We start from the raw sequence: 72,089 nt of genomic DNA on the forward strand, positions 1-72,089 counted from the left end.
ACAGATAAAATTCAGTTTTTGTTAAATTACTGCTCAATTACTGTCTTGATGGTGTGAAAGGTCGATTCTCATTAGTAAAATATAGTTTTGTTCGGAATGACCACACAGCAGGAACACAAACTGCTGGACAGTGATACATAGATAATATATGAATGTAGTACACAGAGTAACCACAAGATGGCAAAATGTACAAAAAGATTGAAACCACAGTACCACATTGTATTTATTCAAGGATGCTAAGAGAAGATGTAGGCTACATCCATTGAGGGAAAATGGGTTGTCTGTGAAAGATCGGGAGCACTGCGCTTTACCATGAAAATTATTGCCTGAAAAGAAAGAATGTGTTATCTTTAGTTAAAATGCAATATAAATACAGTAAACTGCAAGCACATATGACGATTCTTTTTACAAATTCTATAAATTCATGTACCCTGATATTTAACTTTTCATTGTATTATGGAGTCAAAATGGGCCAAAAGCGTTCTGCTGTCGTTTGTCGCAGAAATGATTGACAGGGGATGGGGGACGTTCTGCAGTTGTTCGCCATGGGGATTGTTGACGGCCGCAGAGGTTTGCCACTGACAGTAACAAAGGTACCAGTAATGGTGCTTGAGGTAGCAAAGCACCTCCCAGATCCAGCCTCACTGGCACTTTTTAATAATAAGTTATATTTGATTTTGAATAAAAAATAAAAAATAAAATTCTAATTGAAAATTATATGAAAATAAAAAGAATACAAAATATGTGCCTGGGACTTCATTCTTTCATTTAGCCCAAGAAATGTAAGAAGGCCTTAATACGCTGTGACACTGCAGATTGGGTGATCATTACTTATATTTTATAATATTATAATATTATTTATTATATTTCTCGATCTGTTCTTTTTTCTTGTGGTTCCCTTGGTATTTCTAAGTAAGCACCTTGTAATCTGGACGTGTAAGCAAGCCCTATTTTTCTGACCATTTTTCGGTTGTTGATGTGGCGGTATCAGTGATTATAAACGAGTTGCAATAGACTGAATATATTTGCATTGCGACAGTTTCCTTAGTAAATCTGGCTCTGAGATTCTGCTATGTTGCCTGTGAAATAGTGACTGGGTCTTTCACCTTGGAGAAATGACAGCAGTTTTTATACATAGCTCTCCATTTCAGGGCACTGAGGGCACCATAATATTTGGGACAAATGGCTTTACAGGTGTGTTCAATTGTTGCCTTAGTTCAGTTCTGATATTTGGCATTTATCAACATATCATATCAAGGACTGGAGTTGTGCCAATTAAAGTCAAAGATGCTGAGAAAAAAATAATAATATCAATGCCATCGGCCAAACATTAGGTTTACCAAAATCAGGTGTGGAACATCATTAAATAGAAGACAGCACTGGTGAGCTCAGTCATCACAAAGAGGCTGCTAGGCCAAGAAAAACTTCAGCAGTTGATGACCAAAGAATTATCACCATAATGAAGGAAATGTCTTTGTCCCAAACATTATGTAGGGCACTGTATATGGTTGTCTATGCGTTCATGCATGCCTGTAGAGTACGTATAATATACATAAATCCACATGCTTTGTTCTGCTCCATAGGTAGCTAGAGGTAGGATGCAAATGAGTTTGCTCCAAGAACCCCCTGGGAAATGGGCAGTGTCAGACCCACCCACCCCACGTGCTCAGTCTCTCTCCTGCCGTTACACGTTAGGAAGCACAGCAAAAGAAAAGCCCAGGAGTTCCACTGGCAGATTAACTTTCTAAATATTTACTGCAGATGTCATCAACTCACATAGACCAAGTCTTGCCCCCATAGCACCTCCCATCCCCCCCTTTCCCTAGCCAGCCCTGATGGGAGTATGAACTCAACTACAGTAAAGCACACATACATCAACTAGTTCTGCAAACTGGTTCCTATGGTGTGTGGGTGTGTGTGTGGGTTTGGAGGTGTATGTGGGTGCGTGAGAGGATTTGGGCATACAGTATGTGTGTGGGTGTGCTCACCTGCCTATAACATAACAATCACCATCAAAAAAATTTTTTTTTACGGAGATACACAAGATTTGTATCGCCTAATCGATTGATTCAAAACTGGATTCACAGTAATCTCACCGTTCGCTTTAACAGTTTAGCATGACTGGTGGTGAGGTCACTTTAAATATTTAGCGCAGAATGGTAATGACTAATCCGGATCCGGAGAGAAGCTCCCCTTTCTCATTCTGATACATGGCACTCACTCTTTCTACTTCACATGAGTCCGTTTTTGGCAAGACACCCGTCCTGACGCCGTGACAATCTTAGCTCACCGATAACTATGTGCTCATTTATGTTCACGCCTTTTAAACTGTTACCCTATTATTGGCAACAGAAAATCCATCATATCATAACTTAACATCACATCGGTTATTATTCCATTTTGAAATGAGCGTGGTTCTTGTTGTTATTCTACAGCCGTATTTCATCTTTTCAGTTAAAGACTTGACATTAAACACGTTGAAGCATGGGGGCATCGAGTCGAAATAGGGGAAATGAGTGAGCTAAACGGTTTTGCGTTCGCCTCCCCTGCTCTACGACGATGAATAGTTTAGCTCAATCTCGGGCAGAGGAATCGCATCCTATTCTCAATGGAAACCTGAAGTTTCCCCCCGCCCCCTCCTACCCACCCACCTACCTCTGTCTTTGGAACAGTTAGCTGCTGGGATTTTTTAACCCTTGCACGCTACGCTGTTATACGTGCTGTATTTCTCGTCTGCAAACGCCGACCAAGCTCGTCAGTCGCTGCTCATCCGATGTCTTGTGGCTGTATGTGCGTATCATAACCATAACTCATAGACCGTTGGGATAATGTGGAGAAATACATTGTAATTTCAATAAAAAACGCACTGTGCTCCGATAGGTTGTTCTTTTGTCGTGGCCGAGGTTGATAGCCTACTGTAAATTGCATTTTAGCCTGTGTTCCAAGTCCAGTTAAACCCATTTTTTTATTTAGAAAGAGAAATTAAATATATGTTGTTGCACCAATCATTCTTTTCCAAAGGTTAGTAGCCTATTTCTATGTCAGCATTAGGCCCCTCTAGGAAAAATGCAGGCTATTTTAGTGAGCGTCCAAAGAAAACTCTAGAGAGATTAAGGGGAAAAAAGGGAGACAGTGAGGACCGGTTACTACCACAATTATTTTACCTATTTGTGTGACACTTGGCTGTTCTCCATCGACATATCACACACAAGCAAGCTGAGCTACAGACAAGCTGAGCTACCTCTGGCAGAGTAGGGTCAGTGTTTAGCTTTCAGTGGCAGTCTTTGAACAGTGAGATGGAGTCACTGTATGGGCTTGCTTAGTAATTCTTGTCTGTTGTACTGTCTCTCACCTCATCACACATCAGCTGGTTCCAGAAGAAGGTTGAAGAAGGCCTTTCTGGGGAAGGCTGGAAGGCACAGTGCCCACCAGGAGTGCAGGTACTGTCAGTGTTCTCTCTGTATTTTTGGGACATATATTTTTATATTTTTGCTAAATGGTTACTCCTTATTTTGTTGACCTCCCTCCTAACATGTTGGCTACTCTGGCTGTGGTATGAGGTCCTACATAAAAGCAGCCTGTTGGGTGAAAAACACTATGAGGCCACATAAATGAAAAACAACAAACCAAGCTGCTACTCCTCACAGCAAACAGGTAGAATAATCAGGGATCCTTTCTGTGTAGCAGGACTGGGAGGTCTAGGTCCAGGCAGTTGTCTTGAACTGGACATAGCACTAGCGCAGTGTGACATCACATCCCATTTGACCTAGCTGAGTAGAGCAGAAGTGGCCAGCCCTCCACCAGGGTCAGCCAAACTCCAGCTCTGGCCATTACTGCCGATCAACCCTTTCCCTGTGTCATGTAGTTCCCATGTGAACCGTGACAGAGCTGAGTTCATCAAAAAATGAGAGCAAACCTTTTGTTCTGAAGGTGGTGCTTACATTAATGGAGTGTGAGTCGTCTTATGTAAAGGCTTCATCAGTCCAAACAAGGTACATATCTCTGTGTTTTACTGAGGTAGGTATGCACATTCATCTCTCAATGAAGGGACAAGCAATGCTCATTATTGAGAAAATGGCACACCGATTGCAAAGTGCGTAATTATCTCAGTCCAGAGTGCAGTTAGCACCTGGCTGTATATGACCAGTTTTTCTACATTGCTTCTTCATATCCCACTACTGTCCCATATGAAACAACATTATTTTAAATGTACATCTTTTTGGTGTCATTAAAAGACTTGCTGATCTCTGGAAATAGATTTCTGGTAGAAAGCACACACATACACGTACACATATGCACATGGAACCCCAGACTTCAGTTGGGCTGCTTTGCGTTGTGAAAGGATCTGATGGAAAACTCGTTCTAGTGAGGTTGGGTCTCTGCCTGTCTGCACAATTTGGATTTAGTCCCCCAACTAAATCATCATACCATCAATACTTTTTAAAATTTCATAATGCCATTCTTCTCCTCATATCACACACACATATATACTTTCTTTCTGACACACACACACAAATGCATTTCAGCACAGAAACTTCTGCATCTTGGGCTTTATGTTTTCTTCCCTCCTACCCCACCCCTTCTTCCCTCTGTCTGCCTATCTGTCTCTCTTTCTCTCTTTCTCTCTCTGTCTCTCTCTCACTGGCTCTTCTTACCCTTCTTAAGTAGCCTGGCCAGGCGAGAGATGGAGTCCCTCCCTCCCTCCCTCCCCCACCCAATCCCTCTTTTCCCCTTCTTTAAAGCTGTTATGAGTTTGGGTTCGTCTCTCCCCCGTTTTTCTTTTCAGCTATATTCCTTTCCTTTTGTGAGCCTCCGGGTCCCCCCGGCTTCTCTCTCCCCCTCTCTTCCAGGGTATTTCAGCAGAATGAGACGGCTGCCTGCCCGGCTTGAGCAGCAGTGGTGAATCCATAGTGTCTTCTGTGGGCTGCTGCTATTTGTGCTTGCATGTCAGAGCTAGGGTGTCGTTCTGGGGGGAAGAGAGAGAAAAGGGGGGAGTGAAAGGGGGCGGGCTGCAGGGAAGGTTGGGGAGGGAAGAGAGAAAGGAGCAGGGGGAGAGAGAGATAGAGAGAAGGAGAGAGAGAAGGAGAGAGAAAGGGGGCTGTCTTGTTTGTGGCTTGTCAGCAATTGCTTGAGACAAGCTTCCCCCCCATGTGTGAAAGCTACTTGGGTGAATGCCTGGGCCATACCAAGTGTGGGTGATCCTGGAGGGGGGAGCCATAAGAAAAACAGATCAGACTGGAGCAGACAATAGGCCCCTCAAGTGTTCCCCCCAAGTTGCTTTGATGTTGTCCTAGTGTCCCAATGCTGAAGGGGACCAGGGATTGCAGGGGAAAGGGCTTTGTGTGGATGTGTGCACTTTTCTCCAGCCCAACAAAAGGAAAGAGGGGGAGAAAGAGGAAAAAGTAAAAAAAGAGATAGAAACACAGAACAAACGCTGAGAAATGAATTGCGCCTGTAGATGTTTTTGTGCCTCCGTGTGAGAGGGAGAGAAAGAGAGAAAGAGAGAGAAAGCTGGTGAGGGACAGCAGCTGTAACAGAAGCTGAGAAGGTAAGAAACCCATGTCTGATTATTCGCTGCTGGATATATTGGTGGGGGTGGTTGGTAGCTGGTTGGGGGGGTGTTTGGAGGCTGAACTTGGGCGGTTTTAATGGCTGCAGATGAGGCGGCTGGGGTTATCCCATTCTCCAGAGAGTCCTCATCTCACCTAAAATTACTTGCTGTGTGTGCTGTGGGAGGACATGCGGTGATTTACAGTGTTTTTAGCGCCTGTGTGTGGTGGTGTTGCAGTGGAAGGGGGTTGTGTTGTGGTGGTGTTCGGATGTATAGGGGTGGGGGGGATTGTGTGAATGGATGGGGATTGTGGTTTGCATTGGAAAGTGAATACTGTTTTCCTATCTTAATATGAGATAGCGGGGATATGTTGTTCGTGTCTGCCTGTGTATGAACGTTCACATGTGAATCTTGTTTTGTGCGTTTGGGTGTGTGTGTGTGTGTGTGTGTGAGTGTGAATGTACATGTGCGTGTGCGCCTGTGAGCTTGTGTGTGAGAGCTTGTGCTTATGTATTTGCATGTGTGTGTGCTTCTGTGATTTGGGGAGCAGGATTAATTTTGCCTGGGGGGAATTGGGTATGGCAGTGGGGGTTTACATGGGCTGTTGTCTGTAGCTCAGCTTGCTTGTGTGTGATATGTCGATGGAGAACAGCCAAGTGTCACACAAATAGGTAAAATAATTGTGGTAGTAACCGGTCCTCACTGTCTCCCTTTTTTCCCCTTAATCTCTCTTTTTTCTCCTCATTCAGTGGGGTTGGGACATTTCTGTTCCCTGTATGAACAATCATTAAAACAGATGCTTTCTTTGTAATTTGTTGAGCTGATTTAGCAGTCGGTCTGTTTGCATGGGAGGCACAGCTCATTGGTTATTATTATATTCATGCAAACCAAGATAAAAGCATTTTATTTTATTTCTGGAATGCTCTTCTCCATTTTCCAGATGCATATGCAGTACATTCATGATCTTTTTAAATTATTTTCTTTGCTTTTCCTGTACACCTGAAGTCGTTGTAAGGTTTGGGTCCTGCTTTAAACCAGTTTCTTGCATCTTCATTGTATTATTTACCACTCAAGTGGTAAGAATGAGGAAGACATTTATTTGGATTTTTGGAATTTTGTTTGGTTGAATGAAAATGCATTTTCTTGCAATCTTATGTTTCTGACATGTGTCTATGTGCATCCTACACTCTCAGAAATAAAGTAACAGTGGAGGTACATTTTTGTTCTTTAGGGATCAAATTCTTCAGGGATCTAAGGTACAGTAATGTTCTCTTTGGGTACAAGTGAGTACATTTTCCAAGCAAAAAAGGTTCAAATTATTTCTATATTGCTGGCTTACATTTATTTTGGAGAGTGTAGATCATTGAAGACAAGCTGAAATCAAAATTCACTTTTTCCTCAATTTTGTCAAATCTTCATAACTATTCGAACACATCTGAGTATGTATTCCAAAAAATCTATAAAATTGTATTACCAAAGTTTTTTTTTTCATCCACTTCCTGGAAAATGAGATTTGACCTCATCGTCTACCAGTCTGTCGATCAAATGTCTGTTCCCCTCCAATGAATATCCTTCCCCAATATCATCCTCATCCTCATTTGACGTCCCCCCTCCTCATCAGTCAAAGCGACTCCCCGCCTTTCAAAAAGTCCCTTGAAAGATCCACTTCATTCATATATACATCATATTGTGGAAGCTGGTGCTGCTCTAACTTCCATTTCAGTTTGTCTTCAAGAGAAAAGGACATTTGCGGAAACATTTCTCTGGTCATTGATGTTCTTGGGCTTGGTGCCAGGGAGAGACAGTCCATTTTTGGCTGTCTGGCTATTGTGGATGAACCCCGTGCAAGTTCAGCATTGTATCTGAATGAGCTCAGCTCTCCCACAGTCCCAGACACTTTCTCACCTGCTGATATCTCCAAAAAATTAGCCGATGTTCATCAGCAGCCCTGACACTTTTGGCTGTGAAATGTGAGTGCCTCCTCCTGGCTTTCTCCCAGCGCCAACTTCACATTTTTGACGCAGTTTTGATGAGATTAAAATTTTCTGCTTTGATTTGTCTTTTTGGCTCCGTGTTTACCAGAGGGAGAAGCTGCTCTACACCCTCCGGGAATGCTGGCAGGCAGACTGGGGAGGTTTTTTTTTGAGGGGGGGGTTAGATGCGCAGTCAGGTTATGACAGGATGTTTACCTGTAGTGTATATACAGTATACAGTACAGATACATACACTCAGTATTCACTTTATTAGGATTTTTAAAGATTTTATTAAAGTATTCATCTTCTGCTGTTGTAGCCCATCTACTTCAAAGTTTTACATGTTGTGTGTTCAGAGATTCTCTTCTGCATACCACTGTTGTAACGTGGTTATGTGAGTTACTAACACCTTCCTGTCAACTTGAATCAGTCTGGCCATTCTCCTCTGACCTCTCTCATTAACAAGGCAATTGGCCACTGACTGAATGATTTTAGTTTTTTGCACCATTCTCTTTAAACTCTAGACTGTTGTGCATTAAAAGCCCAGGAAATTTCCGAGGGGTTTCTGAGATACTCAAGCCACCCCGTCTAGCAGCAACAATCATTCTGTGGTCAAAGTCGCTTAGATTACATTTCTTCCCCATTCTGCTGTTTGATCTGAACAACAACTGAACTTCATGCTTTTATGCATTGAGTTGCTGCCACATGATTGGCTGTTTATATATTTGCATTAACGAGCTGGTGTACAGGTCTGCCTAATAAAGCTGTCACTGAGTCTAGTTGGTGAATGTGATATGAAGACCATTATGTGGAATTGTGCAAATCTGTACAATTCCTGTCTAATTGATTTAAGTTCTCCTCACTTATAGCATGTAGCAATTTGCTTGTAGTACTGTTGATATAAGAAGCATTCTTTCATTGAATGCAGCGGTCTCAAGCTGCATTGTGGCATAGGAAATAGTTCCAGCCAAAATTAGATTAAACATAATTTGAAAAAAAGAATCAGGTTATATACATACAAACAACCCCTGAATGCCTAATATTACTGTACAAGCTACTCTAGGATTACTTGGCAAACTTTCTTTCTTTAAACCATGAACCTGTAATACCGCTACATACAGTACACCTCCCCTACTCCTCCTCACCCCCAATGCTTTGATGCATTGAGTTGCTGCAACATGATTGACTGATTAGATACTTGAATTACTGAGTTGGTGTACAGGTGTACCTAATAAAGAGTGTGCATACTATATAATGTAGACCAGAGACTGCTCTTTTGAGTTGTTATACCTTTTTGAGTCTATGTCTACATCTAATGTTAGCAGGGACTACAAATATTATTTAGGTTAGCCATCATACATTGACTAGGTCTACAGTGCATCCAGAAGAAGGCTACATCATTCTGACATTCTGGCTTCATTGCTAGCTTATAATGCTTACTTGTTTGTACTTAGCTTACTAAAAATCTTACTAACTGTCAACATAGTTATATCATAAATACAGTGGCTTATAGAAGCAAGATGTACTGTGAACTGCCAGATTTAACCAGTTTTAAATGGACATAAATGAACATATTAGTTCCTGAAGAGTTAACTCTCAGACTAGCTAGCTAGCTGTGTGCCGTTTTAGACGTATTTGGTATTGAACATGTATTTTAGCTTAGGATGAAGCTGAGACATTAAAATATTTGATCATGATTCATTTTAATACAGCGTTTTCCCGGCAACAAAGCAAATACCAGCATCATCAGGATCAACAACTGTTTTTATTCTATTTGGCTAATTAGGAAAGCAAGTAGCCATCTTTACTGATGCATTGAAGTGGAGTTCTATGTCTTGCATGCAAAAAATCATAAAAGCACCAAGCCAGTGATAAAACTATTACTCATATTAATCAGATGAATGCATGAAGCAGATGGTCCAGAGTCAAGTCTCTATACTATACAATATACGCTATACTATACTATACTATACTATACTATACTATACTATACTATACTGTGCTGTATATCAACCGATTGTGGGCACAATGTGAAAACTTCAGGAACACGTCAGGGTGGGGGGTCCAATATGGGTCAACTTTGAGGCCCCCTGTCTCTTGAATGTCATTTTGGTTAATCAAACCACATTTTAACACTCTCATCTAGGTTACCATATATTAAAAAATCGAAATGGGTGTGGTCAGAAAGTGATTGATTTTTGATGGAATGCCCCAATAGAAACCTTTCAGGCAGGGAGCTTCATGGCTTCATGACATGTGTTTTTCGAAGCATTATGAAAAGAAAGGGTTAATTCTTTGCCAATGGGTCCAGGTAACAGCTACCACTGTGTAACGGTCAAGAAATGTGGTATGTCTCTTTAAGAGTTGATGTTTGGGTTGCGTGTGTGCGTAAGCAACGTCACTGCCCCGCGCTTGGCGCAAAAGTCGGAGAGTTGAGAGTTCGCCTACCGACAAAGAGGACAGCTATTACACATTCTATATTTCTCTTTTATTGTTATGATTTCTAACGGTGATGTTTTGACGTGTGGACACTATTCATATATGTAAATGTAGAATAGAAGCCATGAGACCTGGCTCGTATGGTCGATGTGGGGATATAGTAAATAAATGCATTGTGAATACCCAGTATTTGCGCCCCCACTCTGCTTGAGCTCCGTCATTACGGTACCAGACAGAAGAAGCATTACAACTGCCTGCCTTGTTCTAGTGAAAAGTTTATGGCCTTATTGTCATTCTCCCATAAAAGGAAAATTTAAAATTCAGACTCATGTTAATCTTCTTCTTGTTACTCCTAGAAATATAGTGTTTCACTTCCATCACACATTCCGTAATGTTGTAATCCATTAATGACAGAGACTCAAAAACCTTTTTGCCAACATATGCACACACACACACACACACACACACACACACACACACACACACACACACAGGAATAGATGTGGTGGCATTAGAATTGGTGTGTTAATTAATGAACTAATAAACCGGCCTATTATATCAATTCAATTAAATCAACCACATAAAAACTACAAAATTGCCAGCAGGGTTTAAAAAAAAAAAAATACATTTCCTCCGGTGTGGTTTTTAATTTCTTGTCTATTTTGCCTGGATCTAACTATGGGACTTGTGGATGCTATCAATAAAACAAGAGGAACATGAAAATTAAACTGCGGAGGACCATGATGCTGCCATTTTCTCATTTCACATTCAGCTCCAGAAATGAAAGGGGCTGTAGTGGATATATTATTGGGCATTACTGGGTGTATTACAGGCTGTAAAGGGTGTATTATGGGCTGTAAAGGGTGTATTAGGGGCTGTAGTGAGTGTATTAGGGGCTTTATTGGGTGTATTAGGGGCTGTAATGGGTGTATTAGGGGCTAGAGTGGGTATATTATGGGCTGTAGTGGGTGTATTAGGGGCTTTATTGGGTATAGGACAGGCTATTGTGGGTATATTATGGGTTGTAGAGCATGTATTACGGGCTAGATGGGTATATTATGGGCTTCTGTGGGTGTATTAGGGCTGTAATGGGTGTATTAGGGGCTTTATTGGGTGTAGGACAGGCTATTGTGGGTATATTATGGGTTGTAGTGCATGCATTATGGGCTAGAGTGGGTATATTATGGGCTGTAGTGGGTGTATTAGGGGCTTTATTGGGTGTAATAGAGGCCATAGTGGGTGTATTAGGGGCTTTTGTGGGTGTATTAGGGCAGTAGTGGAGGTATTTTGGGATATATGGATGCATTAGGGGGCTGTATTATTATTATTATTGTTATAATAATATTAATCATGAGCAGAAGCAACAGAAATAAAAAAATACAAGGTTCTAAAGCTTGAAAACACAATAATAATAAATGTATGTTATTTTCTATGACACATATACACATAATTGCTCAAGTACACATCTTAAATTCACATTACCATTTGAATTGTATTGCTTTCATTGGCAAAAGACCCACTCTGAGTGATCATTGTGGACACAGGGGTTTAAGATGTAGGAAATACAAAACATTGCACTAATAATTAGCAATTATAAGTAAACAGTAGAAGCGATAAAAATCAATAGTTATTGAGTTTGAGAAGTAGAGTTTTTTGCATTGGGAGTAGTGGTTCACTGGAGAGTGTTCAAAGAGAATAAATGGGATTATTCTTCACAGTTGTCAAATATCTAATGCATAAATTACGGCTGTATTACACTCGCAGTAAACCCTCTACTGCAAACATCAAAAGCACTTGACAATACATTTAGTTAAATGACAGTTTAGTTAATGTGAGGTTATGAAAATGCCTGGTTATAATTGTTTCATTATATTCCTGTTACCAAGTGAAATTATGTCATGCAAAATGAACAGGGAGATTAAAGCAATGCAGTGTCTTTCATCGAATGATTGTTTCTGCCCTTAATGATAGTTTCTTTTTCTTGTTGCCTCTTGACTAATAACTTTTTAAACAGTTGTTGATGCAGATGTCATGCTTTGCCTGGCTAATGTCTCATGTGAGGCAATCGGAAATTCATTTTGAGTCGGATGTAACAGACTCACTACCTCTGGAGCAGGGCGAGGATAGGGAAAGGGAAGGAGGGGGGAGTCAGTAAAGGGAAGGGAAGGGGGGGGGGGGGGCTGGTCCGCCCGGGTTTAAAAAGCACATTTGTATTCATGCCACAGAGAAGTGAGAGACCACAGATGCAGAGACACAAGCAGAAGCTGAACGACGCACGTCGGACTAGAATAGATACTGTACGTGACACCGGCGCAAAGCACCCAGCAAGGATAACGCACAGGACGAAGGTGAACTGAGCAACAGAAACTGAGTTCTGTACGCTGCTATTATCAGCATGGTATAAAAGGAATCGCTGTCTTTGTCTGGGAAATGGCAGTCAAGCCAAGACAACTCAATGGGTGCAGACAACAAAACAAAACACAAACACGTTACATTTCCATAGATGTTGCGCCACATCCAGTGCTCACTAAAATCAATGTTTGTGATGACATCTGTTTTATAGGAAAGAGCTTGAGGTACTGTTTGCAGAACGAATGCAGAGATATTCCATCACTGACACACAGGAAGTGTAAAGGGGAAGAATTACAATAGAATAATTGTAGAATTGTAGTTTCTAAACACACATCTGTTTCACATCTGGTGTAAAAACGTGTGAGATCCTTTATCGTAACATGCTGATAATTTTACATTTTGAAGGTTATCTTTTTTCTAACTATGCATCTTCCACCATTGTATTTATCAGTGCCACTGCCGCAGCCTCTGCTATCGATTAAGTGAGTGCAGACAAGTCTGTGCTCTCCCCTGAAGCACAGGGTGTCTGCCAATGTTATCACACCACAAGCATGACTTGGAGCAAGACATTTATGTCAGGGGTCCCAATTATGTATCATGGAGGGCTGAGATTATGTAGGTTTTTATTCCCAGCCTATCACTACACCAGCTGATTTCACTAATTAGCACACCTTTCGACCAGAGAGGAGGGAACTAATTTGTAAAATCAGCTGGTGTAGTGATTGGTTGGAATAAATACCTGCAACCTCCAGGCCTCTATGACACATGATCGGGCACTCCTGCTTTATGTGCACTCATGGGTGCCCAATCAACCAGTGAAGGTCACTGCCCCACATTTCTTTGACTCTGGGCTTATGTGTTATTTCTCCATTTTCCATTGTATGTTTCTGTTTTCTATATTCATTTGTGCACTATGTGAGGTATGTGACTGACGATACTCATTTACCTGTTGTGGTGAAGGGTATGGGAGCTGATCACGCAGCATCCCTTCATTACCTTAAGGTAGTGAGGACAGTCCGTCATACTTTCACCTTCACATTTTATTTTTGTGCATAAATAGCAGCCATGACAGTTGGAAGAAGGGATTCACAATTGAGACCCCGTCTGAATCTTAGCCTAGATACATGAGGATGGGAGTGGTTGCTCCTCTCGGCGGAGAGCTTTGGGAACCCCTGATAGCCCAGAGGTCTATTTTATAGATCCTTGGTGCTGCTTGTGTATTTAGCTCACTTCCTCAAAAGTCTCAGACAGTGGAGCTGAGAAGCGGACTACTTATGTTTTAATTTTAGGGTGTGTCTCTTATAATGTTTCTCTCGAATCCTAAATACACGGCCATTGGAGAACCTCCCCTCTCAGTGGAGAGTTTTGCTGGACTCACCGACCCCCCAGGATTCTGTGTCTGATACCCTTGGGGCAGTTTGTGTATTTAGTTTGCACACTCATACATCTCCTGCATTGTCAGTAGACACCGAGCTGCTCACTGTCTTCGTTTCATAATTAGTGTATGTTTGCTCTAAGAGTGGGGATTGCGCCAAGGCTAAATACACGGTCATTGGACACCTCGCTTTGTGAAACTCACCGACCGCCCAGGATTTTGTGTTTGACAACCCATGGAGCACTACGTGTATTTTGCATGGTCAGTTGAGCCTAGGTGAGCTTCAGGTGTATCTCTGTGGGTTTCTGACTTCCCTAAAGTCAAGTGGTGTACGTGGTCGTTGGAGTATCGCCCCTCTCAGTGGAGAGCTTTGCAAACTCGCAGATAAGCCCAGGGTTCCATGTCTAATACCCCCGTCCTCTTTCGTCAGTTGAATTACAGGGTTAATGTGTTTCATGTATTCCTGCCTCTATATAAGTAATCCTGCTTCTCATTATCACTTTGCCATTCCCGGTCCTAGGTAGGCTATAACGCAGTTGGGAGCCTGGCGCTGTTTGCGTACCTACTTCATACTCGCCTCGTTTTACAATCACCGTACTCAGTAGGGTGTGAGGTTGAGTGCCCCTGCCGTTTCTGATTTACTCGCTCAAGTCAGATTAGACTCATTGATTGTTTTGATAGGTCATTATTAATTATAGGGTTATTTATACGCTTTCTCATTTTCCCCTTCCTCCTCTAGGGCATATCCCTTGTCTCTAGGGAGATAACATATTAGTGGTTATCCCATGTCTGGTGGGTAACTTTTAGAACCCCTCTCGGTCGCATTTGGTCCTCTGACTGTGCTCCCTTTCAGCCATCATGTCTGGGGATACAGCAGGAGTGCCTAAGCATGTACAGTTAGGCCATTTGCACATGAGCATGTCTACAGTTCACACCAAATTCTTGTCTTCTGTACCAATACGCATCACAACATGGACATGGTCCCAACTGGAGTCACATGTACTCTGTTAGAGTTGAATTAACAGTGGGCAGTCTACTGTGAATTGGCGTGGAAATGTGGATGGCAAATCTGATTCAAACAATCGTTTTCCATTCTGATTATGGGCTGGAGTGCTTCTGCGGTGTGGATACTGTGGAGTATCTCTGTTCAGAGAGGTCAGTGAGCATGTGAACATCTGCTACAGAATGCCAGATCACCCTCCGTAGCCTCAACAAGAGTGCAATTACTTCCCTTGGTCAGGGACCTTGGTCTTTAGCTCAGTGGACTAATAGTGTCTCTCGCTGTGGAGCGGCAGGCGAGGGCTTTGGTTGGAAACACACGGCAGGCCCTACCCACCATAGCCGCATGCTCATTAGAGCTGGGCTGTGTGGAGCCTGCAGCCTGTGTCACATCAGTGCATTAATATAAACATCTGTGTGTGTCTGTTATCTGAACCTATTAAGCAGGGATTTATTATCACAACAAAAGAAGAAGTAGTGATATATTTGTTTTGGTTAGGATTATTGAGGCTCTGCTAGGAGAGGCTCCTTGCGCATACTTTTGCATGATGACGGTGTGTGAAGGAAACTGTCTGTCCCTCACACTGACTGCATTTAAATATGGAGCTCTAAATAAGAACTCTTCTGCACTTGGCCACAGTGCGAGGAGAGATTTCAGAACTTGCTGGTGGGTTTTGGAGTCTAATGTTCTTGCGTGAAGGGGACGTTTTGGTTTGTGTGTGTCCCTTTTGCTGCCCTCTGGGAGTACTGGTGCACCCCCTACTGGGCACAGGCACTGCGTTCCTGCCCTGGTGGCTGCCCTCTGAATTGTGTGGCCATGATGGATTTAAGGAATTTGAAATCCTTTATTGGCATGACATATTATATCATGAAGAATGTTACAGTAGTTCAACAGTAGAACAATTAAACGTACTGCTAAAGTGCTGTTTCTACAATGAGCAGTTACTGTGGATTGAGGGGAAGTTACTGAAGATATAGGGGCAGTGACTACAGATTCAGGGGCTATGGAACAGTTTCTGTGAATATGCTACAGGGTCACTGTGTGTGCGTGTCTGTCTGTGCATGTGTGTGTCTGTGTGGCTGTGTGTGTGCATGTCTATGAGAGATGATTTTTGTTTATTGGATCACTGATTTTCTCCGCTGCCCAACTCCCAAGGGTTTAATCAAGCTACAAACTATTTTGTAAAAAGAAGAAAAAAAAACACATTAAAATTAAACAAAAATTGGCTGAGCTGCAGACCTCTAAATTCAGATGAATCGAGTTCTATCATCAGCTACAGACCTGCACTCCAACTGCAGAAATCCACTCCAGCTGCATACAATTGGTGTTTATAGTCCTGTGTGAGCAGTTGCATAATCAAGACACTCCCACTGTCCCAATGATTGACAGATAAGGTACTGCAATTGGCTCTTCTTCTATTTTTTGGGTTTCTTCCCGCCACCAAAGATAAGCTTCTGCAGTCAACTATTTTTCTGACCTCGGTTTATGGCCAAACTGCCAAACATTTCCCCTGGGGTGTAGAAAGGGGTGTCAAGAGCCAGGTAATAAAAACAAAAATGAAAAATAAATAAATAAATCCATAAGCGGGCGCTCATGTAGAGAAACAATAGAATCGTATGATGATACATCTATACCACCTCTAACAGACTGCAGAAGCATTTTTTATTGGATTTGTTTTACCCATAATCCTATGCAGTGGCTGGAGCCGGAGGACGGATCTGCTGCCCTATATCCCAGAGTAGTCCCCACACTACTGCTCCGCAGAGACACAGAGTTCCTGAAAATCACACCGCAACTGCCCTGGAAATGTCTCTCTGCTTGAGCACTGGGCCCACTGCTCGCTGAGAGAGAGAGGGAGAGGGAGGGAGGGAGGGAGGGAGGGAGAATGAGTGAGCTATGGAGACAGAGAGATACAGGAAAGTGCAGAGAGAGAAAAAGGGAAACAAAAAGAGGAGGGAGGCAGAAGTATAGAGGGAAGCAATGATAGAGCAAGATGGTGACTGGGAAATGGGAGTGCAAAAGAGGGAGAAATGAAAGGAGAAGGAGGGAGGGCAAGCTGGAGAAATGAAAATGGCTGTTATATTGGATACCGGGGGTGTTTAGTAAACCCATTTTGTCTGCAGTGATCTAATTTAGAGCCCCCTCCCCCCATGTGAAATAAATTGGTCATACAAGGCAGCCTTTAAAAAATGAGATGGGGGTTGGGGGGGTGTTTGGAGGCTTAGAGTGAATTAAATGAAGAAATCAAATTAGCCAATGCTGTCATGTGGCTTCGCTGTTGGGGCATCGCCATTCCGACTGGTGTTAGTATCAGGAGTGCATCAGTAATTTGAATGCACTCGTTTCAGGCAATACATTGGCTCTTGGAAGGGTGGTGTATAACCTGTCCATCGCAGGTGAGATGGGATGTATAATCCCCATACATTTTGCCGTGTCCTGCCTCCAGCTGCTCTGCTTGCTTGCTTCAGCTGTGGTGACAGGTGTGTGTAACAACACCACAACATGTAAATGCAATACCAACATAGAAATCTCTTACCTGCTGTGTGGATAAATAGTTTGAGCAAGAGAGAGAAAGGGGCTGTTTTTCTTTTTGGGAGGGGAGGGGTAATGGTTGATATGGCATTGCTATCTGCTTTCCTTTGTTAACCCTTTCCACTTTGAACCTAAGAGGGCAACTTCCACCTATTTTGTACCAGTCCTATAAAAGTGTCAATAGCTCAAAAACGATGTATTGGTTTGAGACTTAAATTAAAGTTGAGGCTTGTACCATTCAAAAATGTGAGACAGAACATATTTATGACAGAGCATGTACATACAGTGTACACAAAAGTTACATTAAAATACAAAATAAAATAAAAAAATACCTTATGTTTTTACAGTTTAGCACTGAATATCTCAATTTCAAAGTGAATGACCAACCCATAACTACTTTATCTTGGTGCATAACCCTGCTGTTAACTTGTGTACAAAATTTGGTAAAGATATGAACAGGCATTGAAATTCCACGCAAGTTTTCGTAAAACTGCACCCAGATGTCCTGAAGTGTCCTCAAATACAAATATCTTTTTGTCCTTTTTGATACATGAAGGATCAGAAAAGCCTATTTTTGATACAAAATGTGAAGAAAAGTAACATTCACATTTGTTTTATTCACATACTATTTGAAAGTTTGTTTTTAAACTGTAAAGCACACCCAAAGTGTCCCAAAAGCTCTCCAAAATGATTTCTCCAGCTAACACTTCCTAACAAATCTGCATGACATTTAAAATTGAATTTTGTTTAAAAATGTGGTTAACCTGAGACCTGTTAGCCAGTACAATTACAGGTTTATGTACAGCAAGTCCAAATCCTGTAATTGTCTGTTACCACCTCATACAACATGGACATGGGTTTGGATTTTAGGAGACAAACGAACATAAAACTTACAAAAGTACCAAAAAATGGACAAAAGTACAATATTGGAATATACACAGACTGAAAGTACCACCAAACTTCAGCCCACGCACTCCGAAAAAATTGTTGCGCCACAGCCGGATAAATACCCCCAGGATAAGCTTAAAACATAGTTTTACAGCGATATAGCCCATCCCTGTGGTGAAAACGTATGTATTCTACCAAGATTTATGTTGGACAAAGATTTGCCTGCAACATAAACGGTCGTAGGATGGTTACACACGCCTTTGAAATGCGGCGATATTCCTAAACTGTCCGTTACCTGAATCTGACACATTAGACCTTGCTGGAAAGGGTAGGAAACCCTGTCCAAGAAGTTTACCATGTTTTGTAGTTTGGTACTGAAATGACTTAGCAATATATTTATGCAACAATAAGAAGTAGTTCAAGACTACATTCGCTTAGGTATAGTGGATGGATTATGAAATAAACTCCAACGTTAGTCTGAAAACAGTCGTAGCTTCACAAGCACTGGGATACTTGGTTCCATAAATATGTCTGTATCGAATAATTTGCTAAACATACTTATATTTCTACCAGCTTCTGTATTGTATATATTTGGTATATTGGAACATGATGTTTTGACTTGGAAAAATGGTATCTATGATTATTAGAATATGCCATTTATTGTCTGTGTCTGTGACTAGGTCAGGGTTCTAAACCGTAAGTGGGGAAGGGGGAGGATATTGCAAATAAGAGGCTGATAAGCATCGAAACTGCTGTCTTTTTAATGATCTGGCAACACTGTTTCTTGGTTTCATTACACAGTTTTTTGCATTAATGGTACAGTTCAGTCCATTGGATGGTCAGATGCTTTGCTGATACACTGCAAAGCCAATTCTGAAAGCCAATAGTTGGCATCAGGAGTCCATCAGAAATTTGGATTTGGATTTGAATTTGAATCTCAACACACTGTAATTTAAGGCAGCATATTATATTCAATGGTATCCATGTAGCCCCTCATGGTGGATAGCATGTCGAACATTCAACCCTGAGTCACCTGACTGAGTCAAAGATGCCTTTGGTCTTTGTAGTCTGGCAAGCCACAGCACAGTTATAATTTCCTTGTCCCTTTCTTTTCCCCTCTTCCTCCACCACCACCTCATCTTTTCTTCCTTCTCTTTTGTTAAACTGCAGTGTACTGTGTTAGGTCGTAGTGTGCAGTGTTAGAATGTAGTGTATAATGTTATGCTGTAGTGGGCAATGTTAGAGAGAAAGAGAGAGTGGACTGTAAACAACACAACTGTATCTTCTGTAGCTTGGGAGCTGTGGAGGTTATGCAGCAATGGGGGGGGGGGGGGGGGGGGCTTCACATGAACACTAAATACAAAAAGCTACCGGGCAGCAGGCAGTGTATACATTCTGTGGTTCTCAGTTATGACTGGCTGTGTGTTAGTTGGCCAAACTGAGATAAACTAATCTGAGATGAGGGTGGTGTTGGAAGGTGGGGAGAAGGATTGGTCCAACTCCACGGTGAGGCGGTCAGTAATGGCATCATGGCAGGTGTAAAAGGAAGTCCTTTTCCACTGGGAGAGATTCCGAGGGATTGAGCAGATTATATTGATGCAGCAAACAATTTTTAAACAATCTTGTGATGGGCCGTGTGACTGTGGGATTGAGACCTCACAAACTGCAGAAAGTGTGGAGCCAACACATGTTTCTCAGTGACTCATCCATTTCTGCCAATCACAGTGATTTTTTCATGCAGACCATAACTCATTGATTGGTATTTGAAAGCATCTGATTAGTTGCTCTGTCCTAGTTCTCCCATCACTAAACCATCAGGTTAGAATTCCGTGTGGCTTAACCAGCATATCCCTGAGCAAGCCTGAATGGCTCAGAAAATATTTGGCTGTATGGAAGAATCATACATTATGGATGGGTGTACGTTGCATTCTTCTGAAGAACAAATAAGCTTTGCACTTTGACATTTTGCACAGCGTAGGATGTTGTGCATGTCCGCTTGGGAGAGGGTTAAATGAAATTGATCAGGCACAGAAACATTCTTCCTCAGACAGGGCCTCTGGAGGTGGTGAGGGCTCAGCTGTTTGGCTCAGCTGTTTTCAGAACGTTGCTCCCATCAACCAGCCACACCATTCTGGAACATTCCCTTTGGGTTATGAAAGAAGTCGAGGTTCTGCTTTCATTGTCCGTAGAAAGAGTGAGCTTTACTCTGCCCTATGTTCCTTAGCCTCTCTGCAGTCAGACTTCAGACAGATGGCAGAATTAACAGAGACTCTCTCTCTCCCTCTCAAATTCAAATTAAAAATGCTTTATTGGCATGAAATATATTCGTATTTATTGCCAAAGTGTACACACAGAAAGGAATAGGAATATGAATACAAACATGTAATAGAAACATGAAATAGAAATAACATTGCGTTAACAACAATTTAAACAGTGTGGTAATGTCCACATTATATATGTTTATATAATAACACATATGTGTTTAGTGTTTATATAATAATAACAATAATAACAATAATAATAAAAATAATACAAGAGAAAAGAAAATTATGGAAAGAAGAAATATAAATTAATTATGAATAAAATAAATATATTCTTGGTAGTCAACCAGTCTCTCTCTCTCTCTCTCTCTCTCTCTCTCTCTCTCTCTCTCTCTCGACCACTCTGGTGGGAGTGAGGGAAAGTTCTGGAGAAACGGCACATTTTCAGCCTCAGCAGGACAGTGAGAAACTAGGGGAAGTCTCATGTAGGCTTGCCCTCTGTAAGTTCACAGAAGGATGACTGAACTCTCTCACACAGAAAACTGTGCCAACACATGGCAGCAAGACTTGAGAAGGAGTGAATGAGACCAAGTGAATTCTGCACTTTCAGCGCTCTACCTGCTGATGCAGCTCTCTGAATATTTCTGCTGCTAGCAGGATTTGAGAACCAATAAAATACAAATTCAGAACAGGCCTTTGCAACTCCATGTGAATTAATTCTGATCTGTTTAAGTTTTACATAGGGAGACAGCTCCCAGCCCAAACCATGTGGGTTAGAACATGATGTTTCCGATTGAAAGACTGAAATAGGATTATGTTGATCAGAATGTAGGACTCAATTCTGTGGGCTGTTTTAGGTCAAAACATTGCAGATACTATGGGCAGCACCATGTTGCTTGCTTGTCTGGTGAGTGCAAGGGGAATTTATTTTTCTCCTCAATGTAAAAAAGAAGAAAAGCTTGCAGAGTCACAAAAATTTCACTTTAACAAGTCTCTCAGTGTGGAAAGTTTTCCAGATATTTTTTCATTACAAACATGTAAATGGTGTACCTCCTGTTGAATGGCTTGTAAGGCACTAAAGAGAATATGAACCAAATACCTGAGTACTTGCTCTGCTACAACTTAGCAAACACTATACCAGTCACCGGCTTAGACAGTGAGACCTTTCTCAGGCCCAGACAAATGGTTCAGAACGCTTTCCAAGAGCAGCTCTAACCTTTATGCCAGTGTTTCATTTGCAAGTGAATTGCAAATGGGACGAGGCCCAGTGGCATTCACACATTAGAGTTACAAGTCGTGTTGGTTTTTGTTGTTACTCAGTACTTACTAGTACTTACTCAGTACAATTAAAGTGACTGATTACGCATTTAGCTTTTCCTCACCTGGCTTATTTAGTCTGAATTGCTTTCTGATTTGCCAGTGAAAAGGACCAGAGTGAATACTCTGATTTAAACTGATGACAGCCCTTGATGGCCTTCGCAGCAAGCACCTCACCTAAAGTCATGTTTTTGTTTATCCTTTCGTAATTATGAGGATGATTTTGTTGAAAAGGGCTAAGAAACAGTTGTCACATTCAAATGCAATCAGCCTCTGTGGGGTGATTCTCATCTAAATTTCCAGGCTTGTTAATTGTGTAAGAACAATCAAAAGCTGGTTAAACATGATGATGGAATCAAAGCACTACGGCAGTCCCTCATAGAACATAAATCTCATACAATATTCACTCTCCTTTGCTTGTCAGATCTATCAACATGCAAAGAAAACAGGGACTCTGTGTCACCATTATGTTATGGATCCCACCTGGTCTCTCAGCGGGTTCCTCTCTGTAGACATTGTCATTTCAGCATGTATAAGGTCAGCATGGTGTGTGCACAACTGAGTGATTTGTAAACTCAGGACTGCAGCTCCAAGAGTTTAATACCAAGAGAGATGTAGTGCACATGTCAAATGCACATTGCTGTTTAGCCTGAAAGGGAACTACATTTCCCAATGTCCTTGCTGCTTTTTCTGCTGATTCAGCATGCTTGCTGTGGTGCATTAACTAGCTCAGTGGCAGATACAAGTACTGGGTGATGTACAACGGATTTGTATTAAATCAGACAGCCAGTTGAAACTCGCTACGCAACATATGTACCCCAATCACAGCACAGTGGATTTGCATAGACATAGAAGCAGTAGATTGATTGATCATGTTAATTTTGATTCGTAAAGCTAGTTGACTACATCTTATCTTTAGTCCTTCTTGCAAAGGGCCGAATACAACAAATATAGTCATTTGGAAAACAGCTGTAGCCTAACAAAGGTGTTTCTTACATATGCCTGCTGGTTTCTGGCACTGGGCAATTTGTTTTGGTCCTTGCTGCCAGCACACCCTGGTCAACATACGCAGTGGCACAGATTGGCACTTTTTCCTGACAGAGATGCTCTCAGCATGGGTGAGGAATCTGCTTACCCGCTGCTATATCTCTATGCACAGTGAGTTGAACTGGAATTGTGTACAACCCTTCTTGTGGAGTTAGTGGAATCATATAAAATAACTTTTTTTAAAGAAATTAACGCATATGCACACATCGAGCACTTTATTAGGTAGGCCTGTACACCAGCTTGTTAATCAAATGCAAATATTTGATCAGCCAATCATGTGGCAGCCACTAAATGCATAAAAGCATGCAGACGTGGTGAAGAGGTTCCGCTGTTATTCAGACCCAATGTCAGAATGGGGAAGAAATGTGATCCAAGTGACTTTGACTGCGGAATGATTTTTGGTGTCAGAGAGGGTGGTTTAAATATCTAAAAAACTTCTGACCTCCTTGGATATTCATGCACAGCAGTCTCTAGAGTTTGCAGAGAGTGAAGCAAAAAAAACTGCCGGTTAGCAGCAGTTCTGTGGGCAAAAACGGCTAGTTAATGAGAGAGGTCAGTGGAGGAGGGCTAATAACCACACATTACAACAGTAGTATGCAGAAGAGCATCTCTGAACACACAACGCATCATAACTCTAAGTGGATAGGCTACAGCCTTAGAAGTGTAAAAAATAAGTCTAATAAATACGTAATATAGTGCTTGGTGATTGTATATATACACACATACTTGCATATACTGATTATTATCCCTAAGGCACTCTGTGTGTGTGTATGTGTGTGTGTGTGCATGAGAACAAAATAATGCACAAAAATACAAAACCATTTGTATGATATACATGAGTGGAGATTTGTAATGTCTCAACGTCCATAAAGTGTCCCATGTTTGTGCTGTTTTCGCAGAAAACCATTGCTGTGTTCCATTACTCAGTTTCAGAGGAAGATGTGAATCACTCAAAGAGAAAACCCCAGAAAACACAAGCCTGCTGAAATTTGGGCAGTGCACTGCTGGCTGGAATTCACAGCCTGTTATCTAGTGCCTTTGCATAGAGAAATATGATTGTGAATTCACAGTATATTCTTGCTTTTCAATTTACTTTATTTACATTGGACCTCAAACTTCCAATGCAGTCTGTCTCCCATTTTACTTGCTTCATTTTTAGTGTGGACCTACTCCACAAATTTAATGTGTTTCTGATTTTAGAAATACAAGCAGAGAGTGAGAGAGAGCAAAAGAGAGAGAGAGAGAACGAAAGAAAGAGACAGAGCGAGGGAGAGAGAGAAGCATGAGAGTGATAATTTCTAACATGTGTCTGCTGTCTTTTTTTCTATTCCTGCCTGGTTGTGAATTTGGTGCAGGATGTGGAAGGACACACAGGGACATATTGGGATTTTATGGGAGTGTGTGTGTCCGCATTTGTGTGTACATGGTGTGTATAAGCATGTGCATGTGCGTGAGTGTATATCTCTGTGTTTGTGTGTACACGCATGCCCGTACATTTGTGTCTGTGTGCGTTTGTGCACATGTGAGTCTGTGTGTGCGTGCCTGTGTGTGTGTGTGTGTGGGCAGTGTTTCTGTGACACAGGGGAGGTGAGTCATCAGCAGTCCCATTGGCCAGATATAAGAAGTGTTATAAAAGGAGATGGGGGTTGGGGTGGTGATGAATTCAGAATCATCCAGCTTGACTGGTGCTTATTGGTCCATGGAGGCTCCTGGAAGGATGGTGATAATTCCGCTTCTTCTATATATAGGCGGGGCTATCGGCTTGTCTGTGCTGCACAGATAACTGCTGGGGTCCATTCATTCTGGTTTCGCCCTCTCCCCTTCCTTTGCACACACTTTATCTGTGGACCCTCTGCCATAAACTCGCACCAGACTGACTGCTGCGCTGGTATGGTAATGCTGTTAACAGTAGAGGAGTTTATTAATGTAGGAATGCTGAGCGAATTGAAGGCAAAGCCTGCTTGATTCAGACTGGAGTTCTCTGAGGCCTGGGGGTCCCACACACTGGGTCAGATAAGACACCATGCTGATGTAATATGACCTGTCACTGCAGCAGCCTCCCCCAGTATAGCACGCTAGTTAATGGTATTCTTGATGAAGCTGCTGCTGACACTGTGGCTGTGGTTGTGGCTGTGATTGGGGTTTCCAAAGAGGCACCTCTGAGAAAGAAGAATTTGGAGATTTGTTGTCTCGCTCATGGGACATAAACACTTAATGTTTAAATTTATTTCTTTATTTATTGTGCTTCTACTTGTTTGCCCCTTGTTTGCATGATTTTGCATCAGTGTCATTCATTTTGTGGACTTTAAATGTCTTTTTACAGGTGAAGATGAAACTTCCTGTTCCAGAAAGACTAATTAATTGCAACTTTCTGCCAATCATTTTGTGATTATTGTAGACGCTCTTCTCATGGATGAATGGTCGTGCTGCGGTTGTTGATTGCACCGCTGTTAAAGGGAACGGCCATGATTGCAGTTGCGAATCATTTTGTCCCTGGGAGCACTGAGCACATTGCAAATATCAGACACGGTCTTCTCCAGGAGGACAAAGAATTGTTGGATGAGTCGTGTCATGAGCAGCTCGGCAAATGCTAAGTACAGTGGTCATCGGGGCCTGCGTGTGAAATCTAGGAACGACAACAGCATGACCATATCACAGTGGCAGGAAGCTTTGACCACAGTTTCTTTCATGGTTCAATAATAGCAAAGAAATAGTGCTGTAACTCTATTACTGTAAGTATCATACAATGGCATACAACAAGCAGACATGCAGCTTTATTTCAGTGTAATTGTTTATGCGGAAGGAGCCGAACACTCTGTGGGGAATGTCTCGAAACTACAGTATTGTTCCCTGTGTGGTGAAATGCCTGAATCTGTGCTTCATCCCTAACCAGAATACATTGGTTTGTAGAAATAGTTAGGATTGACAATGTACCATAAGTGCACATACGCTGTTGGTATGTTATTAATTCATTATTAACATGTTGTAAGTGAACATCTCTTCTTTGTGGTACCCAGACCAGACCATATTAGGAGATGGCCTAAAAAGCATCTATTTATTCATTGATGCCGGTCAGGTTGAGTAGTTTGCTCAAAGGTTCAATGCTAATGAGTCTCAGTCAGGATTTGAAGCTACAACTCCCTGGTTAAAACCCTAGGCTGCATTGCTGGGTGTCCTTTGTGAAACATTCAGGCATTGGTATTAGCGGAGTTATGCTGATGTTATATTGATGCCTGCTTCTGTATTGCATGTTGCTGTAGATACATTACATCACCAGTATAAGTTGCAGTGAGAGGAAGAGAGTTGTATTTTGGTGACTAGAGCTGAGGACTGCTGTCACAATTAAAGCTGTGCAGGATTCACTTGAATAAAGTCACAGTGTTACTGATATGAGCTTACTTAGCTGTGTTACTGAGGTGAGCTGTAAAAAACCATCAGTGTTACTGACAAGAGCCATAATAGATGAACACTGTTACTGACATGAGCCATAATAAACTCAGTGTTACTGCTAGGAGCCATTATAAGCTAACATTGTTACTGATACGAGCCATATTAAACTAAAATTGTGACTGATATGAGCCATAATAAACTCATTGTTACTCATATGAGCCTTAATAAACTAACAGTGTTACTTATACGAACGTAGTTAGGCGGTCGAGTCAGAGTGTGTGTGTGCAGGCGGTGCTGTGTAATATGGCTCTGTGAAGTCAAATAGAGCATTAGTAATCATTCATTATTTACTGCAGTACTTATCATTCATGTGTAGGGCCAATACATTCACATGCTTTTCTCTTGATACGGACAGTAAGGAAAGGGTTAATTTGATGATTATAGGGAGCCAGAGGGCTGTCCTTCGGTCCAGACAATATAGGTAATTTGACCATGAGTCCAGACAAGGCACATACGTACATCTAACCTCATCCTAAAATCTGAAGTGCCAAACTCTGGAGCAATGAAGTGTGTTTCTTACATGTCTTCTTTACGCAGAAGGAGATGTTTTTAATGAAAAACGACACTCATAAATCGTTCTGGTTCTGTGTGTGGTGGAACTGCAGTCACTGAGGCTCTGAAACATGAAGTCCTCACTGCTGTTCTCCTTTTGAAGAGAGGCACAAGATGCTCGTCCACGGACGTCTCAGAAACCCACAGAACGGTAGAGAGGAGAGAGAGAGAGAGATAAAGAGAGAGAGAGTGAGAGGGAAAGAGAGAGTGTGAGAGAGGGGGGGAGAGAGGGAGAAGGAAAGAGGGAGAGGGAGAGTGAGAGAGAGAGGGAGAGAGTGAGAGAGAGAGGGAGAAGGAAAGAGGGAGATGGAGAGAGAGAGTGTGAGAGACAGGGAGTGAGTGAGAGAGAGGGAGAGGGAAAGAGACACCACACCCTTGGAAAAAGGCAAGACAAAAAAATACTGGTTACTAAAAAAAGAAGGAGATAATTGTTGTCCGGTAATACAGGAGAGGAGCAGAGCGAGACGCACTTTGTCGCATGAAACATTTGAAGAATGAGAAACGCATATTTCCGTAAATTTCCTCTAAATGTGAAGAATGTATTTTCCCTGACAAAGGATGCAGCGCAATCTATTTCAGCTCAGGATAGCTGGAGTTCCAATGGGTATCCACCCACACATATATACTATCTACAGAATTGTTCACATTCCAAAAACCTTAATTTATGCATTGATTTACTACTGTGTATTAGCCCACAGCCATGTCTACAAAAGCACGTCCTACTAAATTTGAACTTGAGACGAGGGGGATAACCTACGGGAGGAACGGAGGATAAGCCTTCCGTCGAGAAAGCAGCGTTACGCTGTCAAGACGAGGGTAGGCAGGGGTTGGGGGGGTGGGGGGGGGGGGGGGGGGCGGGGTGTCAGGATTGCTGCTGAAATTTGGGAGGCTGGAAAGCACTGGCATCCGCTCTCTTAGGAGGGGCTCCTGTTAGTGTTGGCCATTCGCACTCTACGAGGGTAGAGTCCGGGGGCCGGGGAAAGAGAGAGAAATCCCAGTCCCCGATGGAAGAACGCGGCTGAATGTTGCGGAGGGTTGTGTACACAAACGTCAGGCGCGTTTTTAAGGAGGCATTGAAATCGGTGACCGCAGAGGAGGACAGCGGCGAGGGAATGCGCCTGCAGCCGTCATCTCATTCAGGGGCTCCAGTGTGACTCATTCTCCAACGCTCTAAGCCTGTGTGTGTGTGTGTGTGTGTGTGCCTGTATGTGTGAGAGTGTTTGTGTGTGTGTGTGTGTGTCTGTGTGAGTGCCTGTATGTGTGAGTGTGTGTGTATGTGTGTGTGTGTCTGTGTGTGCCTGTATGTGTGTGTGTTTCTGTGTGTGTCTGTATGTGTGAGTGTGTCTGTGTGTGGGTGTGTGTTTGTGTGTGTGTGTCTGTGTGAGTGACTGTATGTGTGAGTGTGTGTGTATGTGTGTGTGCCTGTATGTGTGTGTGTGTGTGTGTGTGTATGTGTGTGGGTGTGGGTGTGTCTGGGTGTGCTTGTGTGTGTGTGTGTGTGTGTGTCTGTGTGTGGGTGTGTGTTTGTGTGTGTGTCTGTGCTTGTGAGTGTGTGTGTGTGTCTGTGTGTGGGTGTGTGTGTGTCTGTACATGTGTGTGTGTCTGTTTGTATGTGTGTGTGCTTGTACTTGTGAGTGTGTGTATTTGTGTGTACGTGTCTGTACGTGTGAGTGTGTGTGTATGTGTGTGTGGTTGTGTCTGTGTGTGGGTGTGTGTGTATGTTTGTGTGTGCCTTTGTGTAATGTGTGTGCTTGTGTGTACGTGTGTTTGTATGTGTGTGTGCTTACGTATACAGTATACAGAGTATTTAACATAACATAACATAAGGTAATGTTGAGAGCAGTATGGACAGCAATGCTTGTCTTTTTCTACCCCTAAGTGTACCTACTGCTTCGTTTGTTTCTACGTGTGTGCCTGTGTGTGTGTGTCCACCTGCATGTGTGTTTATGTATATTTATGTGTGTGTGTGTGTGTGTTCGCACACATGCGTTTGTGTGAGTATATATGCATGCATGCGTGTGTACTGTATGTGTGTGTATACAGTATGTGTGTGTGTACTGTATGTGTGTGTATACAGTATATGTGTGTGTACTGTGTGTGTGTATACAGTATGTGTGTGTGTACTGTATGTGTGTGTTCATAGTATGTGTGTGTACTGTATGTGTGTGTATACAGTATGTGTGTGTGTACTGTATGTGTGTGTATACAGCATGTGTGTGTATACTGTATGTGTGTGTATACAGCATGTGTGTGTGTACTGTATGTGTGTGTATACAGTATGTGTGTGTACTGTATGTGTGTGTATACAGTATGTGCGTGTGTACTGTATGTGTGTATACAGTATGTGTGTGTGTACTGTATGTGTGTGTATACAGTATGTGCGTGTGTACTGTATGTGTGTGTATACAGTATGTGCGTGTGTACTGTATGTGTGTGTATACAGTATGTGTGTGTGTACTGTATGTGTGTGTATACAGTATGTGTGTGTATACAGTATGTGCATACTGTGGCTGTGGCTGTGCGTGTGCGCTCCAGTTATGCCTGGTCAGGCCAGGGCTCATTCTAGCAGACAGGAGTGCAGCTGCGGAGCTGTGCTGGTGTCGGTCCCTCAGAGAAAACACATGCAGCTGCGCAGCCCACTCCCACGACTGCACTGGCCTGTGACCCCCCTCTGACCTCTGTGTGTGACTGCAGGTGGTGCTGCACATCCCCGCTGCTTAATTGGGTAAGAGCGGGGGGTCGGTTTACGCTAGAAGTATGGCATCTGTCTAGGCCTTCGGCTGTGCTGTGTCTGTCGCTCGCTGCGGATAGACACAGAAGTGATGGCAGGCTCACTCTGATTCTTGTGGTGGGAGTCCACGCCTTCATTAACAAAGAAATGAATGGAGCCATTATATACAGTCAGTGGCTCAATGAATTGTTCTTGTCTTTTGATTGGCTCAAGCCTTTCATTGACCAACCCTTGGGTTGCGTGGCATCAACAGCTCGTACACCGTCCTGAATCCCCAAATCCCCCCGCCCCCCCCCCCCCGGGCTGGATCCTGAGGTCATTGCTGCCCAGGTAAAAGGATGCATGCTCTGCTGCTGGGAAGGCAATGGATCCACAGTGTCCTGCAGGAAACACAGACGTAAGAGGTGCTGAAAGGCTTTTTGTTCACAGGAATACAGCTCTCTGCGTCTCTTTTATGAGGTAAAATCCAACCTTGCTATTCAGAGCCTGTGTCATTTTTATGAAAGGAACTAGGTGGAGGCCATGGTGTTTTCGCTGGTTGTCCATTCTTCCGTTTGATTGTTCGACCAGAGGGGCTAATGGAAGTGCGATATGGCGGTGGCTTCGCGAGCCTTCGGAGACCCTCCGCTGAATCTGGAGCGCGTAAGAAGGGGGCGCGTGGGCGGCGAACTCTCGAGCTGCCAGCCAGGCACGGCGGTGACGCATTAGCGAAATGTCAAACGACGAACGGGTCTCTATTAAGCAAGAGAAACTGCTGCCTCTTTCTAAACTGTGTTAATCGCTTGTGATAAGCCATCAGGCTCCTGCCCGACATGCAAAAGTCAAAAGGCACACCTGAGCTGGAAATTCAGGTGACAGTGTTTTAGTATTGCATCAAATGGTGCTATATCAAGACACTGGGAAACTGTTAGGGAGTAATTCCATAGAGTTTCCCCACACACATGATGTAAAGGGATACAACGTTTCCATTTTGTTTACAGTCTTTTTCTGATTTGGAATGACCTAATGGTTTTGAGATGGTCATACAGATACTATCCTGGTATGGGTTGGGAAATACTGCACATGAGGAGTGGCAGGTAACCAGGCTTACAGGTAGATTTGCTCATGACGTGTGCTGTACTGAAAGCCGTCAGCAGAAAGATAACTGTTTTCTGATTGCAGGATGAAGGAGCTTTTCACCGATAACCTCCAAAGTGCAAAGCACTGCAGTGGCTATGTCTGTAAATGGCCTTGTCATGCCCAATTTCAACAGGAAATATTCATAAATAAACTGAACACTCATTAATGGCACGCTGGTGTTCTCAGCGTGCTAACTAGCCGCAGGGTAGCAATGTTACTGCCAGAATTATTTGCCAGAATACTTTACCTCACACAATGCAGGACACATAGACAAGCTAGCAGCCAATCTAGGGCTCCATGCTTGGGTGCTGAAACGGGAAGCTAAACACGCACCACAAGCCGTTAGCGTATGGTTACTGCACACCGAGCTTGTGAGGTGGCCATGGAGAAGGCCCAACTTTGCTGGGGGAATTCAGTTTGACTACCAGCCTGTTATAATTTTGAATATTGTTTTATGAGTCCTACCCGGGTTGCTAATTTTAAAGTGAAAACAGTACAGAGCAGAACTCATGGCTCTACAGGGCTGGGGTTAAAGGACCCCTGGCCTGTTCGCCATTGTGTACAGGCATAGAGAAGGCTCCCCTAAGGGTCCCGCCTGATGGCAGACGGCTCGGAAGTCTGACCTCCCGGGCATAACCAATGAGCTGGCACCACAGATGGTAGCTGGTGCTGGGATTTTGGGGGTGGAAAACAGAGCAAGAGCTAGTCTATTTGTAGAGGAGGTTACAGTTGATACATACAGTTGATGAATGAATGTCTAGTTCTGAAAATGAAACAATAAAGAAATCACTTCAATTTTACAAAAATCTTTTAACTAAGGGATTGTTTACTTCCTGTGTATTTAGTATGGTGTTTTAATATATGTTTGTGTGTGGATATTTACAGAATTTTCCGACAACATACTGGCTATACAAGGGTTGGTATACAGGTAATCATGGGTTTGAGGTTTAAAGCAAGAAAATACATCTCTGTGTTGCTGCTTGTACAGCAACACAGCCAATACAATAACTGCCTGAGTAAACTGAAACCATTCGCTAAATCAGAAATAATATGACAAAAATGAATAAAATGATTAAAATACAGAAAATGAACTATCCCTAGTGGTTAGCACAGAGAGCCAAGTGAAAGTCGTTATGGCCTGTGAAATGAAAACTGTCACCGGGAACACCTCCGATGGGAAACAGTGCTGTCTAACGTAGTGGCATGGGTGGGGTACAGTCGCTGTGGTAAAGTGTGGGGAGTGGAGTCTGTTGCCATGATGAACTGAAGAGACACAGGGAAGATAGTTTGTTGTGTTGGTGAGTGTGGTTAAGTATGTGGTATTTTTCAGGCAGTAAGTCACTGCGCTGTGGTTAAGAATAGGAAATGCAGCGAGGAGGGGTCTCACCATGGCTGGAATGTGGCTTCTGTTTCTAGGGTGATATGAGAGGGGTGGAGTTGCTGTTGCAGTGTTAGGAGTACTGTCTGTTTCTTTGGCATAAGGGGAGGGTGGAGTCTGTTGCTATGGTAAAGAGCCTTGAGACAGGGCCTGTGATGTGATGGCATTCTGCACATTTTCAGGACATCGCTCTGACACCTGAGAAGGACACAGAGATCGGGTTTGGATTTGGAATTGGACAGGAATTTCCGTCTGTCGCCTCCTTCACTGATATGTGTCCGTCACAACTGGTGTGCGTCTGGTCCCTGATACTGAGGTGACATTTGTCTATACATTGCAGAAACCGTGAGAACACTCCTGCCCTGAGAGTGTAAACTTCTACAGACTGTTACTAACCTGTCCTTGGACTGCATGCCAGTGTTAAGTGTTATGCAGCAGTAGTGCAGATATGGCTTCTTGTTGTTCGTGGGGATTGTCAGTGTGGGTAACTGCAGTTCAGTGATGCGGCACATCCACCTTTTTGCTATTCTTGGCTAATTTGCTTTTTCCTTTCTTTACCTCAATACAAAACATACAAGCTCCCACACTCACTGAACAGATACTAATTAATTTGTGCAAGCTCCATCACACACACACACACACATGCGCAGACACACATGCACACACACACACACACACGCATGGGCGCACACACACACACACACACATGCGCAGACACACATGCACACACACACACACACACACACACACGCATGGGCACACACACACACACACACACACACATACACACACACTCGCACACACACACACACACACACACGCATGGGCACACACACACACACAGACACACACAAATACTCACAGTCACCGACTCATGCGCATTAACACTCATACAGTATACTCACTCCTACACACTGCACTCTTGGCCCCAGCAGTCTTTGCAGCCACATTAAATAAAGCGAGATGAAGCATTTTTAAAAGGCTCAGATGCAGGGTGGCAGCACAATCAATAGCGTTTCCAACGCAGGTGAAACCCTCTGGATCTGCAGTATTGGACTGTCAGCACAAGCCATTACAAAGAACTGGATCTGTGCACATTTCTCTTTCTTCCTCTGCTTTTCCCCCTCTCCTTCTCTCTTTCTTTCTGAAAACCATCAGCCACCAGCCATAAATCATTATACCTGGAACTTATTCAAATTCCTCTGCTTTCAGAAACTCCTGTGTATTCCTGGGACACAGTCTTTGAATACTAACACTTTAATGCAGCACTCCTTTGTGTGTGTGTGTGCACCCATTCATGTGTGTCCGTAATTGTGTGTGTGCGTGCATCAGTGTGTGTGTATGTGTGTGCATCTGTGTGTGAGTGTGCTTGTTTGTGTGTTTGGGTGTGTGCATCCTTGCATGTGTGTGCGTACTTGTGGGTGTGCGCGCGTGCGTATGTGCGTCCGTGCGTGTGAGCATGTGTGCGCGTGCATCCGTGCCTGTGTGCGCTTGTGTGTGTGCGTCTGACTGAATGTGAGTATACATTTCTCAGATGTGTTGCACCTGGGAACAGTGATTTCATCATTAGCACCTGGCAGCCTGGGCAACCTGCAGTCATTACATCATTACTCCGTGACACATCTGGAGCCTTCCCAGAGTAATGAGGCAAGCACCTCGCTTAAGGACACCACTGCTGAAATCACACACCGTATGAGATTTAAACCTGTAACCATACGGCCTGAAAGTAATACTGTACACAGGTAATACAAATAAAAATAATACTAATAACACTAATAATCATGAAATGTGTCAGCAGAGGAAACATGGAAGGATGAATATATGTAGCTACAACTGGGAAAAAGAGCAACACCAGTTTGATGCCATCTGTGAACTGCATTTGATCCGTTAAATAGGAAGACTTCTGCTGCTATACTTATCTATGGTTTCTGTAGATGAATGTATATATCTCTGAGTCTGTGTGTGATGGTGCAACTATGCCGAGTCTATTCTCCGCACATCAGTCAGTGTAGCGGAAGCTGATAATGACGATGCTTTTCAATTAAACCCTAATTATACAGATAGTGACGACTTCAATCATTTATATTAATGGGCTCGGCTTTCCAGCAGACATCAATCCTGGTTGATTAATTTCAGTGGTTTTGCACAAGTCTGTTTCTGTACTGATATGGATGGTGCGTGTGTAAAACAGGTAAAAGTACCCTACACCCTCCCAAATGAAAAAATTGAATTAAACTGATTTCGATCACATTTGCTAACATTTGGCAGAGCAAGTATTGACACTGCTTTAAAGGCACGTCTGGATTGTAGGCATTGCATTGGGTATGAAATTAAATTCATGTTAAAAATAAAGGCAAAGATATGATAGCTTTGAATGGGAGGCAGGAAGGCAGTTTCTCTTCCCTATACGTCAGACACTGTCACGTTTCAGGTCTGTCTTGTCATGTTTTATGTTTATTCATGTTGTCTTAGTCACGTATTGTCTTATCATGTATTATGTTAGTCTAGGTTCGTCATGTCGTTCAGTTTATTTCTTGTTACGATTTATTTTCGTGTCATGTCTAGTTATGTTTAGTTACGATTATATTACCTTGTTATTTTGAGTGGTTATCGTCTTAGTTTCGTTTTGTGTTATGTTTTGATTTATGTTTATTGTTACGTAGACTGGTTACTGTTTATACATACACTTTTACATGTCTTTCCACAAACCTTGCGGTCCGCCTTTTCTCTCTCTCTCTTTCTGTCAGTCACACCCTAATTGTTTCCATTTGTCTATTTACTAAAACTACTAATGCTAGATCAGGATTGGGTAGAACTAACAAACTAATCATGTGTTCATGTTACCTTACGTTTCTCGTGCATGTCATTTACTAATTTACTAATGCTAGGGCAGGATAGGGTTATTACTAACGATTACTAATTACCTTGTTAAACTTGTCATCCATCGCACCTGTTTTCTATTTCCTTGCTGCACTCTAACTAATTGTCTACACCTGTCTACACCTGCATTTATATCCCAGTCGCGCTACTGTTCTCCGCGAAATTGTCTGCCTCTTGTTTTCAACGCAACTCTTGAGCATTATTACTGATTGATTCACTTCAAGATCCAAGCCTGTTTTACCGACCATTGATTATTGATTTCTGTTTCGTTGACCACCGTTTGTTTTTGACCGCCTACCGTTTTTGTACCTTTGCCTCACTGATTGTTTCATGGTTTCAACTTCCACATCGCCTGCCGTCCGCCTGTACTTCTGCCCCGCTGACAGCTTTCCTGCTACCGGACTGTTACGCCCCCCTCTGATGGTCGGAGGCCGCCGGCGTAACATAGACAGTGAGGGTGTGGAAATGGAGGAGGCAGTGACACCAAATAGTTGTAACAATAATTTATTAACAAAAAAAACAACCGGAACACAGGGCCGAGACACAACATGTACCCAACCCCCTGAGCTATGCAGCGACTACTAAAAGAAAAAGCCCAAAACAAACTAACCCTACCTAAACACACAAAAACAACCCCAGGACTAATCCCCCTAGCCTAACCCCCTTGACAGGCGCGCTAGCACCCCAAAGACATGGGTTAGTGTCGCCGCTCTAACTGTTGTACTAATACAGAGAGAAGTCTACATGTGGTGCAGGACAAGATGTAGACCTGCAGGCGGATACCTAAGTTCCCTACCTCTCGAACCCTGCGTCCGGCTGCATCTAGAAAAAAGACAAAAAGAGAACAAACAGCTGGTAAACTGAAAAAGGTAAAAAAAGTGAATCAAAAACTACATAATCAAAACAGAATCAAAAGTATCAAACAAACAAACAGAGAAATCTGAGACCTGCCACATCCCCTGACTGAGAGCAAACAAAGAACTTAAATAGGGTGTGTGTGATGATAGGTTGATTGGGTGACTCCAGCTGCGGGCAATCCAGATGATTAGCTGACAGAGGAATCTACTAAGGGATGACAAAAGTGAATTACTGAAATGAAACCAGAGGGAAAACACACACAACGAAACAGAACAGAACTACATGTACACAGATGTAACTATGAATATGTACAAAAACCCCACCACCCGTAACACGGACCTTCCTGCACGTCTACCGACTACGAGTTTGCCTCATCCCTCGGCACCGTGCTTTTTGTTTGTTTATTGTTTGTTTGGCTGGATCTACGTGTATGGACTTTGCTTGTGTTGACTACGCTCTGGGATTCGTCCCGAATAAAGCCCTGACGGGACTTTATCTTATCATTGTTTCTGAGTCGTGCATTTTGGGTCCAACCCCCATGCACCCGTCTCAGAACAATTTCGCCACTATGGACCCTGCTGACTGTACTGCCATGTTCCATGCCCTCCAGGAACAAGGAGCCATCGTCCGGTAGCATTCACAAGGAATCTCCGAGCTTCACCTGGAGATTCGTGAACTGTGTGCAGAGATGAAGAGGCTCGCTGTCGCGGTTCTGCCACAACCATGGGAGGAGCCTGCCCACCCACCCGCATCCCCGGCGTTCAACCCCATGGGAACCTGGCAATTCCGGGAGCCCCAACAACCCCCTCCGGAGAGGTTCAGTGGAGAACCTGAGAGGTGCAAGGCGTTCCTGCTCCAATGCGACTTTGTGTTCAAGCAACAGCCCCAGACCTACAACAGCGACGACCGTCGGATTGGCTATGTGATGGGGCTACTCAAGGGGAGGGCGCTGGACTGGGCTACAGCGGTGTGGTCCGGGGATTCATTCCCTCTTCATTACCCAGTCTTCGCCAAGGAGATTCGGAAGGTCTTCCAACACGCATCCAGCGACCAGGAGCCATCCCAGAGACTGATTGCTCTACGCCAGGGACGGAAGACCGCGGCAGACCACTCCATCGACTTCCGCACTCTCGCGGCGGCTACTAGCTGGAACGATACGGCGTTGGTGAATCTCTTCCTGGCCAGCCTGAGTGAGGCGCTCCAGGACGAGTTGGCGCGACTGGACCCCATCACCCAGTTCGACCAGCTCGTGCGCACCACGATCCGCCTGGACAACTGTGCCAGACAACGTCGGTCTGAGAGACTGATCCCTCCCGGCAACCCGTACCCCAGGCATGGGCCTAGTCCTCGACGGGAGGAACAGCAGTCTGAGGGATCCGAACCCATGGACCTGTCCCAGGCTCGGTGCCTCTTCAAGACCAAGAGACCAGTGGAGGTGAGAGCATTCAACAGACATGAGGGTTCTAAAGGAGACAACCATCGTCCCACGCTCACCACCCTGCTAATTCTACCTGACAGAACAACCCGGGTTAACGCGTTGGTGGATTCTGGAGCAGACGCCAACCTCATTGATGAAGCTTTGGTGTCTGAACTGAACATCCCCACCCTCCCTCTACCCCACCCTGAGAATGCGCGGTCGCTGGATGGAAGGACTTTCTGCCGCATGACGCACATCACCATTCCCATTCAACTGGTCATTTCTGGGAACCATCGGGAGATGATCCAGTTCCGTGTCATCCAGTCCCCCAATGACCAACTCATCTTGGGATTACCCTGGCTCCAGAAACACAACCCCACGATCAACTGGAGTTCTAACCAAGTACAAGCCTGGAATCCTAAATGCCATCTATCCTCCACCACCAGTAGAGGGAGTACCAACCCTACCACAGACTCCCAAGCCCTCCCTGGAGAGGGTTCCCACTCCTTACCACGACCTGGGCACAGTGTTCTCCAAGACTCAAGCTCAGTCACTGCTGCTTCATCGACCCTACGACTGCGCCATCGAGCTCCTTCCTGGTTCGTCACTCCTCTCAAGTCGCCTATACAACGTCTCCAGACCAGAAAGGGAGGCTATGGAGAAAGACATCCATGACTGCCTGGCTAACGGACTAATTCGCCCATCTTCCTCTCCCGTCGGTGCGGGATTCTTCTTCGTACAGAAGAAGGATGGCTCCCTACGCCCATGCATCGACTACAGGGAGCTGAACAACATCACGTTGAGGAACAAGTATCCTCTGCCCTTGATGGACTCCGCGTTCCACCCTCTTCATGAGGCCACCATCTTCACCAAGTTGGATCTCCGCAACGCTTACCACCTGGTCCGTATCCGTGAGGGCGATGAATGGAAGACCACCTTCAACACCTCTCTCGGACACTTCGAATACCTGGTCATGCTATTGAGCCTCACCAATGCTCCTGCTGTGTTCCAGGCCCTGGTGAATGATGTTCTTCGGGACCTGTTGGGCCGCCATGTGTTCGTCTACCTGGATGACATCCTCATCTACTCGACTAATGCCAAGGATCATGAGAAACACGTTAGGCAAGTGCTACAGAGACTCCTGGAGAACAGACTATTCGTCAAGGCAGAGAAGTGTGTCTTCCACTCCGACACAGTTGAGTTCCTTGGGTTCATCCTTGAGAGGGGATGGATCAGGGCGGATCCCAAGAAAATTCTGGTGGTCACCGACTGGCCCACACCCACCTCACGTAAGCAACTCCAGCGTTTCTTGGGATTCGCCAACTTCTACCGAAGATTCATCCGATCCTACAGTCAAGTGGTCTCCCCCCTAACCAAGCTCACGTCCACTGCGGTGCCATTCCGGTGGAGCCCCGAGGCTGAGACAGCCTTCACCAAGGTCAAGAGACTGTTCTCTTCCGCTCCCATCCTGGTACACCCCGACCCTACTCGCCAGTTTGTGGTTGAGACGGATGCCTCCGACACGGGGGTGGGAGCTGTGCTCTCTCAGGTGGCGGCCGCGGACAACCGACTACACCCCTGCGCCTTCTTCTCCAAGAAGCTGTCCCCGGCGGAGAGGAACTATGATGTCGGAAATCGAGAACTGCTGGCAGTCAAGCTGGCATTGGAGGAGTGGAGACATTGGCTGGAGGGGGCCGAGAAGCCGTTCATCGTTTGGACCGACCACAAGAACCTGGCATACCTCCAGACAGCCAAGAGACAGGCCAGATGGGCACCGTTCTTCGGGAGGTTCAACTTCTCACTCACCTGCCGCCCGGGTTCTAAGAACGTTAAACCTGACGCCCTTTCTCGCCAATTTAACTCCTGTGTTGAGCGTGAGGTTCCTGAGACCATCCTTCCGGCCTCCTGCACCGTGGGGTCCGTCACTTGGAGAATCGAGTCAGTGATCCAGAGGGCTCTACGGGAGGAACCCGATCCCAGGTCCAACCCCGGATTACGCCTATACGTGCCTTCAGCCGCTCAGACACAGGTGCTGCAATGGGCCCATTCATCCCTCCTTTCCTGCCATCCCGGCTTTACCCGCACCTTGGCGGTGCTGAAGCGGAAATTCTGGTGGAGTTCCATGATCCCCGACACCAGACGCTTCATCAAGGCTTGCACCACATGCGCCAGAAGCAAAGCATCCCATCAGGCCCCTGCGGGACTGCTTCAACCATTGCCGGTGCCCAGCCGACCCTGGAGCCACATTGGAGTGGATTTTGTGACTGGACTTCCCCTTTCCGAGGGTAACACCACCATCCTGACTGTGGTGGATCGATTCAGCGAAGCGGCACACTTCATCCCTCTGGCTGGATCGCCCACCGCCCAAGAGACAGCTGACGTTCTGGTGAGAGAAGTATTCCGCATCCACGGACTTCCCTCGGACATTGTTTCAGACCGCGGCCCCCAATTCATCTCCCAGGTTTGGAAAGCGTTCTGTGCGGCCCTCGGGGCCACAGCTAGCCTCTCTTCGGGCTACCACCCTCAGTCCAGCGGTCAAACTGAGAGGGCCAATCAGGACCTGGGGGCCGCTCTACGCTGCGTATCGGCCAAGAATCCTGCTGCATGGAGCAAGATGCTTACCTGTGTGGAGTACGCACACAACACCTTACCCTGCGCCGCCACCGGGAAATCGCCGTTTCAGGTCTCCCTGGGCTACCAACCTCCACTGTTCCCTGACCAGGAGGCCGAGATCGCTGTTCCCTCCCTCGCCATCCACATGAAACGGTGCACCAAGATTTGGAGGGATGCCAAGGCCGCACTGTTAAGCACGGCAGACCGTAATCGGCGTTTTGCTGATCGCCACCGCACCCCAGCTCCGGCCTACAAACCAGGTGACTCCGTCTGGCTGTCCACTAAGGACATTCCCCTCCAAGCCACTTCCCACAAACTGCAACCCCGCTTTATTGGTCCCTTTAAGATCCACAGTATCATCAACCCTTCCTCCGTAAAATTGTCACTCCCTGCTTCGCTTAAGATTCACCCCACATTCCATGTTTCTTGTATCAAGCCTGTATCCTCTCACCCCATATGTCCCCCGGATCCCCCACCACCTCCCCCCCGCATTATTGACAAGCACCCTGCTTTTACTGTTAAAAAACTTTTGAACATTCGTAAGAGGGGCCGTGGGGTGCAATACTTGGTTGACTGGGAGGGCTATGGTCCTGAGGAGCGTTCCTGGGTCGCTCCCAGTCTCATTCTGGACAATTCGCTCATCAGAGACTTCCATCGTGACCATCCTGACAAATTCAAAGGACCGCCAGGACTCGGTCGTTAAGGGGGGGTCCTGTCACGTTTCAGGTCTGTCTTGTCACGTTTTATGTTTATTCATTTTGTCTTAGTCACGTATTGTCTTATCATGTATTATGTTAGTCTAGGTTCGTCATGTCGTTTAGTTTATTTCTTGTTACGATTTATTTTCTTGTCATGTCTAGTTATGTTTAGTTACGATTATATTACCTTGTTATTTTGAGTGGTTATCGTCTTAGTTTCGTTTTGTGTTATGTTTTGATTTATTACGTAGACTGGTTACTGTTTATACATACACTTTTACATGTCTTTCCGCAAACCTTGCGTTCCGCCTTTTCTCTCTCTCTCTTTCTGTCATTCACACCCTAATTGTTTCCATTTGTCTATTTACTAAAACTACTAATGCTAGATCAGGATTGGGTAGAACTAACAAACTAATCATGTGTTCATGTTACCTTACGTTTCTCGTGCATGTCATTTACTAATTTACTAATGCTAGGGCAGGATAGTAACGATTACTAATTACCTTGTTAAACTTGTCATCCATCGCACCTGTTTTCTATTTCCTTGCTGCGCTCTAACTAATTGTCTACACCTGTCTACACCTGCATTTATATCCCAGTCGCGCTACTGTTCTCCGCAAAATTGTCTGCCTCTTGTTTTCAACTGTTGAGCATTATTACTGATTGATTCACGTTAAGACCCAAGCCTGTTTTACCGACCATTGATTATTGATTTCTGTTTCATTGACCACCGTTTGTTTTTGACCACGTCCTCGCCTACCGTTTTTGTACCTTTTCCTCGCTGATTGTTTCATGGTTTCGACTTCCGCATCGCCCTTGACTACGACCCTGCCTGCCGTCCGCCTGTACTTCTGCCCCGCTGACAGCTTTCCTGCTACTGGACCTTCCTGCACGTCTACCGACTACGAGTTTACCTCTTCCCTCGGCACCGTGCTTTTTGTTTGTTTATTGTTTGTTTGGCTGGATCTACGTGTATGGACTTTGCTTGTGTTGACTACGCTCCTGGGATTCGTCCCAAATAAAGCCTTGATGGGACTTTATCTTATCATTGTTTCTGAGTTGTGCATTTTGGGTCCAACCCCCACGCACCCGTCTCAGACACACCCTAATGCAAAACATTGGAGGGTCCTTAAATCCCACAAATAATAATCATTTCCAGCCCAGTATGGAATGCACAGCACATGTAGCCCCAAACCTTTGGTATTTTGTATTTTAACTGCCCTTATTTACACTTTGTAAACTTTTAATAAAATCACTTTTGAGAGCTAACCAGTGACTAAAGCAGTGTAAATATGGGTCTTGTTTTGCGATTCTCTTTGTTGTTCATCTGTAGTCGCTTTATGTCTTTTTCGCCTGTATGGTTTCTTTGAATATAAGATAAAGATGAAAAACAACTGAGAATGTCAGTTCAAAATAACAAACATCAATGATCTATTGCATGAAAATTGCTTCATTTTAATTCTTCGCAAATAAACATCATTTATTCACCCTGTGACTTCATTATGAATCTTACATAGATTTTATCACACAAAATGAATGATGGTTTCTTTGCTAAAATGGCAATTGTTTGGAATTGAGATAAAGATAAAATTTCTGACCCATGGTAAGAGTTTCACTGGTGCAATACAGAATACAAGGGTTACTGTGAATAATTTGCTAACTGCTCATTTTAAAAATAAATAATAAACACATGAAGAAGCAGGAGGGAGTGCTGGTGACACTGTGGAGCTCATGGAGCAGAGGTGTTAATGCTCCATGCCTGTGGGATGTCCCTTCCGCCCCTGGCCTTAATTGTTTAATTGAATTCCCCATTTAAAAATGAGGCTGACTCAGTGGAGGTGGGTAGAGTCATGGGTTGTGGGAGTTGTAGTTAATTGAGGTGGGGCTCCGTTGGCTGCAGGGAACATCCAACCATCCCCTCGAGACAGGTCTCTATTGAGGGGAGCTGGGCTGTTGCTATCCTCTTTCTCTTCACTCTATGTCAACATATTTGTGAATTTGGTAGGCTTTTTTAGTTGGAGTTTGAGGAGTGGGTTGTGAATTTGGTAGGAATTTTAGGCATTTGGAGACTTAGACGGGGGCTGTGGTTGGTACATGTAGATGTGCGAATAGAAGGTGGGCGTAACCCCCGACAGTTATATTTTGCATCACGCAATCTGGCCACCTGCATGTAATTTACTGCCGGGTGCCTGCAGCAGAGCAGTCTCCTCATTACTGATGGGACAAACAGCAGGCATTGGGGGTTGGGAGATGCTGGGCTGTCTACTGGTGCTGCTGGGACTCTTTCTTTTCACACATATATAAATATACATGTAATCTCCACAGTGGGGTTCCCCAGACAGCTGCAAGTCCCTAATACACCATGTACCCCCCCCCCTCCTGACACACACACCCCCGGTCCTTCCAGACAGTAAATTAACCCTGCCCCGATGGCTTTATTACACACACATGCACACGTCTCGCACAAACACACTCACGCACGCACGCACGCACACACACAGATGTACACTCACACTGCTTTCTGCTTCAGGACAGCTTATGGCAGCATATACTTAGCTGGCTACAGACTTCTCATTTATCACAAGGCCCACAGACACTCAGCTATACTGTTATGGTGGTGATACTGCACGAGTGCACACATGTACACACGTACACTCACCATGCACTTTATTAGGAACATTTTTACCTTATTACACCTACTTATTCATGCGATTATCTAATCAGCCAACTGTATGGCAGCAGTGCAATGCATGCAATCATGGATCAGACGCTCAGGTCAGAGCTTCAGTTAATGTTCGCATCAACCATCACAATGGGGAGAAAATGTGATCTAAGTGACTGACCATGGAATGATTGTTTGTGGCAGACAGGGTGGTTTGACTATCTCAGAATCTCTGGGAGTTTCACTCACACTAGTCTCTAGTGTTTGCAAAGAATGGTGCAAAAACCAAACAAAAAAAATCCAGCGAGCAGCAGTTCTGCAGACAGAAACGGCTTGTTAATGAGAGTGGAGAATGGCCAGACTGGTCAAAGCTGACAGGAAGGTGACATTAACGCAAATAACCAAACATTACTACAGTGGTACGCAGAAGAGCATCTCTGCATCATAACTCTCAGTGAATAGGCTACAGCAGTAGAAGTATAATAAATACCTAATAAAGTGCTTGGTGAGTGTATATACACACACATGCGCACACACACATACGTGCATGCAAACACGGACACCCCACACATTCAGGCACACACACCTCTCTCTCTCTCGCGCACACACACACACTCACACCATCTGTCCATGAAAAAAACAAATCTTGTTTGCTCACTCAGGTGTGGCCGCAATGCCCAATTGAATAAACAGTGTGACTGTTGATTTGAGCAACTGGAAAGAGCAAATCAGGTGAATATGCCTCTGTCTGCAGCCTGGCGGTACCCTCTCTCTCCTTCTCTCGCTCTCCCCCCCCCCCCCCCCCTATTTTACTCCTTATCAATTCAATATGCTTTATTGGCAGGAAATACAGAGGTACATACTGCTGAAGCAAACATGAAACATACAAGAATATAAGAGCACGTAAAAGTAAAATATGAACAATTAAGTGAACATGACAAAAACAACAAGAATAATAATAGATTGATAGGATTTGTCTTCATTGTCACTCACTGTCTCTCAGGCTATGGCAGGCAGAAATGAATTTTGCTGCTATCTCCAACACTAACACTCCCTTCTCTCTCTCTCTCTCTCTCTCTCTCCCCCCCTCTGTCTGCTGCATGCTAAGTCGCTCAGGTGCTTGGTTAGTATTCTTCACTGCTGTCTGTTCAGAGAGTGCTCTGCCAGTCTGCATATCCACCCCCTTCCCTCTGCTGAAAACCAGTTAGAGAAATAACACCCTCCGGTCCATCCGAGACGGTCGCCCTGCACGTAGAACGGGGTGTACCTTTCACGGCGAGGCGTCGGAGGGACGGTCACCCGCCGTAAAGGAAGGGCGGAAAGAAACAAGGAAAGAGAGCGATGAAACAAAAAGCCCACAGAGATGGAGATCGTTTCATCACATTAGCTGAACTGTAATTAAATGCAATTATCTCAACATGACAGTTATAAGGGCACAGAACCTTGCCCGGCTATATTTAGATTGGCCAGTTCCACTTCTCTTGGGGTTTTTCTTTCAGATGAGAGTGAAGGAAGGGGAGGGGGAGGGACAGAGATATGTTCAAATAGTGCAATTATTGATTTGAATGTATCTTTAAATTGATTTCTGCAGGCTCTCAGACTATCGACGAATGTATTTCTGCCAATAAAGCTACGTGAATTTGAATCTGAGGAAGACTCGATGAAAGACTCAATGTTTGGGATTATAAACCCACAGTGTTAAACCGTTTCTACAGGCTGTGGCCACTCAGAGCTTCCATTAGACGTGCCCAGCAGAGAAAATCTAATTATAAATGTATATAAAGCGCAGATATTATTATGGGCAGAGGAACACATTCCTGTCCACTTAGCCGAGGGGGGGTTGTTGAGATGTGGTTGGGTGGAGAGGCAGTCAGACAGTGATTGGGGTGGAGGAGATAGACATCGAGGTGGTTGGGTGGAGAGGCAGTCAGACAGTGATTGGGGTTGTTGAGATAGACAGCGAGGTGGTTGGGTGGAGAGGCAGACAGACAGTGATTTGGGTGGAGGAGATAGACAGCAAGGTGGTCAGGTGGAGAGGCAGTCAGACAGTGATTGGGGTGGAGGAGACAGACAGCTATGTGAGGTGGTTGGGTGGAGAGGCAGTCAGACAGTGATTGGGGTGGAGGAGACAGACAGCTATGTGAGGTGGTTGGGTGGAGAGGCAGTCAGACAGTGATTTGGGTGGAGGAGATAGACATCAAGGTGGTTGGGTGGAGAGGCAGTCAGACAGTGATTGGGGTGGAGGAGACAGACAGCTATGTGAGGTGGTTGGGTGGAGAGGCAGTCAGACAGTGATTGGGGTGGAGGAGACAGACAGCAATGTGAGGTGGTTGGGTGGAGAGGCAGTCAGACAGTGATTGGGGTGGAGGAGATAGACAGCGAGGTGGTTGGGTGGAGAGGCAGTCAGACAGTGATTTGGGTGGAGGAGATGGACAGCGAGGTGGTTGGGTTGAGAGGCAGTCAGACAATGATTGGGGTGGAGGAGATAGACATCAAGGTGGTTGGGTGGAGAGGCAGTCAGACAGTGATTGGGGTGGAGGAGACAGACAGCTATGTGAGGTGGTTGGGTGGAGAGGCAATCAGACAGTGATTGGGGTGGAGGAGATAGACAGCGAGGTGAGGTGGTTGGGTGGAGAGGCAGTCAGACAGTGATTGGGGTGGAGGAGATAGCCATCGAGGTGGTTGGGTGGAGAGGCAGTCAGATAGTGATTGGGGTGGAGGAGACAGACAGCGAGGTGAGGTGGTGGAGAGGCAGTCAGACAGTGATTGGGGTGGAGGAGATAGACAGCGAGGAGGTTGGGTGGAGAGGCGGTCAGACAGTGATTGGGGTGGAGGAGATAGACAGCAATGTGTTCAGGTGGAGAGGCAGTCAGACAGTGATTTGGGTTGAGGAGGTGGACAGCGATGTGAGGTGGTGGTGGTGGTGGGGGGGAGGTTACGGACAGCAAGGCGGGAGGCAGGAAACAGCAGTGCTACAGCGAGGTGTCCCTCAGGGAATTCACTGAGTATCCCTCACCTCCGTAATCCTGTGAGACTGCACCACACGGGAACGTTTCCCTGTTTTTTATCTGAGGCTGTTTCCTTTCCAGCCCAGTTGCCTGCTGGTTTTCAATGCACCTCAGGACAGTTTCTGGTTAGTTATAATCACATTGCAAATGCTGTGCTGGCTCGATGCATAACATACTTTTTGAAGCTGTTTGCTAAGAAAAGCGCCAAGATAGTCCTGCATGGCAGTGGTCCAGTACTGTCTGAGCCCTTCTGTGTGTGTCTGTTACTGTTGAAGAGTGGAACTGAAGCAGTGAACACTTCTGCTGTGTGTAGAATAAACCTCACTGCTGAGGCCTCTACAGAGAGTGTTGGTCACCTCTGACCCCTTTGTAGTAAATACTTATTACTTACCCATCCCCCACCAGCCCTTAAACACACAAAGACGTACACGCACTCGCATGCAGGACATGCATACGCACACACACACACGTAACATGCACACTTATGCTGTCTGTTTTTGGTGGCTGTTTGGTGAGTGTGTGTGTCAGCATGTGTGTGAATGTCTGTAGTAGAGTAACAGTTTTGTTGCTAAAACTCTTCATACAACTCTCAGCACCAACACGCAGTTTGGCGCAAACTTACCAAAATAAAATACACCAAAACACCAGCACAAGTTTTCTTCCAACAACAATACATTGTCAATCATAGCACAATGAGCTATAGAACACTGACAACTGGTGGTGTTGCAGTAGATGCACTCTTTGAAGCAGTATATAATGTTGTGCTCTCTAGTTTTTCTTTTTGTAATGAGTTTTTTTTACAATTAAAACAAGCATTTTTTGATAGAAGGTTATGTTGTCAGAACTCTTCTTGTTAGCACAACAGCACTCTTAGCAATTGTATTAAAAAAACTTTAAGACCTAAAGAACAGGGTTATATACACACACTGTTCGCTCCTGGTATTGCTATGTGTATTGAACCACTAGGTGCCTTCAGGTCAGGGCTGTACTCTTCTGGCATGGCACCTTAGAACCCGCAGGACCTTTCCTGTATATCGACACACATTGGAAGGTGTGTGGATTGTGTGGATTGTCTGCAGGGGAAACCAGTTGATAAAATGGGCTGGGCTGTGTGCCCCATTCAGATGCACTGCCTTCTCTATACACAGTGCGATCTGAACACAGTGTATATGCACAGTGTAGAACTGAACTTGGTTTCCACACATTATGATTGAACAGTTTCCAAGCATAGTGTGATTTGAACAGTTTGCAGATTGTGATGCAATTTAGTGCAGAAACAAGAGTTGGTACAAAGAGAGCTGTGCAAATTTATGCATGTATATGTGTGCATGGTGGGGTAAATACATGTTCATACGTGTGTGTGTGTGTGTGTGTGTGTGTGTGTGTGTGTGCATGCATGTGTGTTTCCGCAACAGACTGTGTGCATGAGTGTTTGACTCTGCCATGCGCGAATTTGAATTTACACCCAAGGTTGGAAGGAACCTGAAGGAAGACAAACGTCTCCTGTGGTTTCCATGGCAACAGGGGGAGTGTGGCAGGCAGGCAGGCAGCGATACTGTGCATCCGTGAGTGTACAGCCAGGGAGAGAGACAGCGAGAGACAACAGAGAGAGCGAGTGAGAAAAAGAGAGATAGTGCGAGAGAAGGAGGGTGACACTGGCTTGGCGTCATAGAGGAGAATTATGGTTGTTTGTCTGTGTGTGTGTGTGTGTGTGGGGGGGGGGTGCCTATCTTCATCCTGCCCATATGAAATGCCTGCATCTGAAACTGCTTTTTCCCATCTTTAACTTGCTATTGGAAGCTAAGTGGAAAAGACGGCTATGTTGTACTCTGACATGCTGTGACAGGTTCCATTAAGGAGCCTGATAAAGAAATACAGCCACAGGGATTAAAGGCACTGGACAGTACTGAATATCCTGTATAACCACACACTACACTACAGCATACTGAACACTATAGAACCACACACTACACTACAGCATACTGAACACTATAGAACCACACACTACACTACAGCATACTGAACACTATAGAACCACACACTACACTACAGCATACTGAACACTATAGAACCACACACTACACTACAGCATACTGAACACTATAGAACCACACACTACACTACAGCATACTGAACACTATAGAACCACACACTACACTACAGCATACTGAACACTATAGAACCACACACTACACTACAGCATACTGAACACTATAGAACCACACACTACACTACAGCATACTGAACACTATAGAACCACACACTACACTACAGCATACTGAACACTATAGAACCACACACTACACTACAGCATACTGAACACTATAGAACCACACACTACACTACAGCATACTGAACACTATAGAACCACACACTACACTACAGCATACTGAACACTATAGAACCACACACTACACTACAGCATACTGAACACTATAGAACCACACACTACATTACAGCATACTGAACACTATAGAACCACACACTACATTACAGCATACTGATCACTATAGAACCACACACTACATTACAGTATACTGAACACTATAGAACCACATACTACATTACAGCATACTGATCACTATAGAACCACACACTACATTACAGTATACTGAACACTATAGAACCACACACTACATTACAGCATACTGAACACTATAGAACCACACACTGCATTAGAGCATACTGAACACTATAGAACCACACACTACATTACAGCATACTGAACACTATAGAACAACACACTACATTACAGCATACTGACCACTATAGAACCACATACTACATTACAGCACACTGAACACTATAGAACCACACACTACATTACAGCATACTGAACACTATAGAACCACACACTACATTATAGCATACTGAACACTATAGAACCACACACTACACTACAGCATACTGAACACTATAGAACCACACACTACACTACAGGATACTGACCACTATACAGCCACACACTACAGTACAGTACAGTTCACAACATTTGTAACTACATGCTACACTGCAGTTTACTGAACACCATATACAACCATGCACTACACTATGGGAAACATACACCCAAGACTTGGAGAAAGCTGTACTTGAAGTGGACTTGGAGATTGCTCTCCAGATGAACTGTAATAAGCTTTGTTGTAAAAAAAAAAAGATATCCTGTGTAGTGAGACACATGGGTTGATTGACAGCTGTCTGTTTGGGCTTCACAGTCACATAGTCGCATGCTTTCCCTATTTCCTGGAGAACAAAGGATACCCATGATTGGATGGGCCATTTTCTTCCAAACACATCCTGGAAATGATTTTGCCCTGCGGGTCACCTATGCAGTTAAGTGTCTTCCATAGCAACAGATAATATAAAGGATATGATTTTCCCTCTTTGCTCAAGGGACGCAATTATTCAAATGCATGAAAATCAGGTGTGTTGCATTGGGAGATCTGTCACTCATTGTTATGGTGTTGATAGTAACCTGGATACAGCCATTTCCTGCCTTGGCATGGCGATTTTCTCTCCTTTTATATCCATTTAGTCCTGGTATGCCTGGAGCATGATCGCATGCATGATCTCTCCTCTCCACTCCTGACCAGATACCTGGTGGGCTGGGGGAAAGTGGTCACGGACAAAGTGAGGGTGCGGGCAGCTAGCTTGTATACACAATGCAGGAGTTGAAGGCTTCAATGCCTCATATTCGAATGTTTCTTGCTTAGCAACTGCAGGACAACCGGGTACAGAAGTGAATGAGCACACAGCGCTCTAAATACGTCTCCAACCTGGTGATCCAGATGCTCCGATATCTTAACCAATCGCATCTCAGAATGATGTCTCAATATTACCCTCCCTGTTCCTTTGCATTTGTACAGGAAGCCCAGCAGGGAGCTGGAGAAAATGCACATTTACTGTACAATCACAGGCTAATGATGCTTCCTTGGTTGCAATAGCACAGAATTCAGAGATTGAATGAATGTGAAGGCGTGGTACATACATGTGGGCTTTGGTCTATAGCTCAGCAGGCAAACTGCACCCATTGTTCTAGCAGTGTGGTGGACATGGATATTATGTGTATTAACGTGCATATTATGCATTCTTTACCAGTGTGTGCAGACAGAAGCTGTGGAAATGTATACCATAGAACACTCCTCACATCCCACCGCCCAACCACCTGTCCTCTTGACCCCATCCCCTCTCCCCTTCTACAGTCTATCTCTAATGACATTCTCCCTTTTCTCTCCTCTCCAATCAACACCTCCCTCTCTTCCGGCACCATGCCCTCTTCCCTGGAGAGGCCAGAGTCACTCCCCTGCTCAAAAAACCTCTGCTCTGAACAACTATCGGCCTGTCTCTCTTCTTCCCTTTCTCGCTAAAACTCTGGAACAGGCGGTCTGCTCCCAACTGTCCACTTATCTTCTCCAGAACAATCTCTACGATCCCAACCAGTCCGGCTTCAAGAGTGGCCACTCCACTGAGACTGCCCTGCTCGCGACCACTGAGGCACTCCACTCTGCTAAAGCCAAATCCCTCTCCTCTGTCCTCATCTTCCTCAACATGTCGGCCGCTTTCGATACAGTCAACCATCAGATTCTGCTCTCATCGCTGACTCGGATGGGTGTCACAGGATCTGTATTGACATGGTTTTCCTCCTACCTCTCTGGTTGTGCCTACCAGGTAACTTGGAGGGGCTCTGTCTCTGACCCCCACCCCCTATAAACTGGAGTCCCGCAGGGCTCGGTTCTTGGTCCTCTCCTCTTCTCTCTATACACCATGTCTCTTGGTTCTGTTATCTCTTCCCATGGCTTTTCTTACCATTCTTACTCCGATGACACCCAACTCTTTCTTTCCTTACCCCCCAATATCCAGGTCACCACACAGATCTCTGCCTGCTTGGCTGATATCTCTGCGTGGATGACTTCCCACCACCTGAAGCTTAACCTTGCCAAGACTGAGCTTCTCTACATCCCTGCTAAGTCCTCTCCGACAATCGACCTCTCACTGATTGTTGAGGACTTTGTAGTATCCTCCTCCCATACGGACAAGAATCAAGGTGACTCTTGATAACCGCCTCATCCTGGCTCCAAATGTATCCTCCACTGCCAGAACCTGCAGGTTCTTCCTCTACAATATACGCCGTAGCCGTCATCTCCTGACGGAGAAAGCCACCCAGCTCCTAGTCCAGGCACTCATCATTTCCCGCATGGATTACTGCAACTCCCTCCTAGCCAGTCTCCCAGCTTGTGCCATCAAGCCCCTCCAGCTGGTCCAGAATGCTGCAGCCCGCCTGATCACCAGTCAGCCAAGGTCGGATCATGTCACCCCGCTCCTCATTGGCCTCCACTGGCTTCCTATTGTCACACGCATCCGATTCAAGGCCCTGGTGTTGGCATTTCAGGTTGCTAAGTGGACTGCCCCACCTTACATCCAATCCTTAATCACTCCCTACTCCCCAGCTGGACCACTCCGGTCTGCCAGCACTGGTCGCCTTATGGTTCCCTCACTATGAGCACCTGGCGGTCGAGCTGCACGTTCATGCCTGTTTTTTTACGTTCTGGTTCCTCAGTGGTGGAATGACTTGCCTACCACTGTCAGGACAGCAGAATCCCTCCCCTATTTCGACGCAGACTAAAAACACACCTTTTCAAACTGTACCTTAGTCCTCCCTCCTGATCCCCCGCCCCCTTTCCGATATCCCTCTTGTCTAACCTAAAAAAAAATAATAAACAAAATTGCACTTACGATGACTGTATGTCTTGTTTAGAACAGCACTTCATGTGTATTTTACTAGTTATGGATTTGATGCTTTAACTTGTGGAAGAACCTATGCACTTGTAAGTCGTTTTGGATTAAAAGCATCTGCCAAATGACTAAAATATAATATGTAAAATGTAGAACAGCTACATGGACATAGACCTATAGAGCACTCTGCAGCTGAAACAGGATTACAGCTACATGGACATAGACATATAGAGCAGTGCTTAGCCGAAACAGGATAACAGCTACATGGACATAAACCTGTAGAGCACTCTGCAGCTGAAACAGGATAACAGCTATGTGGACATAGACATATAGAGCACCTGAAACAGAAGGGCAGTCTGTTCCTGGTGAGACTGGTGTCCCTACCTCCATGGCTCCATGAGTATTTTAGACCTCAGCATCTGCCTTTCTGGGGGGGGGGGGGGGGGGCGGCGCCATGTCACACACAGAAGTCATGTGACCTGTCAGAAGTGTTTAACATGAGTGTGGCCAGGACCCTCTAACACAGGGGCCAAATAACTCAAACCAGATAACTGAGTGGCAGCAAACAGAACAAGATAGAGGATAGAGCCAAAAGACACACATACATATATGCATATACACAAACACACATACTGCATGCATACACACACTTATGCATACAGTCACATGCTATATGCTCATACCCATACACCCTCAAACATACACACACACGCACACATTATATACTCACACATACACACTCATACATACACACACACATTATCCCTTCTCCTCTTGTCTTCTCTTCTTGTTCTCCCCCCCCCCCTTCTAACGGTTCTATGGTCTCACCCCCTCTCCCTCATCCAAATCTGACACAGCTCTGTTTCACCCAGCTGTGTGCTGGCAGTCACTGGATCCCAGCCGGGCCGTATCGACACATAATCGGGTGTAAAAAAAGACGCCTGGCTATTTTAAGGTCTGGAAATGGAGGGGAAACCCTGATCAGGGCCCCTCTGCTGGGGTAAGTAGAGCAGGCTGGGATGGAGCAGGAAGAGCAGCTGCACAGAGGGGCCTAGGAGCAGCCTGACACACACACAAAACACACACAAAACACACAATCAAAACACACACAAAACACACACACAAAACACACAAACAAAACACACACAAAACACACAATCAAAACACACACAAAACACACAAACAAAACACACAAACAAAACACACACAAAACACACATGCAAACACACAAGTACACACAAACATACAGACACACATAAACCTACACATATGCACACCCATTTATAAAGCAATCTAAAATATTCTGGAATTCCCAGCATATTAAATCCAGAAGCATCACCTCTTATTTCAGTTTTTTACAATTGCTAACAATAATTTTTTGATACCGAGTTTATGTTTTCAGAACTCTTCACACTTGACAACAGCAGTCTATGTGGACCAAACTGTGAATAATTCTTTCCTTGCTTTGACAAAAAATGCAGTCAATGGACAGTCAATGGACAGTTCTAAAAATTGTTGAATTCATTTCTCAGTCAGACTCAACCACCAAAAAAAAACAGTCAATTTCTACAGCTCAATTTCCAAATGTTTGAACATATAAAAAGGTTTTTCATAAAAGTTATATAAACAAAGCGCTGATTGAAGTTGATGCAGATTGTGCTTCTGATTGTGAATTGGGTATTGAATAGAACAATCATACCTGATTCAGTTGGAGACCTGCCCAGGTGTCGAGAGAATTTCAATGTCATCTTTGGAACTATTTTGTTCAAGACGGACCCAGGAAAAATGCAAGAGTGGGTGAAAAAGAGAAATGGCAGGACGATGGAAGGGGGAGAAGGAGTGGAGCATGAATTTGTGGTACCATTCAACATAGAGGATAGATGCCTGGGCATATTGACAATTGCCAGTGATGGATCAGGCGTGCGCAAGGTTAAGATTCTATTCCATTCTATTCTGCTTTGTAATGGCAAGTTAGCAAAAACAAAATAAATTGCTGCAATATGAATCAAAGAACAAAGTAACACTTCAACAAATTACAAAAAAGAAAAGAAAAACTAGAGAGCACAAAATTACTATATAGTACTTAATTGATTGCCAAAAATAGTGCATATACCATAATGGCGCCAATTGTTAGTGTTTTTTGGCTCATTGTGCTGTTGACAACATATTTTTGTTGGAAGAAAACAAGAAAACTGGTGCTAGTGTTTTGGTGAATTAATTTGTTATGTTCGCAGAGTTTTGGTAGTTTGGGCGCATTTTGAACATGAAATGATCTGTTGTGCCAAGCTGCGTGTTGGTGGTGGGAGTTGTATTAAGAGTTTTGAAAACGTCAACTCTGTATTTAAAAATGCTTGTTAGCAATTGAATAAACTGCAATTAAGATCAATGTTTTTGTACATTGTCCCAGATAAATAAACTATAAACTACTAAACTACTACTACAAAACCACTACTTCTATTTACTCTCTCAATTCGATTACAGTCCCTAACACTCCTCCCTCAAAATAATTACCAGGACCCTAACCCCTTCACCACCTACTCCACTACAGTACATCCCACTAGTTTTGCATTCCTACCTGTTGGTGCTGCAAGAGTTCACACTGTTTGTTGGTATATTTATTTAGCCTCTGTTTCAGATTGCCTGGCACTGTTGCCAATTCCACAGATATAGCACCAATGTGTTACAGTGGTAGAGGTGCCATTGCCATTCTGGGTCTGCATCTCTGTACTATCACTGCATGAATTACGCCTGACGTTAAGACTGAGGACAGAAGGAAACCAGGCTCACACTTATCATTCAAGGGCACCCGGAACCTTCAGTTTGTTTGTTTTGCTTTTACTTTCTTCAGTCACAGCCCTTCGGAAAGGGAAGCTACAGTTTGATTAGTTATAGTTTTAGACAGTGATATGTCCTAGTTTCCTGCAATTTGATTGTTTCTAGCCAGTTTTAGGCAGCACTACATTATACGTAGGTCATAGGTTGAGTTGGTTTCAGGCCCTGCCCCTACTACATCCAGCTGTAGAATGCAGCTTGTCAGGCTGATGGTACCATAAAGTTATGAGCAAGCTGGTCACACTCATAGTGCCATAAGGATATAACCTGGCCAGCCTGATAGTACCATAGGATTATGAACCCCAGGGAGGATGTTTTTTCTTGTGCTTACACTGGGTTTAGAGAACACTGCAGAGTAGCTGTGGGGAACAGAGGGCCTGTTGTGCACAGATTGAGTCCTGGGAGAGTGGGAGAGTTAGAGCTCAGTCCATTTCTGCTACATGCTGCTGTAATTTTATAAACCAGATAAGTCAATTCCAGACAGTGAAGAATCCAGAGAATTTCATACAGAGCCAAAAGTCAAATGTTTTTGAAAAAACACATCCCATGTTCTGTTAATGAACATGGGACATTGATCTAAATTGCAGTTTAAAAGTACAGACATACTTTTTACTGTCTCCAGCATTTCATCCACTCCATCATAGCAAACTCCATCATTTAACCAATGATTTTGTTATCAGAGATAGGGATCAGCATGTCTGATACATTATTAAGTGCTTATTAATATTGAATAATTGATTTAAGTTATTGAATTCTTATTACATAGTTGTAACATACTTATGCAAATAAGTTCATTCATTAGCATTCATGGTTGTTTATGAACACTTCTTCTAATAGCTAAACATGATGTATCTGTTAATTAAGCTGAAATATATAAGTAGTTAATAATATTGATGAATAAATACATATTTAGATATAAACATTATGCAGTGTGTAGAGGCTATATCTGCTCTTATTTTATTGGCAAATGTTTATACGTTTTTTTAATACATTTTTGTCCAAAATTCACTGTCGAGGTAGCCTAGTTGGCCATAACATTTAAATATTACACACATGCAGGCACATGGAAACATATGTAAGATGTACTGTCAGACACACAGACACAAACAAGAGTAACACACGTACACCAAATATAATGACAAAAGTCACTATTCATGCATGCAGCACTAGGCATCGCTATTCAGAGACACACAGAAACACATTCAGACAAACATATGGCGCTATATTGGTCAGTCATATGACACTCTCAAACACAGACACTCAGCCTGCTGCCTCCAACAGCCTGCTGCCCCAGGCTAAGAGGGAGGGTCAGGGCTACAGAGAGGCAGATCACAGGCTTAGGGGAGGGGCCAGGGTGGGAAGGCTGATCCCAGACCACAGCCCAGCAGTTAGTGTTTCTGAAACCACATTCCATGTAGTACCGTAATTTCCAGAGGAACTTGGGGACACACTCGCACACTCACACACAAAGAAAAAGAAGGAAGAGAGGGGGAGGGAGGGAGTCAGAGAGAGAGAGAAAGAGAAGGAGAGAGACAGTCCTCTGCTCCTCTGTGGTTGAGGGGGAGTCAAGGCAGTAGCTGGTAATTAAGAGAGACCTGGTGTGTGGATACCCAGGGACCCCGACGCAGCATTGCACGATTTTTACAGATTCGTGCTCTCTCCCTCCTTTCCCTCTCTGTCTGTCTCTCCCTCCCTCTTTGTCTTATTCTCTCTCTCTTGCTCTGTTCCTCATTCTCTTTTTCTTTCTCCCTGTCTCTTAATCTCTCTCTCTTCCACATTCTCTCTCTTTCTCTGTGAAGGGCACAGAGTAATTGCAGTGAATGTTAATTCACCCCACAGTGCATTGAATGCTAAGAATCGGGGAAAAGACGATGAGTGACTCCGCCTATCCACAGTGTTTGTCCATTGTGTTGCCCTAACAGAGCAGTGATTTTTTTGTCACCCTGTACATTGGAAGTTTAATTTAACCTCCTCCATTGTGTAACCTGTACAACACAGTATAATGACGGTACCTGGTAAGAGATTTTACAGTTTGCTAATAATTAGCAGAGTTGCTATTAGCACTTCAGTCTCACGTGAGACAATGTCGGGGTCACTGTCGTTCCTACTCGTAGCTCTACATTACGAGACGATGAAGAAGAGCGTTGGCGCGCTGAAAACGAAGAATAACCAAGTCACCCTAGGAGAAATACGGCGCCCGCTATTACAGTAAATGACAGATGATGCCAATGGCAACCCGATACAAAGGAACGTGGCGGAATGGCGGGCGTCGAGCTGTCGTGCAGAGAGAAGCGAAAGGAGACCGGGAAGGGATGGATGTCCCACACGGCGGTGATAAATCCATCTCCGCATTACTAACAGCGGAGAGGGGGGGTTTGGCTGGAGGGAGTGCGACGGTGCTCGTCGTTGGTTTCCCGGGGACAGCGCAGCCCGTGATGTCACGACGCAGGGTCAGAAGGGGGGGGGGCGTACGCCAGAGACTGCGATCCTCTGGAACCCTGACAGCATTCGGAGAATGTCCCGCGCATTCCACATCCCGAGAACGAACTGTATGTTCCACACATTCTCGTGTTTCTCAGGAGCTCCGTCTCTCTTTCTCTCCATCGCTCTTTCTCTCCATCGCTCTTCCTCTCCGTCGCTCTTCCTCTCCGTCACTTTTTCTCGCCGTCTCTTGCTCACGTGCTTTCAAATCGATACTCGTCAGCATTATAGAAATTATATTCCATCCATCCATCCATTATCTGAACCCGCTTATCCTGAACAGGGTCGCAGGGGGCTGGAGCCTATCCCAGCATACATTGGGCGAAAGGCAGGAATACACCCTGGACAGGTCGCCAGTCCATCACAGGGCACACACACCATTCACTCACACACTCATACCTACGGGCAATTTTAGACTCTCCAATCAGCCTAACCTGCATGTCTTTGGACTGTGGGAGGAAACCGGAGTACCCAGAGGAAACCCACGCAGACACGATTTTCTGGCATAGGTGGTGACGAGCTTGGGAATAGACAGGCTTAAATAAAGTCACCCGGTGAGGGGATGTTTACTTAATCCAGCTAACCAAATAAATAATTCAGTACCTCTCCGAATGCACACATTGTTACCACCCCTACTGCTAAATTGCTGTGCTGTATGAGGAGATGAGATGCCGGACAAAAAAATTCATGCCACATTTGTGCTCTGTATAAATTTAACGGAGAGAAAAGCTCCTTTAATATAGCTCTTGCTGCCCTACAGCACACTTTCTCCTCCGGGTTATTTATCCTCCGTTCTCCCTTTCTCCTTCTCACTCCCCTCTACTGCTGCTGGCTGGAGACTCATCCGCGCTGTGTGCATTCAGATCTGCCCTCAAATCACTGTCTGATTTTCTTTTAGTTTTTTTCCCATTCTGGTGTGTGTTTGTGTGCAGGGACGGGTGGGAGGGAGGTTGGAGTCAGGGGAAGGAGGGGTGGAGAGAGGGAGGAGGCAAAGGAGGAGAAGGCGGGAAGGGGGGGAGGAGGCAATGATGGGGGGAACACGAAAGTCTCGGCACCGGGACAAAGGCCTACTCCGTGCCCCATTATGTGGGCCAAAGGGCAGCGCAGCGGGAGAGGAGCAGGCCAGCCCCAGACCTGCGCTGTGTATACGCACAGCAACACAGCGACACAGCTACACCGCAACTTAGCTACACCGCTATACAGCCACACAGCAACACAGCCACACAGCTACACCGCAACATAGCTACACTGCTACTCCGCTATACAGCTACACCCCTACACAGCCACACAGCAACACAGCTACACCGCTACACAGCTACACCGCAAATTAGCTACACCGCTACACAGCTACACTGCTATACAGCCACACAGCAACACAGCTACGCTGCTATACAGCCACACAGCAACACAGCTACACTGCTATACAGCTACACAGAGACACAGTTACACAGCTACATAGCTACACTGCTATACAGCCACACAGCTACACTGCTATACAGCCGCACAGCAACACAGCTACACTGCTATACAGCTACACAGCGACACAGTTACACAGCAACACAGCTACACTGCTATACAGCTACACAGAGACACAGTTACACAGCTACATAGCTACACTGCTATACAGCTACACAGCAACACAGCTACACTGCTATACAGCCACACAGCTACACTGCTATATAGCTACACAGCGACACAGTTACACAGCTACACCGCTACACAGCTACACAGCTACACTGCTATACAGCCGCACAGCAACACAGCTACACTGCTATACAGCTACACAGTGACACAGTTACACAGCAACACAGCTACACTGCTATACAACTACCACTCTATTTAGTGCTAAATCAATACAGACAGAGAGAGAGGGACTGAGAGAGAGCATGAGAGTGGGGGAAAGACAGTGAGAGCAAAGGATTGAGAGAGAGAGTGACTGGGAGAGGGGGCGAGCGAGAGTGGGAGGAGGACTAAGAGAGGGAGAAGAGAGAAAGAGAGAAGAACTGCGAGAAGGGAAAAGAGTGAGAGTAAGGGACTGTGAGAGAGAGGGAGGGAGGGAGAGCGAGAGAGACTGAGTGTGCGAGTGAGAGCGTGACAGAGAGAAAGAGGGACATAGAGAGAAAGGGTAGAGAATGAGAGCAGGCAGGGAAAGAATGCAGGGAGGCTGGTGGAGGAATGTGGAATGGGTCTCAGGGGGAGGGGGGCCAAATTCTGGAAGTAAACACTGCTGCACCCCCCCCCCCTCTCTTTCACTCTCTCTCTTTCTCTCTCTCTGTCCCACTTTCTCTCTCTATCTTCCTCTCTCCCTGTCTCTCTTTCTTTCTCTCACTCTATTTCTTCCCCTAATCACTTTTACATTTTACTGATATGTGAGTATGTGTGTATGTTTATTTGTATGGTTGTATAGCAATGTGGTTGGTTGTGTGTGTGTCTGTGTGTGTGTGTGTGTGTGTGTGTGTGTGTGTGTCTGTGTGAGTGTACGCATTTATAGAGAGTGACATTGAGGTGGGGGGTGAGGTGAGGTAAGGTGAGGGCAGGTACAGCCAGGTGTTAGTTTTGGAAAGGCACTGGGGCAGACGCCTAACAGCAGCTAGCCCTGTGCTGTGGAGGTCCGTTTAATCTCTTAATAGAGGCCTGTTGGCTGGAATCTGTGTTGTTGTTCCTGGTTTGGTCATATACATTGAACTGAATCAATCCCTGATCGCTGTTGTCTCTCTGAAAGCGAGGGCGTGGTGTTCAGAACCTGTTAGTCCTCAATCCGAGTCACAGAGGAAAGAAACTGGCAGAAAGCTTTCGCAAAAATGGAGAAATGTAGTGCTTTCTTTTTTAAAGACTTGCAATGTGGACTGGGGATAGGCTCTGGGAGGAAGAAAGCGGATTTGCTGTTCTGGCTGAGAACCGGAGCTCTGTATTCGTCTGGCACAATGAGCTGGGCTGAAGGGTTCTGTGGTCGTGACACCTCCTGGTCTACCCTCAGTTCCTCGTACCTCTGCATACAGACTCCATTTTAGAGCCTGTTTTCAGAATGCAGTATACGATGAAAATACAATTTCAACAAATCAACTGCTTTCATTTTTGATGCCCCTTCTTCTCGACAATCTCACACAGATATGTGATGGACAGCCCTTCGTTAACTATGAACAGGAGTTTGCAGCAGGGAGGTGCAGTTGGAACGATCCCCGTTTGGGGGTTGGGAGCGCTGAAATATCGGGTTACCGGGTTACACCTACAGACTGCCAGTTGTCGTCAGTAAGAAGCGCTGGCTTCCCTGTTCTACGCCGCTTGTGTTGTAATGTGGAAAACATTCACTGCAGTTACGCGGTGAGTGGGTCCTTTTTCTGCATGAAATATAACCCTGTCCCTCAGCTGGAGGTCAGTGCTGAAGCATGGGAACACTGGTTAGAACAGCAGCATCCTGCACTTCCAGGCCTGCACACAAGGCCCAGTACCTGGCTGCTACACTGCTCTGCCAAAAACATAATCTTTGGACTTTGTGGAACAAGTTGAGGGAGAAAGGAGGAGAGGTAGAAGGTTAAATGAAAGGAGAAAGTAAAGGCTTAGAGGGAAGGGTAAGGGGTTATTTGTGGGGTTATTGGGCTAAACTAGTTTAGCAGGATTTTGTTATTCTGTGATGGATTAATTTCCTCCCCAAACCTTTCTTTAGATCATCATTAGCTATTAGAATGTAATAGACAGCATTACTTGGTCGGCTGAAGGCTAAAAGGTAGAATTAACCTTTAGTGTTGACAGGTGATGGTTAATTACAGGGGCTGGTTAAGCCTCCCCAGCAGAGGGAAGTACAGGGACCTAATTAGCCCCTGTGCATTCGCCGGCCACCCACAGAGACAATAAACAAGTTCATACCCGGACACCTTCTCGCCCTGTAAAAATTTACGAAGGGTCACAAGCGGACGGTTGAGTGACCTCCCCTGTGTGGCACGTTCAGGAGAAGGTCTCCACAGCGCTGCCCCTGCTGCCCCTGGGGCAGATAAGGGCCCACAGTGTTCATGTGGTTTTAAGAAAGCTCACCTGTGCCAGGGAGCTGTATCATGGTCTAAGCACCTCTTCCAGCACACAGCTGGAGCCCAGAGTTATACAGAGAGACAATGACACTGGTCTTGGTTAGCACCGAAACTTAGCAGTACTGGGCTTGATTAATACTGAAGCTTAGCAGACTGGTCTTGGTTAATACTGAAGCTCAGCAGACTGAGCTTGGTTAGTACTAAGCTCAGCATCACTTGTCAGTTCTTTAATCAGAACCATGCTAGGAAGGCCTAGGTGGCTAGACGTGGTGTTGGATGGGCAGTAGTGGACTCTGGTCCTCTGGACCAAGGAGAAAAGCAATACCACAGTACAGCAGCAGGAACTTTGCTGGTTTGTGGTTTAACCTAAGAGATTAAATTCAGTTAACTGGGTTAAACTGAGGCTCTAAGTCACTGGTCTCATAATCTGGTGTCTAATCATCCCCCAGTTTGACCCTCAGTCAGCATGTGGTGGACATTGTGGGGCAAAATACCACAGCCATTAAATTTACTGGTCACAGTGAAATGCTTTAACATCCATTAAAGGCGCTATATAAATTAAGTCCATTATTCTTATTACAGGAGTTAACCAGTTGAGGCCCAAAGGGATGCTCTTACAGCACAGCATATGCATCCAGGACAATTAACCACCCCTTCAATTATTAAACATTGTGGTCATGCATTATATATATCAATATCTTTATTGTGAACATGGTTAGTGCCCTCACTTAGTCCAGTTCTAATTACCAACTTAATAATAAAAGGGTTTCCTGAATGAACACTTAACATACAGAACTGGCCCAACCCCTGGTGCTGGACTCATGAAGCATGCACTGACAGTCCTGGCATTCTTCCCATCTCGCAAATGTGAAACCGTCTTTCTGGAAAAACCCCCTGAACAGATTCCTCAGTGAGAACTTACCGACTGCTCAGAAATATCACAATAATTAGAATGAAGAAAAAGGGTTTTGTGTTTGCCAAGAGAGGTTCCCTTTGTAGGGAGACCTATTCAAATCCATTTTAAACAGTACTGTGCTGTCTGAAGCACCCTGGAATTTTTAGTAGAAAAGAATACATTTGAGATTCTCAAGATATTTTTTTTGTGCCTAAATTCTTTGCACAGAACTGTACATCATATGTTACATATCATGTTATAATATTATAATAAACATTTAGCAAAACGTTCAAATATTCAGGGCTGTGCACATCTCTGGAAAAGTGCTAGAGATGCTCGATTCAGAACTGCTGGCACACAGCAGTCCCAGGCAATGGCTGTGTGATTTACAGGGGCAGCATAGTAAAAAACATACTTTAAGCATTAAATAAGGCGGCTACTCCCACTGAAAAAACAGCTTCCTCTAAAAGCCCCTGCTGTGCACAGTGACCTGAGCAGAGACCGCTTCCCGAGAAAGAGAGTGTACTTTTTCCTCCTGAGACCTGGCAGAAATAAAGTTGAAGTGTTTTCATTTCTTGACATGATACAAGTGTCTTGGATGACAAAAACACGTTGCAGTGAAAATGTTTTCAAAAATATTATTTATTTTTATTGAACCTTGTAGTGTTGCTTAAGCCTCAAGGGTCTGAATTTAGTGCCAAAGTGATTGTACAAAGCATAATGTAAAGTCAATGGTACAATTGCGGTAAAAAGTCACTTATTTTCTCCCACAAGAAAACCTAGTCACAATCTGTATTTTTCCATCATCTAATGCCTCCCTATGTGCCGATTTTTAAAAAAGTTATCATGTTATTACAACAATACAGCAATACTCTGGTTCCAAATGTACAATATGGCAGCTCCAGTAAACTTGATTTCCTGGGCTTCAAAATGCTTTTCACCAGCCCATGGATAGTCAGCGGGTGATGTAAATGTTAAATGGTTGGCATTTTATATAGCACCTTTATCCAAAGTGCTGTAAATTGAATGCTTCTAATTCACCCATTCACACACCAACAGTGATTGGCTGCTATGCAAGGCACCAACCAGCTCATCAGGAGCATTTAGAGGTCAGGTGTCTTGCTCAGGGACACTTCGACTCACCCAGAGTGGGACTGAACCGGCAACCCTCCGACTGCCAGACAACAGCTCTTACCACCTGAGCTAATATCGCCCCTATCTAACAGGCACTTGGTCCATATTTTTCTACAGTCTATGGTTTGAGCTGACTGATGATTGATTTTACATAGTGGTAAGAGTAGGAGTAAGGATGTGTATCCGCCTGGAACAACATGGAGTTGGCAGATGTTAGAAAAGAGATCAAGCAATGAGAGGAAGAGGAGATGAGGATGGTCAATGGAATAGCAGATGACCCCTTCAGTGAGCAGAGAGGTGGACTCGGACAGGTAGAGTGTCTTTCACTGCAGTTGAGGATTTTTTTTTCCGCTTTGTAGCTATAATTATTTGTTGCTTTTGTTACAGTTTTTTGATCTAAACAAATGTTATTTGAACCAGTGATTTTGGAAGTACAAGATATGAATGCACAATGCAAGGTTTTGAACATAGGACAGGCTATGTTACAAGTGGTGACTATTTTGAATCTTGAAAACTGAGTGCAAACTTGTGAGATTAGGGTCAAATTGATTGTAAATAACTGTAATTTGTCAGTCTTAGGAGGTTGTCAGGTAGGTCTGGTTTCTTTGAAGCATGTCAGGAATTCGCCAGCATGTAGAAGTGTCATATGCATATCCAGGTAGCTGTTCAACTGGAGAACCACACCTTGTCGGCTCTTACAGTAATTCTGTGTATTCATTCACATCAAATCTGCTCTCACTGTGTCTCTGTGCCCAACATATCAAAACTTCACGATTGCATCAAATTAGTGAGTTACTCAAAAACATCCAGGCAGCGTATCTTATTTTTGGGTTTATGGAACCTCCCTCTCCCATTCTTGGTAAAAACCAAGAACAATACAATATTACAATATTTCTGTGTAATGTTATAGTGCTGTATACTTCCTTTAAATGTGTGCCCTCCAGCTGCCTTTTAGTCACAGAGATTTGCTAGATTGAAGCAAGCAAAACATTTCTGTGCACAATAGACAATGATGAAACCTAATCTAATATAATCATAACACCAAGCATGATTCACTGTCCATTTGCCTGTATTCACAGATTTCACAGTCAGTGTGACTGGCTGTGTACGTTTGTGTGTGTGTGTTGGGGGGGGGGGTTGTCATGGTAGCCAGCTGTTTTGGTTACCATGGTGAGGCCCTCTCAGGGGCTCCTCCCAATGGCTGGCTGACTGACCTAGGTGCCTGTGTCTGGGAGGTAGTGCCTGGGGCGAGGGGGTGAGGGGGTGAGGGGGCGAGGCAAGCATGCTGGGAGATTTTCCTGAAGCGTTATCGCTGGGTCAGTGGCAGTGCCTTAGAATCTGCAATCAGGGAAATAACTGGCACAAAAAAAGCTCATTTAAATAAGAGATGAAATGAATGAATGCTGTTTTTTCCCCCCCTGTTGGCTGTTGTTTCTGCATGATGAACATGGAAACATGATTATGTATGCTTGGACAGTTGTTCAATAGAATGTCTCTCGCTATGTTTTGAATTGCGGTTGGTCGTTAAGTGGTGTACAAGCAGGAACAGGTGGGAGGGCAGGTGTTAAGGCTAGTAAGCTAGTATAGTAAGTAAACTAGAGTATAGTCAGCTAATAGAGTAACTAAGCTAGAGCAGAGTAAGCAAGTAAAGTAAGCTAGAGCAGAGTTTTGCCACCTTATAACAATGCAAAAGACTGCACGCTAAGCCCAGAAACAGTAATCTGTGAGCACACTTGTCCATTCCGGGTGGCGGAAACCGCCACAACCATTGTTGTGACGAGGGGAAGCGTAACAAGGAGAGATGGTAAAAACCCCATGCTCTGTTGGTCTGTCTATATTCTGCAGGCACTGTGTCTCTGAGCTCTCCTCCCCCTGTGCAGACGATAGTTAGCGCCATTAGCATGGCTGAAGCTGCCGGGGGTCTCGCAGCCAATCCCCTTCCCAGCAAGAACATAAGCCTGTGTTTCTGAGCACTTTAAATAGCTCTGATCAAGGTTATGCCTGTCTATCCTGCCCTACTTCTGAGCAAAGCTGGAGATGGTGTTGGCCACCAGGATGCTTCATGCTGGATTAGTAACATCTGAAGGATGCTGGGAGTTATGGAAAATGTAGTGTGCTTGTTCATTCCCAATTCTGACAATTCACAGCAAAGATCTCAAACCTGTGTTTTTTATTGCCACAGAGTTTTTAGGGGAAAGATGTATTTGGAAATGTATCTTTCATTTTCAACTCCAGAAATGTCTTGAAGAAGATGTTAAAGGTACAATAGGTAATTTCGTACTAACGGCCAAGAGAGGAATTGCAGCAACAAACAACTTCAAACCACAACACTGTTTATCCCTCGCCTTCTGTGTAAACAAGCTGACATTAAAACGCCATTGGCTGTGGCAATTAGAACCAATTTTCGACCAATGAGCTTGGATTATAGATTATTGAATTGTTATACAATGTTTTGGAACCCTAATTTAGAACACAGGCAGAGGGTTAGTCAACATATCAGTGAGTCAATGATAGGAAGGGATTTACAGTAGTTTTAACACAAAAATCTTACCTATTGTACCTTTATATTTTTATTGTTTGTTATTTATTATCTTCCCTTGGTAGAGCAATGTCTAAGCAATTAATGGCAGTTTGTATCTGTAGGGAAATGTATTCCTACTGTGCCATATAGTGTGGGTAAAACCCGATGATTCAACTTGGGCAAATTGGGCCACCCTGGCAGTAGGACATTTGGTCTAGACCAGGGGTCGGCAACCCTGGTCCTGGAGAGCCGCAGGGTGTGCTGGCTTTCGTCTCCACCTTAAAATAAGCAACGGATTCAGACCCAAGAAACTGGGTGAGGTGAGTTAACTGTGTAATCAACGGCTTTCATTGATCAATTAATGCCAAGTAACAACGAAAGCCAGCACACCCTGTGGCTCTCAAGGACCTGGGTCCTGGGTTGCTGACCCCTGGTCTAGACTTACAGTTCATGCTCTATGTAAAATTGAACACTGCACTGAATCCATTACAGTCAATCAGAGTAACCAGGCTTCATACTTCGTTATCTGTCATACACAGGTGGATCGATTGGTGACTTTTCTCCAGGGCTACACTCAAGCCATTGGGGTCTTACGGGCCTTACCACTCAGACCACACTGCTCAGGATATTTATTGCTAAATATTAATGTCAAATGCTTCTTGTTTTTTACAAAACCTTACAAAACCAGTGTTCAGTTCTGAATTAAATTGATCCTGGCCAGGTATCTTGGACAGCATGCTGCAAAATGAGATTTTCTAAGCATGTCTTTTGGGTCTTGTGATACTGTAAATGAAACATAATTTAGTCAGTGTTGTAGCCAACTCTGTGTGAGCTTAACTGAGTTAGGGTTCCAGTCCTCTCAAAAAGCCACTCACCAATCCATGTGATGGACTATGTGATGGATCTGAAAATGCTCGTCTTCCAATTTCCCTCACTCACTGTCTTTTAGGGTAGGTCTGTTCATTGCATGGGTGTTTCTATCACTTTTTATTGGTTGATAGTTTTCAGTTTCTCTGAAACTGATACAGGCCCACTACATGTAAGACCTTAATTTAGGCAATAATTAGTAATGATCTCCTTTTGATGATTCTGGAAGTAATGTTTTTCACTGGTATTGTGCTATAGACAGGTAATTATTATACTGCGTCTTGGCATGCTGCCAGCCAACATGGAACAATGCTCTAATGAGATCCCACTTACTGCTTGTCTGCACATTAGTTTCTAACTTGTAAAACAATGTATGGGCCAAGCTAATAACAAGAGTCCATTGAAAAAGTAAAGATAAAGTAAAGTCCAATAACACTATCAACTAATGTTTGTGTAATTTGACATCACATTTAAATTTCCCCAGATTTCCACATTTTGAGTTCCTTACAGCAGTCATTCCTAATGGGATTGTATATCTCTGAGGTTCTAGGGCAGTAGGTGCCTAGGGTTAGCTTTGCTGCAGACACATTCACACACAACATTCATTTCAGTGGTATTTATATAATAGGGGCGGCCTGTAGTGTAGTGGTTAAGGTAAATGACTGGGACATGCTGTTATGGCGGGGGGAACAGAGGAACCAAAAGCAGACAGTGGTGCAGAAAAATGGCTTTTAATTTCAAAAGGGGCAGACAGAGCGGAGTCAAAAAACAGGCCAGGGTCAAAAATCAGGGGGTCAGTCCAAGAAGGCAGAGGTACAAATATCCAACAAGCAAAGAAGAGTCCAGGGAAGCAGGCAGGGGTCAAAACCGGAAATACTGAAAGAAAAAAACAAGAGCAAGGACTCGGGAACAAGGAGGCTAGAACCGGGGGAAGGAATACAGGGCTCTGGACTCAAGACAGGACAAAACGAACTAGCAGCGTGCAACTGAAAAGGACAGGTATAAATGCACAGGGGAATGAAACAAACTAGGCGGGGCATGGGAGTGAGGACGGTCCAACAAATAAACATCAGGTGAGACACATGAAAAGGTAATAGGACAATAACGAGGGGGAAACGAAAATGCGGACTGGATTCACAATGACACACATGTAATACAAACGGCTCCGGACTAGAGAGTAGACAATTGCAGAGAATCAGGAGATGCAGAGATAGAGAGAGACAGGTGCGAAAACTTTGCTGAAACTAAGCAAGTAATCAGTGATAGAATAGGGAGGCGGAGTTACAGAACAGAATTGAAACTGGAGATGCATTAGTAAGTTAGTTAAGTGATTTAAATGACAAATACCCAAAACTAGTTAATGTTAGTTTGTTATTTTGACAAAAATATTAGTGTGTTAGTATAATTAGTACTGTACAAATTCTATGTTAGTTGGGATTAGTATATTAGTGCTATGTACAAACATGAAATGGAGAGAAAGCAGGAAGAAAAGAATGCAAGATTGAAAGGAAAATTGAACCCCGGAACGACCGTAAACACCCGAATAGTGGGGCACGCAGACAAGGGAGTGACTGGACTAGTAAACATTCAGACTCAGACATCACAGGGGAAGACGAGTGCAAAGACTAATGAATGTAAACAGAACACCAGACATGAATATGAAAAATAATAAATTACAAGACTAAAGATAATAAACAATGATAAACTAACACACAGAACACAGGAACATAACACACGCAAGGTCGGTGGTTCTAATCCCAGTGTAGCCACAATAAGAGCCGCACAGCCATTGCGCCCTTGAGCAAGGCCACTAACCCTGCATTGCTCCAGGGGAGGATTGTCTCCTGCTTGGTCTAATCAACTGGATATGAGCATCTGCCAAATGTCAATAATGTAATGTAATGTATTTTCCGTTCACTTTTAGTTATATTTCAGGTTAGATGTGCTCCTGCCATTGCCCTTGACCAAGGCACTGGGCTCAGAACTGGAGTTGGTCCCCAGGCGCTGCATGGTGGCTGCCCACTGCTCCTAAGTAACTAGGATGGGTCAAAAGCAGAGGACGAATTACCCCGCAGGGTTCAATAAAGTATATCTATCTTATCTCATCCTATATACGTACGTTGTCTTGAACCATCCACATCTAGCACAGGCACAATTTGTTGGAGGGAGAATATGTGAACAATGCTGCAAGTGGTAGCTACCTTATTTGCTTGTCAGGCTAGCAAACAGTGACCTAACAGCTTGCTGGTAGCAGCCCAATATTTTATTTTTGTGTTCTGTTAGCAGAACATCTAAGAAGATGGGATAGTTGTGGTTGGTAGAGAGTTGACAGAAATGCCTATTCCTGCAGTATCTGGTGTGGGTGGATTGAGCTAGCACTACTATTACTTGGACTAATATAAAACATAGTTGATAGTGGCTAATCATTTAGAAGGTCTAGGTTAGTGTTGTCTATAAATAATGTGTTTGATAAGCACAACACATGGCACTGGCAATTTTTCCTGCCATTTCTCTTGACTGTTCATGATGTTTGGAGCATGGCTTTTCAAAAACCCCAGTTGCTTCCTTTACCTGGGTCCCGAATTCAGAAGCAGCCAAACAGACTGCATCCTCCAAGGCCAAGGACTCTGCTCAGACCAGGCAGCTGCTGTTTCCTTGCTCTGACAAAAATAGCTTCTCTTTTTCATGTTTTATTTTTTTATGTGAGTTGTACTCTCTCCCCTCTCTTGCACTGGTTCCACACTGAACAATAACACTGTAGTCTCTCCGGCCATGTTGTGATCGATCAGCTGGGGCTTGTCTGGAAAAAGAGGTCCTCAGTACTACAGGACATTGAGTAAATACACACAGACATACGCACACACACACACACACACTCCTTCCCTCAAGAAGCGGGCTGTCTGGTGATGATGATGAGGGTGAATATTGAGCAGATCATTTCTCTCTGTCTCTGCTGTGGGGATTTGGGGCTCAGCTGATCCGTTGCTGTGACAACGCGGGGCTTATGCTGTCACCTCAGCTGATGCGCTGGTCTGTCACTGGAGATTGGGACAGGAGGAGAGGGAAGGAGAGAGGAGGAGGGGTGGAGCTGGGTGAGAGGAAAGGAGAAGGAGAGATGAAGAATAAAAAAGTGGGCCAGTGAAGGAGCGGGGAAGGCACACAAACTGAACTGAAGGAGACAAACTGAAAGAAGAAAGGGGATCAAGTGAACAAGTGAACGAGTATGGTTGTGTGGAAGGCAAGAGGAAGAGAAGTGGTGTGTATGGTTGAGAGAGCTGGAGGTAAAGGTAGAGAAGCCAACAGAGAAGAAATAAAAGTGGATTAGAACAGAAGCAGAAAGTTGAAGCACAAGCCTTTAATCGCCTCCATATTATTCCTCTTATCTTGAGTAATCAGCACTGTTCTAGGCCTGGACCTGATCGCCCCTGAGGAGATCTCCAGGAGATGATTCAGAGGCAGGGATTTGAGGAGGAGGTTATGGGGCAGAGCAGAGTGGAAGGTCTGGGTCCCCTGTTGTTTCTCTACTGTATGTACTTAGCCATCCCAGCCGCCACTGTGTGCCATTCTTGCCAAATATAGCAGTAAATAATGAACTTAATAACTTTCATATTATGCTTCGGGTTAATCTTTTGAAGACCAGTTTTCATCTTGCAAGTGCTGCAAGTGCTGTGTGGGGTTATTTTGACCCTCTGTAACTGTATAAAAGATTTCTTTGTAGATGATTCTGGTGGCACTTTCCCGTACAGGTGGCAAGTTTTCACTTGCTGTACCTTAGGCTTAAAATGACATGTTTCTCACCAATTTTTTGTATTTATGGATAAAAGGCAAGTCATCATAATGTTTTATTTAAACTATTGGGGGCAATTTGCACAATTGTCTCACACAAATGAAGCACCGTCTTTTGTAAACATTGCCCAACTGAGACTTCATAAGATATTAATGCGAAAGCAGATGAAAGTGAGGCATTTGACGTGGGAAGGATGATGAAATCCGCCGGGCCCGGCCGCTCCCCTCTCTCTCCTTCAGCTCACGTCTGCTCTCCGTACGGTGACAGCAGCGCCCCTCATCGCCGCTCCGTGACCTTGGCTCAGCAGCCGCTGCACAGTCTGGAGGGAAAACAGACTGCTTTTGGAGGAGAGGTGTGTGCTCCGGGACTGTTAGAGTACAGGAGGAGGGGGAGCAGCTGTCACTCATACCCTCCTTGCCCCCCCTCCCCGCCTCCCCAAAACTGTCAGCGCAGCTGTCTGTTCTGCCACCTCACTGGGACCTGTCTGTTGGGCCATGGGGTCACAGATGGTCCTGGGTGTCTCCAGAGGTGGACAGGTACAGCCAGGTCCCCGGCTTAAAGGGAAATTAATATATGCATTCGGCTGTGATGTGCAAGGTCAAAATAATTTTTTGCAGCTCTTATTTTATTTGCTTTGTGAGTGTGTAAGTGTGTGTGTGTGTGATGGTCTCTGTATCTGCTGGAAGCTGAGGCTTACTTATTCACAAACCCAGTAAAAAGGAAAGCCCATTTAGCTCATTTCAGCCTGTGTTTCTTTTCGAGTGACACATCCATTCCCAGGATGTGTGTATGTCTGCATGTGCACTTGTGAGTGCATGTCTGTTGGAGTATAGCAGCCTGTCACACAGTTTAACAACAACAAAGCTGGAGAAAATAAATAAATAAATAAATAAATAAATGCTACTGGAGACTGAAGCTTGTGTGACAGACAGTACACAGGGGAGTGATGTGTGTTGGGATCAGAAAATGCTGACCATTTCACAGAAGGCCTTATTTACCACTCACTGGAGAGCTGTGCTGCTGTGCTATCTCCAGATAGAGCTCTAGAACATGGCCTTCTGTGCCTTTGCAGAGTTGTTTTCACCCATAGGGGCAGGTGTATGGGGTCATATGTTTGGTGGCAGGTATGTGCAGGGGCCACAGCATGGTTTAGGTGAAGGCTTAAGCCATGCCTCTGTTGAAGAAGGAGCAACTTGTCCTGACTCATAGACCATGGTCCTGCTGGTGCAAGTAGGGATGTTCTTGCTGGTACAGGTAGGGGTGATCCTTTTTGTGCAGGTAGGGATGTAGTGGTCATTTTGGTGTAGATAGAGATGGTCCGGCTGGCAAAGGTAGGGCTAGTTCTTTTAGTGGAGTTACAAATGGTCCTACTAGTGCAGGTAGGTGTAGTCCTCTTGGTGCAGATAAGGATAGTCCTACTGGTGCAGGTAGAGGTGGACTTTCTGGTGCTTTGGGTGCAGGTCAGCATGGTGTGGGGGTGTTGGTAGGAGTATAGCTGGTGATGTAGGTTGGGTGGTCCTTTTGGTATAGGAACGGAAATTTCATCACCTCAGAACCCCTCAAGTCCTCCCAGCGAGAGTAAGGCACAGCCAAGCCATGTGCGGTCCTCAACACTGGCAGGAAGGGCGGTCCTGAACGTGGACAGGACAGGCGGTTCTTGACGGTGTGATGTTTCCTGACAAGAGGCTTTAGAGTGCGTGCTTGAGACAGAGTGTTGTG

The sequence above is a fragment of the Conger conger genome, chromosome 3 (genome assembly GCF_963514075.1).
Source record: "Conger conger chromosome 3, fConCon1.1, whole genome shotgun sequence".
NCBI lineage: Eukaryota > Metazoa > Chordata > Actinopteri > Anguilliformes > Congridae > Conger > Conger conger.